Source organism: Bombina bombina, chromosome 1, assembly GCF_027579735.1.
Source record: "Bombina bombina isolate aBomBom1 chromosome 1, aBomBom1.pri, whole genome shotgun sequence".
NCBI lineage: Eukaryota > Metazoa > Chordata > Amphibia > Anura > Bombinatoridae > Bombina > Bombina bombina.
Genome location: NC_069499.1, coordinates 1,372,103,082 through 1,372,175,170, shown reverse-complemented (window position 1 = coordinate 1,372,175,170; position 72,089 = coordinate 1,372,103,082). Strand labels below are relative to the sequence as shown.

Genomic DNA, 72,089 nt, shown 5'->3' with positions numbered 1-72,089 from the left:
TTCTAGCGATGTCACAGCAAAAAAAGCAAAAAGCACTTAAATTTCGATAAAAGTGAAGAATATTTTAATAGCTCAATGCGTTTCAACGTTTACAACGTCTTTTTCAAGAGCAGGTAAAAACAATTAAAAGCAAACCGTAAACTGAAAGTCAGTAGTTATGGCTTTTATGTTACAAAGCCGTAACATAAAACTCGTAAGTAAATTGCTAAAAAGTACACTAACACCCATAAACTACCTATTAACTCCTAAACCGAGGCCCTCCCACATCGCAAACACTAAAATAAAATTATTAACCCCTAATCTGCCGCTCCCAACATCGCAACCACTATAATAAACATATTAACCCCTAAACCGCCGTACTCCCGCATCACAAACACTAGTTAAATATTATTAACCCCTAATCTGCTTTCCCTAACATCGCAGTAACCTACATTACTGTTATTAACCCCTAATCTGCTGCCCCCAAAATCGCTGCCACTATACTAAAGTTATTAACCCCTAAACCTAACCTTAAGTCTAACCCTAACCCTAACACCCACTAACTTTAACATAATTTAAATTATTCCAAATAAAAATTACAATTACTACCTAAATTATTCCTATTTAAAACTAAATACATACTTACCTGTAAAATAAAACCTAAGCTAGCTACAATATAACTAATAGTTATATTGTATCTAGCTTATGTTTTATTATTATTTCACATGTAACTTTGTATTTAGTTAAAATAAATACAAATTTACCTGTAAAATAAAACCTAACCTGTCTTACACTAGCACCTAACCTTACACTACAATTAAATACATTACATTAATTAAATACAATTAACTAACAAACACTAAATTACACAAAATAAAAAAGAAATTATCAATTATTTAAACTAATTACACCTAATCTAATAGCCCTATCAAAATAAAAAAGCCCCCCAAAATAAAAAAAAACCCTAGCCTAAACTAAACTTCCAATAGCCCTTAGAAGGGCCTTTTGCTGGGCATTGCCCCAAAGAAATCATCTCATTTACCTGTAAAAAAAAAATACAAACAACCCCCAACAGTAAAACCCACCACCCACACAACGAAAGCCCCCAAATAAAATTCTATCTAAAAAACCTAAGCTCCCCATTGCTCCATCTTCAAGAACAGCCAATAGAATGCGAGCTCAATCCTATTGGCTGATTGAAATCAGCCAATAGGACTTTTTCAACTTTAATTCCGATTGGCTGATAGAATTCTATCAATCAGAACTCAAGGGACGCCATCTTGGATGACGTCCCTTAAAGGAACCTTCATTCTTCAGTAGCCGTCAAAAGAAGAGGATGCTCCACGCCGGATGTCTTGAAGATGGAGCCGCTCCGCGTCGGAAGGATGAAGATAGAAGATGCCGTCTGGATGAAGACTTCTGCCCGCCTGGAGGACCACTTCTTACCGCTTGGATGAAGACTTCTCCCGGCTTCATTGAGGACTTCTTGCCGCTTGGATTAAGACTTCTCCCGGCTTCATTGAGGATGGATGTCTGGTCTTCAAAAACTGTAACTGTGTAAGGAGTATTTTCCTCGTTATGGCTTAGTAAAGTGATCTCAGCTGCAGACCTGGAATAAAGTGTGTACCACTATCACTTTGCAACTAATATTTATGATTAGTAGCCTTTTTATAGAGAGTGGATTTTATCTATGATGTTTTAATTGCAATCCTGAAATGGTTACAAGTTTTAGCTTGAAATAATAAACAGAATGGCACAGGTTATTGTATCAATTCAGAGGTTAGAGAAACTTCACTTGCTACTAATGATATCAAGGTAACTTGACAGAAATACTGCTGAGTATCAGACAATGGGTAATTGTTTTAACATGGAGAATAAAGTCCAGTGTGAGATTGAACTCTACCTTACCCTGTACTAAATTGCTGGAAACACAGTGTTAATTTGACACTGAATACCTGGCAGCGTGTGCGCTGAATTCCTTACTGAGAGCTCTGCAAATCTGTCAGCGTGTGAGTGCGGAGTCAGCTGGGAGGCGCTAGCTAGCTGTAGCTTGACTGACAGCTGACGTCAGACGCTACCGCTGTTTAGGCTGTTACCGGATTGAAGTGTATGTCCGTATCTCTGATAAATGAAAACGATGCTTGTTAACCCCTTTGGTGGTTGGAGGAACAGTTGCGGTCTGTTGTTGTCAAATTTGGAGTGTTTACAGGTTCACAACGTAATCCTGTAGTAAGATGTGTAGCGGTGATAAATTTTCAGAGAATCCTGATGTATTGCCTTTTGCAGAAAGAGTTTGTAGATTAGATGAATGAAGTAACCAGGAATGAATGTTTTGAGAGAATTCCACTTGAGAGTGAAAACTATAGAAATTTGCTTATTTAGCAGGAGCTTAGCTTAACAGTGACTTTCCTGAGATAAGAGACAAAAAACTAAGCACTAGGAACAGGGTGTGGTTGGAATTTAAAGAAAACAGGTAGCTGGTGCTGTCATAGGTGGGTGGATACAGGAAATCCCTAACATCTCCCCCTCCCAGGAGAGACAGCCGGTGCTAAGGACCCGGACGATCCGGATGTCGGCGGTGGAAAATGGACACCAGCCTCGGAGCATGAACATGATGTGAGGGCTCCCATGAGTCATCATCCGATGAATAGCCAACCCACCTCACAAGGTATTGTAGCTGATTATTACAGATTCTGGAATCTACAATGGATTCAACCTCATATTCTTCTGATTGTGGGCAAGATTCTGATGGAGGCAGGATCGAACCTTGAGTTCTGGTGGATGTATATGGTTTAAGTAAGGACACATGAAATGTTGGATGTATTTTCATGGAGTCAGGTAACTGTAGAGTAACTGCGTTAGGGTTTATGATTTTAATGATGGGGAATGGTCCAATGTATAATCCACCTAGCTTTTTACTAGGTATCTTGAGTTTAAGATTTCTTGTTGAGAGCCAAACTAGATCACCTACCAGGTATGTTGGAGCTAGTCTTCTGCGAAGATTGTAATAATGTTGTTGTTTTTCCTGGGATTTTATAATATTATCCTGTAATGTTTTGAACACCTCTCTGTGTGTTGTTGTGAAATCATTGGCATTTGGACAGTCAGATGTGATTACATTAGGTATACCGGCTGTTGGGTAGGAATTGGGATGAAAACCATAATAAGCCTGGAAAGGCGACATCTTAGTGGAAGCATTTTGTGAATTGTTAAAGGCGAACTCTGCCAGAGATAAATATGAGAACCATTGGTCCTGTTGGTATGAACAGAAACAGCGGAGGTACTGCTCCAACCATTGATTCACCCGTTCTACTTGCCCGTTGGTTTGTGGATGGAATGATGTGGTAAGCCGGTGATCCATTTGAAGCTGAGTAGTGAGAGACTTCCAAAACCTAGAGGTGAACTCGGTCTGAAGTGAGAATCCTCGGGAAGCCATGTAATCGGACTATGTTGTCAAGGAAGAGTTTTGCGGTCTCGGAAGCGGATGGTAGCTTATGAAATGGAATAAAGTGTGCCATCTTAGTTAGTAGATCTACAACGACCAGAATGGTATTCATGCCAGATGACACCGGAAGTTCGACAATGAAATCGAGGGATATGTGATGCCAAGGTTGTGATGGAACGGGTAATGACATAAGATGCCCATAAGGAGGGTATTTTGTAGCCTTTGACGTTGAGCAAATCGCACATCCTTGTATGTATTCCTTGATAGTCTTTGCCATTAAAGGCCACCAGTAAGTTCTCTGCAGATTTTCCAGTGTTCTTCTTTGACCTGGATGTCCTGCGAGAGGGGACTCATGGTGTAGTTGTAGCAAGAAAGACCTGAGACTATGGGGTACATATAGTCTCTTGTTATGGTAGAGTAGTCCATCCCTGTCTGGTTCGAGATCAAAACTGCTTCGTTCTTGGTCAGTCTTGTAGGACTCCTTGAAAGCTTTCAGTAAATAAGGTGTTAAACCAATAAATCTATTCGCTGGAATTATAGAAGTGATCTCTGGTTGGTACAAAGGAGGAGGATCTTTTCTTGAAAGGGCATCGGCTTTTCCATTCTTAGAAGATGGTCTGTAGACTATATGGAAATTGAATCTTGTAAAAAATAGAGACCATCGGACTTGTCTAGATGAAAGTGTCTTACTTGAGTGAAGGAATTCTAGATTCTTATGGTCGGTGTATATAATGACTGGTTGTTTCGTTCCTTCCAGAAGATGTCTCCAATTCTCTAATGCTTTTTTGATTGCAAGAAGTTCCTTCTCACCTATAGGGTAATTAACTTCTGAAGGACTTAAGACTTTAGAGAAGAAGGCTACTGGATGGAGTGGTTCAGTGGCCGACGTTCTTTGTGAAAGAATGGCACCTATGGCGTACTCTGAGGAATCTGTCTCCAAGATATACTGTAGTTTAGGGTCGGGAAATCTGAGGATTGGTGCAGTGGTAATGCTTCTTTTTAAGAATTCAAAGGCAGAGGCTGCTTCAGTTGTCCAGTCGAATTTGGTCCTAGAACTAGTAAGTTGGGTTAAGGGTTTTGCCAACTTAGAAAACCCTATTACAAATTTTCGATAATAATTGGTGAAACCCAAGAATTTTTGGAGATCTTTTTTGTTTCTTGGCGGTTCCCAGTCTTTAATAGTCTGCACTTTATCATCCTGCATGCTGATACCATTAGGTGAGATGTTATATCCCAGGAATGAGATCGTATTAGTGTGGAACTGACATTTTTCTAACTTTACGTACAAGCTATGTGTACGCAATCTGGATAAAACACTGCAAACGTGTTTTACATGCTCTTCATAAGTGTTGGAATAGATGAGGATGTCATCCAAGTATATGAAAATACAGACGTCAAGAAGATCTCTAAATACATAATTTATAAAGTGTTGGAAGGTTCCAGGGGCGTTGCAGAGCCCAAATGGCATGACCAGGTATTCAAAGAGACCGTACCTGGTCCTGAAGGCGGTCAGCCATTCATCGCCTTCGCGAATTCTAACGAGGTTATAAGCTCCGCGTAAGTCGAGTTTAGTATAAATGGTGGCTTCTTGGAGACGCTCAATCAACTCTGGGATCAATGGTAAGGGGTAACGGTTCTTAATTGTACATAGGTTCAGTTCTCTATAGTCGATAATGGGACGCAACGATCCATCCTTATTCTTGACGAAGAACATGCCTGCCTCAGCCGATGAGGTTGAGGGACGGATGAAGCCTTTACGAAGATTATCTTCTAAGTAGGTCTTCAGATGTTCCAATTCTGGAGTTGATAAGGGATATAACCTTCCATATGGTATCGAAGAACCAGGTTTGATATCAATCGGGCAATCGTAAACACGATGAGGGGGTAACGTCTCCGCCTCTACTCTACTGAAAACATCAGCAAAGTCTGAATAGAGCTGAGGGACCTGTATTTCTGGAGATGGAGTCAAAAGTAATGTATGAGTACTGTAACATGTATGTTTGCAGAAGTCGGATTCAAAAGTAATCCGTAAAGTTGTCCAATCAATATTTGGTTGATGTATTCTACACCAAGAGATGCCTAGAACAATAGGGAAGAGTGGAGAAGGAATAACATCAAACTCAATTAATTCATTATGACCTGAAGATGTATGTACACATAGTGGAATGGTTTGATGTGTTATAGGTCCACTAGCAATAGAGGACCCATCAATGACACGAATGGCTACAGGATTTTGCTTCAACACACAAGGGATTTTATTATGTTTCACAGTAGCTGCATCAATAAAGTTCCCATATGCTCCTGTGTCTATGATGGCTGCAGACTGCAAGCTTCGGTGGTCCCACTGCAAAGATACAGATAATTTACAGTATGAGTGAGAAACAGTTATGGATGGAGAAGTAGAAAAGAAGTAACACTTACTTTTCTTTGTCTTTTGAAGAAGAGGACAATCAGTCACTGAGTGGGAAGGGTTAGCGCAGTACATGCACAGCATGTTAAGTCTTCTGCGAGTTCTCTCTTGAAGAGTTAATGGTGCCCTCGCTAATCCAACCTCCATAGGTTCAGGGGTTGCTTTTTGAGATGAGGATAGTGACACAGAAGGTGTTGTTCTGGTGTATGTATCTGCATGTCCTCTTTCTGATCTCCTTTCCCTTAACCGTCGGTCTATTTGGATTACCAAGGTCATTAGGAGTTCCAGTGTCTTTGGTAAATCGGTGCGAGCGAGTTCGTCTTTGATGTTATCAGCTAATCCTAGTCGAAACTGATTTCTTAATGTAATCGGATTCCATTGAGAATCTCTGGCGTATTGTTTAAACTCGCTAATATAATCTTCAACTTGTCGTTTTCCTTGCTTCAAGTTTTGCATAGAAGTCTCAGCTGATAGTTGAGCGTCTGAATCCAGATAAAGTTCATCCATTTGGAGGAAGAAATCATCTAGCGAACCCAGAATTGGCTGGTTGGTCTCAAAGGAGGCATCTGCCCATACACGGGGTTCACCCCTCAGGAAAGAAATAACGGTGAGCACCTTTATTCTTTCGGTGCAATAAGTTTTTGGTTTGAGACTGAATAACAAGATACATGCAGTCTTGAACTGGCGGTACAGTTTTCTGTTTCCAGAGAATGGTTCTGGTAGGGAAACAGTAGGCTCAGGAATGGGCTCTGGTTTTTGTGTCATTGAGTCTCTTATAATTCTTCTCAGAGACTGGTTTTCAATTTCTAACTCTCTTAGGGCTATTCCCATTTGATCAACACGTTGTGATAGTGTGTACACAAATTGTGGAAGATCTGCTGGATCAGTTGTCATGGCTTAGTTTTTCTGTAAGGAGTATTTTCCTCGTTATGGCTTAGTAAAGTGATCTCAGCTGCAGACCTGGAATAAAGTGTGTACCACTATCACTTTGCAACTAATATTTATGATTAGTAGCCTTTTTGTAGAGAGTGGATTTTATCTATGATGTTTTAATTGCAATCCTGAAATGGTTACAAGTTTTAGCTTGAAATAATAAACAGAATGGCACAGGTTATTGTATCAATTCAGAGGTTAGAGAAACTTCACTTGCTACTAATGATATCAAGGTAACTTGACAGAATCAGAGTATCAGACAATGGGTAATTGTTTTAACATGGAGAATAAAGTCCAGTGTGAGATTGAACTCTACCTTACCCTGTACTAAATTGCTGGAAACACAGTGTTAATTTGACACTGAATACCTGGCAGCGTGTGCGCTGAATTCCTTACTGAGAGCTCTGCAAATCTGTCAGCGTGTGAGAGCGGAGTCAGCTGGGAGGTGCTAGCTAGCTGTAGCTTGACTGACAGCTGACGTCAGACGCTACCGCTGTTTAGGCTGTTACCGGATTGAAGTGTATGTCCGTATCTCCGGTAAATGAAAACGATGCTTGTTAACCCCTTTGGTGTTTGGAGGAACAGTTGCGGTCTGTTGTTGTCAAATTTGGAGTGTTTACAGGTTCACAACGTAATCCTGTAGTAAGATGTGTAGCGGTGATAAATTTTCAGAGAATCCTGATGTATTGCCTTTTGCAGAAAGAGTTTTTAGATTAGATGAATGAAGTAACCAGGAATGAATGTTTTGAGAGAATTCCACTTGAGAGTGAAAACTATAGAAATTTGCTTATTTAGCAGGAGCTTAGCTTAACAGTGACTTTCCTGAGATAAGAGACAAAAAAACTAAGCACTAGGAACAGGGTGTGGTTGGAATTTAAAGGAAACAGGTAGCTGGTGCTGTCATAGGTGGGTGGATACAAGAAATCCCTAACAAACTGGATCTTCGGGGGTTAGTGTTAGGTTTTTTAAGGGTTTATTGGGTGGGTTTTATTTTTAGCTTAGGGTTTGGGTTGAAAAAGAGCTAAATGCCCTTTTAAGGGCAATGCCCATCCAAATGCCCTTTTCAGGGCAATGGAAAGCTTAGGTTTTTTAGATAGGATTTTATAGTTTGGTTGTGTGGGTGGTGGGTTTTACTGTTGGGGGGTTGTTTGTATTTTTTTTACAGGTAAAAGAGCTTGATTTCTTTGTGGCAATGCCCGGCAAAAGGCCCTTTTAAGGGCTATTGGCAGTTTATTTTAGGCTAGGTGGGTTTTTATTTTGTTTTTGTTTTTTTATTTTGATAGGGCTATTAGATTAGGTGTAATTAGTTTAAATAACTGATCATTTCTTTTTATTTTGTGTAATTTAGTGTTTTGTTTTTTTGTAATTTAGTTAATTGTATTTCATTAATGCAATTTTTTTAATTGTAGTGTAAGGTTAGGTGTTAGTGTAAGACAGGTTAGGTTTTATTTTACAGGTAAATTTGTATTTTTTTTAACTAGGTAGCTAGTAAATAGTTAATAACTATTTAGTAACTAGTCTACCTAGTTAAAATGAATACAAACTTGCCTGTGAAATAAAAATAAAACCTAAGATAGCTGCAATATAACTATTAGTTATATTGTAGCTAGCTTAGGGTTTATTTTATAGGTAAGTATTTAGTTTTAAATAGGAATTATTTAGTTAATGATAGTAATTTTTATTTAGATTTATTTTAATTATATTAAAGTTAGTGGGTGTTAGGGTTAGATTTAGGGTTAGGTTTAGGGGTTAATAACTTTAGTATAGATTAGGGGTTAATAAGTGTAGGTAGGTAGCGACGACATTGGGGCGGCAGATTAGGGGTTAATAAGTGTAATGTAGGTGGCGGCGATGTTAGGGGCGGCAGATTAGGGGTTAATAAGTGTAGGTAGGTTGCGGCGATGTCTGGGACGGCAGATTAGGGGTTAATAAGTATAATGTAGGTGTCGGAGATGTCGGGGGCGGCAGATTAGGGGTGTTTAGACTCGGGGTTTATGTTAGGGTGTTAGGTGTAAACATAAATTTTTTTCCCCATAGGAATCAATGGGGCTGCGTTACGGAGCTTTACGCTCCTTTATTGCAGGCGTTAGTTTTTTTTTTAGCTGGCTCTCCCCATTGATGTCTATGGGGAAATCATGCACGAGCATGTAAAACCAGCTCAAAGCAGCGCTGGTATTTGGGTGCGGTATGGAGCTCAACGCTGCTATATTGCCTGCTAACGCCGGGTTTTTGCAAACCTGTAATAGCAGCGCTATAGGGAGGTGAGCAGTGGAAATAACTTGCAAGTTAGTACCGAGCCGCTCATAACGCAAAACTCATAATCTAGCTGATTGCGATATCGGCTGGTTAAATACAAATACCTAAAATAACCAATCACAAAGATTAAAAATCCAATAAAAGAGCCAAAAAGAAGATTCCAAAATAAAAATTCTCAATCAAGTAGTCATCTGTAAACAGTTACATTTCAGGTCCGAGTGTATCACGTGGTTTTGCAGACCTATAGCAAAAGGAAGACATCAGGAGTGACGTGTGGAAAAGACAGCCAATCAGACAGTTAGCTTATTGCAGTCCTCAAACAAGTAGGAAATGAAGTTCTATTTCAGGTCCATCTGGATATGGTCATGTGAGTTCATTTGTCCAATGGCGATGGTCTTATCTTAAAGATACTAGCCCATGGCTTCAGAAAATGGTAACTTATAACAATTTGCTATAGAAAATCTGATCTATAACAAAAAGAATAACAAGTGAACAGTATGTGTTGCTTAAGGCATAAGCTTGCAAAAGCATTAACAAATAAATCACTATAACAATTATAATAAGAAGAATTTCCATGGTATATTAAAGTGCTTGGAAATAGTGACAGCGGAGATATGTGTCATAGTATTAACCATATATATTCATAACAAAAATAACAAGTGAACAATATATGGTGCTTATAATGCACTCCATTAAAAAATATTTACAAATAAATTATCATAAATAGAAAAAATCTCCATAATATGTCAATGTCTGAATTTGTAACAGCAGAGATAAATTTAAAGTGCTAGTGACATAATATTACAATTAATTTCAATTTGAACACAAAATATTAATGTTAACATGATATAAATCACACTAGTGTAAACAATAGTAAAAGTATTATGATATATATAAATAAAATGCATGACTTTCAGATAAAGGCTGCTATTCTAATGTCTTTGTTGAGGCCCCAATGATTATATGTTCTCAAGGTGTGAATCCACCATAATTCCCTTTTGTCTAGCTCAGTCTCTATGTTTCCTCCCCTCCAGTGTGTTGGAACTTTTTCTAGTCCCATCCAAATAAAAGTTTTGATATCAAATTTCTGACATTGATTACAGTGTAGGGGTACTCCATGATCTTCATGTTTTTTGTCAATCTTATTTAGGTGTTCCAAAATACGGGTTTTGACAAACCTAGTTGTTTGTCCTAAGTAATGGATTTTACAATTACATTGAAGAAGATATATAACATTGGTGGTCTTACAAGTTATGAAGTTTTTAATCGCAAAAGTTTTACCAGTGGTTGTAGAAGCAAAGGTCTTGTGTACCCTTTTAATATAGTTGCAGCCTTTGCAGCGGCCACAAGTGTAGAAGCCCTGTATATTTGAAACTGATATATGAATTTTTGAGTTCATACCTTTTATCAGAGAAGGGTCCAATTTTTGCTTAAAATTTGTTCTTCTTTTGAATGTAATCTGCGGTTTAGTAGGTATTATCTTTTTCCAAACTTTCATCACTCTTTAAGACATGCCAATGCCTATTAATAATGTTTTTAATCTAGTTAAGGAAAATATTGATTATCTAGTGATTCTTGCTTCTGACTTTGGAATAATTGATTCCTATCTTTGTTTTTGATCTCTTGTCTATCTAGTTCAAGACTTTCCTCTTTGTAACCTTTTTGTAGAAACCTCGTTTTGAAGGATGATGTTAGCTGTCATGTCTGATAAGTATTGGCATCACATTTTTTCAAATTTTTTTCGTGTGTATGACTTTGTCAATTACAAAGATAGATAGATCCAAAAAAGTGGCCTGAGTTTCATGTATTTCTGGTGTAAGTATAATATTCATGTCATTATTGTTTAAATGTGAAATGAAAAGTTGGAAGGCATCAAGACCTCCTTTCCAGATACATAGGACGTCATCTATGTATCTCCGCCATGTCGTCAGGCTCGCCCCAAAAAGGTCATTGGACCATACGTATAGATGTTCAAAGTAATCCATATAAATATTGGCATAACTTGGGGCGAACCTGGTGCCCATGGCGGTTCCACATACAGTTGTATGCAAAGGTTTAGGCACCCCTGACAATTTCCATGATTTTCATTTATAAATAATTGGGTGTTTGGATCAGCAATTTCATTTTGATCTATCAAATAACTGAAGGACACAGTAATATTTCAGTAGTGAAAACAAAATTTATGCTTACCTGATAAATTTCTTTCTTTTGCGATGTACCGAGTCCACGGTTTCATCCTTACTTGTGGGATATTATCCTTCCCTACAGGAAGTGGCAAAGAGAGCACCCACAGCAGAGCTGTCTATATAGCTCCCCCCTTAACTCCACCCCCAGTCATTTGACCAAAGGGTTAGGAAGAAAAAGGAGAAACTATAAGGTGCAGAGGTGACTGAAGTTTTCAATAAAAAATACTATCTGTCTTGAATAGACAGGGCGGGTCATGGACTCGGTACATCGCAAAAGAAAGAAATTTATCAGGTAAGCATAAATTTTGTTTTCTTTTGCAAGATGTACCGAGTCCACGGTTTCATCCTTACTTGTGGGATACCAATACCAAAGCTTTAGGACATGGATGAAGGGAGGGACAAGACAGGAACCTAAATGGAAGGCACCACTGCTTGCAGAACCTTTCTCCCAAAAATAGCCTCCGAAGAAGCAAAAGTATCAAATTTGGAAAAGGTATGAAGCGAAGACCAAGTCGCAGCCTTACAAATTTCTTCAACAGAAGCATCATTTTTAAAAGTCCATGTGGAAACCACCGCTCTAGTAGAGTGAGCTGTAACCCTTTCGGGAGGCTGCTGTCCAGCAGTCTCATATGCCAAACGGATGATGCTCTTCAGCCAAAAGGAAAGAGAGGTAGCCGTAGCCTTTTGACCTCTACGCTTTCCAGAATAGACAACAAACAAAGAAGATTTTTGACGGAGATCTTTGGTTGCTTGCAAATAAAACTTCAAAGCACGAACCACGTCCAAGTTGTGCAACAGATGTTCCTTCTTAGAAGAAGGATTAGGACACAGAGAAGGAACAACAATTTCCTGATTGATATTCCTGTTAGTAACAACCTTAGGAAGGAATCCAGGTTTGGTACGCAAAACCACCTTATCATCATGGAAAACAAGATAAGGCGAGTCGCATTATAATGCAGATAGTTCAGAAACTCTTCGAACTGAAGAGATAGCAACTAGAAACAGAATTTTCCAAGATAGAAGCTTAATATCTATGGAATGCATGGGTTCAAACAGAACCCCTTGAAGAAATGTAAGAACTAAATTCCATGGTGGAGCAACAGGTTTAAACACAGGCTTGATTCTAACTAAAGCCTGACAGAACTCCTGAACGTCTGGGACATCTGCCAGACGCTTGTGCAAAAGAATAGACAAAGCAGATATCTGTCCTTTTAAGGACCTAGCTGATAATCCCTTTCGAGCCTGAATCAGGGTATCTATGACCGACTCGGAGAAACCCCGCTTTGATAAAATCAAGCGTTCAATCTCCAAGCAGTCAGCCGCAGAGAAATTAGATTTGGATGCTTGAACGGACCTTGAATCAAAAGGTCCTGTCTCAGCGGTAGAGTCCATGGTGGAAGAGAAGACATGTCCACCAGGTCTGCATACCAAGTCCTGCGTGGCCACGCAGGTGCTATCAAAATCACTGAAGCTCTCTCCTGTTTGATTCTGGCAATCAGACGTGGAAGGAGAGGGAATGGTGGAAACACATAAGCCTAGTTGAATGACCAGGGTACTGCTAGAGCATCTATCAGTACTGCTTGAGGATCCCTTAACCTGGACCCGTAACAAGGAAGTTTGGCGTTCTGACGAGACGCCATCAGATCCAATTCTGGTGTGCCCCATAGCTGAATCAGTTGAGCAAACACCTCCGGATGGAGTTCCCACTCCCCCGGATGAAAAGTCTGACGACTTAGAAAATCCGCCTCCCAGTTCTCTACCCCTGGGATATAGATTGCTGATAGATGGCAAGAGTGAGTCTCTGCCCATCGGATTATTCTGGAAACTTCTATCATCGCTAGGGAACAACTTGTTCCCCCCTGATGATTGATATAAGCCACAGTCGTGATGTTGTCCGACTGAAATCTGATGAATCTGGCCGAAGCCAGCTGAGGCCACGCCTGAAGAGTATTGAATATCGCCCTCAGTTCTAGAATATTTATCGGTAGGAGGGCCTCCTCCTGAGTCCACAAACCCTGTGCTTTCAGGGAATTCCAGACTGCACCCCAGCCCAGTAGGCTGTCATCTGTCATCACTATAACCCACGCTGGCCTGCAGAAACACATTCCCTGGAACAGGTGATCCTGTGACAACCACCAAAGAAGAGAATCTCTGGTCTCCTGATCCAGATTTATCTGAGGAGATAAATCTGCATAATCCCCATTCCACTGTCTGAGCATGCATAGTTGCAGTGGTCTGAGATGTAAGCGAGCAAGCGGAACTATGTCCATTGCCGCTACCATTAGACCGATTACCTCCATACACTGAGCCACTGACGGCCGAGGAATGGAATGAAGAGCTCGGCAAGTGACTAAAATTTTTGATTTCCTGACCTCCGTCAGAAATATTTTCATGTCCACCGAGTCTATCAGAGTCCCTAGGAATGAAACTCTTGTGAGAGGGGAAAGAGAACTCATTTTTACGTTCACCTTCCACCCATGAGATCTTAGAAAGGCCAACACGATGTCCGTGTGAGACTTGGCTAGTTGAAAAGTCAACGCTTTAATTAAGATATCGTCTAGATACAGCGCCACTTCTATGCCCCGCGGCCTTAGGACCACCAGAAGGGACCCTAGCACCTTTGTGAAAATTCTGGGAGCTGTGGCCAACCCGAAGGGAAGAGCCACAAATTGGTAATGCCTGTACAGAAAGGCGAACCTGAGGAACTGATGATGATCTCTGTGAATAGGGATGTGTAGATACGCATCCTTTAAGTCCACGGTGGTCATATATTGACCCTCCTGGATCATTGGTAAAATAGTCCGAATGGTCTCCATCTTGAAGGATGGGACTCTGAGGAATTGGTTTAGGATCTTGAGATCTAAGATTGGTCTGAAGGTTCCCTCCTTTTTGGGAACCACAAACAGATTGGAGTAAAACCCTTGCCCTTGTTCTGCTTTCAGAACAGGGCGGATCACTCCCATGGTATGTAGGTCTTCTAAACAGCTTTAGAACGCCTCTCTTTTTGTCTGGTTTGCAGACAATTGAGAAAGATGAAATCTCCTTGAAGAATCCTTGAAGTCTAGAAGGTATCCCAAGGTTATGATTTCTAAAGCCCAGGAGTCCTGAACATCTCTTGCCCAAGCCTGAGCAAAGAGAGAAAGTCTGCCCCCTACTAGATCCGCTCCCGGATCGGGGGCTACCCCTTCATGCTGTCTTGGTGGCATCAGCAGGCTTCTTGCCCTGTTTACCTTTGTTCCAAGCCTGGTAAGGTCTCCAGACTGACTTGGATTGAGCAAAGTTCCCCTCTTACCTTGCAGCAGGGGAAGAGGAAGCGGGACCACCTTTGAAGTTTTGAAAGGAACGAAAATTATTTTGTTTGGTCCTCATCTTATTTGTCTTATCCTGAGGGAGGGCATGACCTTTCCCTCCAGTGATATCTGAAATGATCTCTTTCAGTTCAGGCCCGAATAGGGTCTTACCCTTGAAAGGGATGGTCAAAAGCTTAGATTTTGATGACACATCAGCCGACCAGGACTTAAGCCATAATGCTCTATGTGCTAAAATGGCAAAACCTGAAATCTTTGCCGCTAATTTAGCCAGTTGAAAAGCGGCATCTGTAATGAAAGAATTAGCTAGCTTAAGAGCCCTAATTCTATCCAGAATATCATCTAAAGGGGTCTCCACCTGAAGAACCTCTTCCAGAGCCTCGAACCAAAAGGCAGCTGCAGTGGTTACAGGAACAATGCACGCTATAGGTTGGAGAAGAAAACCCTGATGAACAAAAATTTTCTTGCAAATGAAACAGTTAACCCTTAAATATGGAAACCGGATTGAAAAGTGCCAAAAAACGGAAAAAAACCCTGTCAACACCTTGCCACAGCTCTGCTGTGGCGCCTACCTGCCCTTAGGGATTGGAAATGAGGGGTTAAAGCTTTGTTTTGGCCCAAAAAGTTCACCAGGACCCTCCGGTGTTGTAGCTTGCTGCTTGTCAAGAGAAAACAACTGCGCAACTGAGGTGCGAAATTAGGCCCCGCCCATCTCACTCGATGTTTCTAAGGCCTCCCAAAAACACACAAAGCATTTTAACTAGCCATGTGGGGTCTAAAACCCCAAAAAAGCCATGTACCCTCAATAAAGTTGTCCCTCAAAAACTTATTAACAGCACTCCCAGTACACACAACCGTTTGTTCATATCATTCAAACTGAGTGTCAACCATAATTTTGATTAGCCCTTATGCAAGCTTAGTAATGCAACTATAAGTCTAGGATTACTGCTTACCCTTACCCTCGTGGGGATACTGTCAGCCTTTCTGAAAAATCACACTCTCTCCAGAAAAAATGACTGAACATACCTCATTTCTGTATAGCATGAAAAACGTTCCTCACACTGAAGTTTTCCTGTACTCCTCAGCCTCTGTGGGAACAGCATTGGATCTTAGTTACAAATGCTAAGATCATCATCCTCCAGGCAGAAATCTTCATCCATCTCCTGCCTGAGAGTAAATAGTACACACCGGTACCATTTTAAAATAACAAACTCTTGCTTGAAGAAAATAAAAACTAACAGTTTATCACCACTTTCACTTTACCATTCCTGCTTAGAGCCGGCAAAGAGAATGACTGGGGGGTGGAGTTAAGGGGGGAGCTATATAGACAGCTCTGCTGTGGGTGCTCTCTTTGCCACTTCCTGTAGGGAAGGATAATATCCCACAAGTAAGGATGAAACTGTGGACTCTGTACATCTTGCAAAAGAAATGAGGTTTATTGGATTAACAGAAAATGTGCAATATGCATCAAAACTATATTAGACAGGTGCATAAATTTGGGCATCCTTGTCATTTTGTTGATTTGAATACCTGTAACTACCTAGCACAGATTAATTGGAACACACAATTGGTTTGGTGAGCCCATTAAGCCCTGAACTTCATAGACAGGTGCATCCAATCATGAGAAAAGGTATTTAAGGTGGCCAATTGCAAGTTGTTGTTCTCTTTGACTCTCCTCTGAAGAGTGGCAACATAGGGGCCTCAAAACAACTCTCAAATGACCTTAAAACAAAGATTGTTGAACATTATGGTTTAGGGGAAGGCTACAAAAAGCTATCACAGATATTTAAGCTGTTAGTGTCCACTGTGAGGAACATAGTGAGGAAATGGAAGACCACAGGGACAGTTCTTGTTAAGTGGCAGGCCAAGTAAAATATCGGAGAGGCAAAGGATGGTGAGAACGGTCAAAAACAGCCCACCAACAACCTCCAAAGACCTACAACATCATCTTGCTGCAGATGGTTTGACTGTGCATCATTCAACAATTCAGCGCACTTTGCACAAGGAGAAGCTGTATGGGAGAGTGATGCGGAAGAAGCCTTTTCTGCACACACGCCACAAACAGTCGCTTGAGGTATGCAAATGCACATTTGGACAAGCCAGCTTCATTTTGGAAGAAGGTGCTGTGGACTGATGAAACAAAGATTGAGTTATTTGGTCATAACAAGGGGCGTTATGCATGGCGGCAAAAGAACACAGCGTTCCAAGACAAACACTTGCTACCCACAGTAAAATTTGATGGATGTTCCATCATGCTGTGGGGCTGTGTGGCCAGTGCCGGTACTGGGAATCTTGTTAAAGTTGAGGGTCACATGGATTCCACTCAATATCAGCAGATACTTGAGAATAATGTTGAGGAATCAGTCACAAAGTTAAAGTTACGCCGGGGCTGGATATTTCAACAAGACAACGACCCAAAACACTGCTCAAAATCTACTCTGGCATTTATGCAGAGGAACAAGTACAATGTTCTGGAATGGCCATCCCAGTCCCCAGACCTGAATATCATTGAAAATCTGTGGGGTGATTTGAAGCGGGCTGTCCATGCTCGGCAACAATCAAACCTAACTGAACTGGAGATGTTTTGCAAGGAGGAATGGTCCAAAATACCTTCATCCAGAATCCAGACACTCATTACAGGCTATAGGAAGCACCTGGAGGCTGTTATTTCTGCTAAAGGAGGCTCTACTAAATATTGATGCAATATTTGTGTTGGGTGCCCAAATTTATGCACCTGTCTAATTTTGTTTTGATGCATATTGCACATTTTCTGTTAATCCAATAAACCTCATTTCACTACTGAAATATTACTGTGTCCTTCAGTTATTTGATAGAACAAAATGAAATTGCTGATCCAAACACCCAATTATTTATAAATGAAAATCATGGAAATTGTCAGGGGTGCCTAAACTTTTGTATACAACTGTATTTGTAAATATCTCATCATTAAACCAAAAAAAGTGTGTTAAAATAAACTTGATTGCCTGAATAATAAATTCAAGCAATGGTATAGATATGCCTGGATCCTGTTCTACTGTAGTTTCCATCTAACTGCTGTTAGACCCTTTTTATGATCAATTATCGAATATGATGATGTGACATCCATAGTGACCCAACAAAAATTAGATTCCCATTTAATTTTACTAATTGTATTGAGCACATGAGAAGTAATTTTTAGATATGATTTTCAATCTATTCCGCTTATGATGGGGCGCCCTTGTGGTTTATCAGGATTCTTATGCAGTTTTGGCAAAAAATACAAAATGGGCGTTTTAGAATCCGATTTATATAGAAAAAGGTATTCCTGTTCTGAAATAATCTCCCTATCTAGTGCTTGTGTGGGCATCTCATGTAATTCCTGACAAAACGTATTCTTTGGATGGTTTTTCAGTACTTGATAAGTCTTCTCATCTGACAAAATCCTATTAGCCTCCTGTAATTAAAAATCTCTATCCATGATGTGTCATCATTGTCGGCTTTTTTAATGATGATGTCTTCTCTCTTATTGAGAGCCTTAAAGATATCAGATTCTGATGTTGTCATATTGAAAAAAATGAGGTTTTGTTGTATATTTTCTATATCCTTTAAAATAAATTTTCCAAAAACATCTACACTTGAACCCTTGCAAAGGCTAGGATAAAACCTAGATGATTTTTAAAGTTTGATCTTGGATTATTTTCTGCTGGTTTATAGCAGAGTGTGTCTTTTTTTTTTAGCAAAGAAACGTTTTACAGTTACGTTTCTGATGAATTTTGGAGCCCCTAGGACCTTTGAGGGCGGTAGCAAGACCAAAGGGCAGAGCTGAGAACTGTAAATGACTTCCAGAAAGGCAAAGCGAAGGAACTAAAAATTATCTCTGTGGATCGGAACATGAAGGTATGCATACTTTAGGTCAATCATGATCATGAACTGACCCTCCTGAACCAATGGAAGGATGGATTGAAATAGTCTCCATCTTGAAGGATGGCACCATCCGGAACTTGTTGAGACATTTTAGGTCCAGAATGGGGCAAAAGATTTGAATAAAACCTTTCATGCAATTCAAAAAGGCTTTCCTCCTTTCTGGATTTGAAGATAGCCTTGAAAGAAGAAATCGGCCTCATGGCGGGCACGAAGTGAACCCTATTCTGTACCCCGGGGAGACCACGTCCGAAATCCAAGGGTCTTGAACGTCCCAAAACCAAGCATCTTGAAAAAAAGGACAGTCTGCTTCTTACATGATCCGGTTCCAGATCGGGTGCCGACTTGTTATCAGTGGAGGGCTTCTTGGACTGCTTGATCTTGTTCCAAGACTGGGAAGGTTTCCAGGAACTCTTGAGTTGATCAGGTTTTGAAGAGGCCGGAGATCTCTGTCCTTTGTTAGAACGAAAATTGCGAGATTGACGACCTTTGGATCTAGATTTCTTGTTCTGCAGGAGGAAGGCACCCTTCCCCCCGTGTTACCATGGAGATAATAGAATCCAGGTGCGGACCAAACAGCATCTTCCCATTAAAGGCTAAAGAGTCTTGACTTGAATACCATATTCGCAGACCAAGATTTCAGCCAGAGAGCTCTTCGTGAGAGGCCCACAAAGCCAGAAGACTTAGCATTAAGCCTAATAATTTGCATAATTGTGTCACAAATAAAGGATTGGCCGTCTTGAGGGCCTTACTCCTATCCTGAATGTATTCTAGAGAAGTCTTGACTAGAACCATCTCCAACAAGGAGTCACACCAAAAGGTGGCGGCTCCAGCAACCCCCAGAGGCAGACTGTGCTGAGCCACAGGGTACTGCTTGTGCAAAATTTGGGGATGGGGACTGAGGGAAAAGCTGTGGCATGTCCTGGACAACAGAGTCCTGAAAGACAGAGGGCTCTTAAAGAATAAATCCCTAGGTAGAGCAGGATTTGACTTAGAACTTCTGGTCTTAGTTTGAAGAACAGAAGACACACAAAAAAGAACAAAATTGTACAGGTGGGCAAACCCTGGCCTCCTCACAAAACAGACATAGATCAGATGGAATAATAGGATGGAGATCATCCTCTAAAGTGCCATTCATATTGTCCTCCATAACTTAGGAAAAAAAGCCCTAGAATCAGAAATACCACTAACGTTTCCACTAACGCACCGCTATCCCTGCTATGGCTGGGGTACTCACCGCCGCCTAAATAGCACAGGCAGCCTCCTCAGATCAAGTACGCAGCTCCCTGCACATCCAACCATGGTGGTCACCGCAACAGAAAGACCGCCCTCAGCAAATGCAGAGAAATTGTGCAAAAACAGCGGCAATCGATAGCCGCAATATTAAAAGAGAAAACACTGTACTGATTCATCCTATTTTTTATAAAATCCTCCAAAATAATGCCACGTAAAAATATATCCCCAAGCACAATGCACGTAACTCCAGTTTTGCTAAAAAAAAATGTGCCGGTAGTGCCCTGATGTATAAACTCTCTGCTTTGGAGATTTACTCCATTCTGCTCGCAAAACGATATCCCGCAAAAGGGATATAACATAAAAGTCCCCAGATCCTCTGATAGGGCAAACAAGTGCCAGCTGGACACTTTATTAAGTCCTTCTTTGAAGCAATTATGTCAGGTGTCCTTTAAGATAAAATAAAGGACTTACCTTCCAGGATCTCTGCTGGGGAGCAGTCACCGTGCCTCCAAGTCTGACAGCTTATTCCACTTCTGACAGGGACCTGAGAAATGAAGGAAAGTAGTGTAAGCCCACACTGGTTGCCAGAGGGGGTGTTAGCACATAGACACTGGAAGGATAGGGAAGCTTTCCTGTGGCATCCAGTAGCTAACTTTCACCACAACTCTTACTAAGAGGATTACATGGTTACTCTGTGAACCACAGTCCTGTCTTGTAGGGAAACTACCCATTAAAGGACTAAAATCCAAGTATCTTCACAGCACGTTCTCTGCCTACCTCCTATAGTAGACAAAGGCAAAGAATGACTGGGGGAGTAAGGGAAGTGGGAGGGATACTTAATGCTTTGGCTGGGGTGTCTTTGCCTCCTCCTGGTGGCCAGGTGTTGTATTTCCCAACAGTAATGAATGAATTTGTGGACTCTCCCTGCCATTGGAAAGAAACACAATTTTCAGAACAAAATGGCTTCTTAAGGAAAAAGTCAGTATTTAGTGTGACCTCCCTTGGCACTTAGCACATCTTGAACTCTTTTGGGGAGACTGTCCTGAAGTTTTCTGAAGTAATCTTCTGACATATTATATCAGGCTTCTTTCAGCACTTCCCAGAGTTCTTCTTAGATTTAGGTTGTCTTTTATTTATTTCTATGTCCAGCTGATCCCATACTGCCTCTATAATATTCAGGTCTGGAGGCTAGTCCATGACTGTCAGTGTTTTATCAGCTGTTTTTCTCTCCAAATTTCACTGTATTAGCAGTGTGTTTGGGATCGTTATCATGTTGACAAATAAAACCATTCCCAATCAGGCACTTTCAAGAAGGCATGGCATGATAAATTAAAACCTGTCTGTACTTTACAGCATTCATGATCCCATCAATCCGGACAATATCGCCAACAACAGCAGCAGAAATGGAGCCCCAAACCAGGACAGACCCTCCACCATGTTTCACTGAAGACCGTAAGCACTCATTCTTCCATCTTTCTCCAACTCTTTTTCTCATATACTGTTGATGATTTGACCCAAAAATGTAAAACTTGGATTCATCATTCCATAATACTCTTTTCCCCTGATCTTCATTACAATCTTTGTAAGCTTTAGCATATCTTAGCCTTTTCACCATGTCCCCCTTCTGAAAAAGTGGTTTCTTGGGTGCTACCCTTCCACAAAAACCATCCCGATGAAGCTGCCAGATGCTGAGCCAGGTCTTTTCTGGATTTCTTATAGTATCTCAAAGAAGAAACACTGAGAAACTTCTCTTTAGATTTTGAAAGTTTCCTTGGCCTTCCAGTACATTTTTTGTCCTTGACCTCTCCTGATTCTTTAATTTTCTTTATAACAGCTTGAATACCACATCTTGAGTATCCAGTTTATTTGATGATTTCCCTTAGAGAGTGGCCTTGCTGATGCAAAAGCATGATTTTATGTCTGTGATCTTTGGCATTTTGAATGGAATGATGTGATTGAAAGTTTATCTTATTAGCAAGCTTCCAATGAATCAAACTTATACCAAATGTGTATGTAATGCTCAAGCATGTCTTGCACAAATCTGGTGTAATAGACCTTTTTCACAGCAGTTATTTTGACATGAAATAGGACAAATACAGGTGTTAGCAATGGCATTAATTAGGGTTCTGACTTAAAAAAAAAAGGGGTATGTGATGGCACTACTTAAAATAATGAGAGATGGGCTAGTAATGGTCAAACTAATGGCCTTATTTGTAGTAAATGGAGCCCAGGGGTGCTATGTACTAATTCACAATTGAGATTAAGTAACCAAAGACGGTTACACCAAAAGAGTACATATAAGAGCACTCACTCTCTTATTGGTGTATAATAGTATGGTGTGGTGTACGTGAAAAAAAGGACACATTAAAAATATAACACTTTAATAGAATTAATTAAAAATTGGGGTACGCTTAAAACCACTGGAGAACTATTAAAGGTTCTTAAGTAATAGATCTGAGAGAGGATCTAATCTGGTGTAATGGTAGAGGTGATTGGTCAGGTATTATATGGACAAACTAAAGGTCTAATTTAGGTCAAATCCATGTCCTAGGTGTGAAATGAAAATATATATGTATTTATTGCAAACACAGAAGCACAGTAAAGGGTGTAATATACACTAAGGTGGTAATCTACCAGTAACAATCTACATAACGTAGAGCCCTGTCATGTGGTTAGCAAGGAATGCTAGGACATTATCTACTATCCTAGTAATATGTACTTGCTAGTATGGTATACAGTCTTAAGGTCTATAGATGTGTATATATATAACGTCCTATAGAAATAGTATGGAATAGTATGGCAGGGATTACTGTTCAAAGGTCCAGCTGAGTAGTATTGAAGCAGCAATAATAGTTATATACACTACAGCAGCAGTAACTTTATTAAGATTAGCCTAGAGATCTAAGCTATCGGTACAGAGACTGACGTAGTATGAACCTATAAATACTATTGATAGGAGTAGTACAACTAGAATCAGGTTTATGATAAATAACTGGAATTGCCAGGGATCTAGCCTCGGTTAGTACTCGTTACATTAAACCTGATATGGGTATAATTGGTTGGTTTCCTTATGTTTGCGATGAAAGAAACTATAAAACCACATTTACTCCACATGTACTTGCGCTATTATAAGTAACAGTGCAAAGCTGTCACTGTGTATGTTGGACAGTATATTAATCATGGGTTATAAGGAATACTGAGTGTCTAGTGTTTAAAATAAAATATCGTTGTAAGAAAGTTCATTCATAGCTCAATTCTACTATCAAATGCTACAACTCATATAACAAATCCTTATATGGTGACCACACGATGTAATTGTTTCACATGTACTAGGAGCATAGATTTATTAGAGGTTAGTGTCACAGGATGATATCCTGTTTAATAAGTTGTAGAGGGATCCAGTCGCTGTTACACTATATCTTTTTCATATTACCACGTTATGACATTGTGGTTATGCATATCAGGTAATCTTATACTGCGGCTACGGTCATATATTTGTTAGCTGTTCGTAGAGATACTATACTCTGGTCTGGTTATTGGAAATCATAAGTGTGTTAATTCACAGATACTTCAGCGCTGTATTATTAGGTATGTACTGGTACTTTATGTTTGTAGTCGCTGAAAATTTTATCAAAATTTTTTTTTAAAATAATTTGAGTATTGTATTGTGGCAGTTGGTATGTGCCACTTGCTACGATACGTTATTAAAACACAGTTACTGTTTTGTAATTTTTCAGTGCTGCTAAATATCGTAGTTAAACCTTGTGCATTTATACCAAGTCTCAGTATAACCACTGATTTTGAACTGTGTATGGTATTAGTAATTTAGTATCATATTATGGCAATTGATATATGCCAGTTATTACAATATGTTACCATAACACAGTTTACTGGTTCGTAATCATAAGGTGCTGCTGAGTAGCGCAGTTTTAACTTGTACATTCACACCACGGAGTATAGCGGTATCAGTAGTGTCCGCTAAATGGGACCTCAAGTCTCTGTTTGTTGGAGTCGTGCTTATAACACAGTTACTGTTTTATAATCTATCAGTGCTGCTAAATATCGTAGTTAAACCTTGTGCATTGATACTAAGTCTCAGTATGAACACTGATTTTAAACTGTGTATGGTATTAGTAATTAAATATCATATTGTGGCAATTAATATATGCCAGTTATTACAATGTGTTATCATAACACAGTTTGCTAGTTCGTAATCTAAAAGTGCTGCTGAGTAGCACAGTTTAAACTTATACATTCACACCATGGAATATAGCGGTAACAGTAGTGTCCGCTAAATGAGACCTCAGGTCTCTGTTTGTTGGAGTCGTGCTCCGAAGTATACTGGTCTACCTGACTAATCTGAGTAGACGTTAAACCGTCAGCTCAGATATCAGTAGTTACTCTAACTAATAGTTCAACCAGACTTTAAAATAAAGGGGTCCCAATTCCCCCTTCTCCTGACATGTTTCGCCGACTGAACCGGCTTTTTCGAAGGCGGGGCGCCGCGGATTTCGCGGTCTTTTAAAGTCTTGAGGCCACGCCCTTGGATGTATAATGGCCAATCAAATCATGAGGGCATGTAGGAAAATACTAATATTAACGGATCATGGAAATGTTAAAAGTTACATATTGGGCCGATGATTGTATGCAGCTAAGACACTATCTTTATGTAACAGACTTTTAACTCGAGTTTATTTTGTGTGGACAGTTATACATATACACGGCATCCTGATTGTGTAGTGCTTTAATCTATAACGATAATGTTAATTTTACTTGAAACCGGAACATTGCGCCCCTATTTGGTTATAAGGATATATAGTACAATCTGTGAATAAAATGATATGATATATACCCATTTTCCTATTTATTAGATGTTTATCTTCTATAATGGTTCACTGTAATTAATTCATATCCATACTGTCATATGTACCATTCAGTAGAATTGACATAAATTTGCTTGTATGTGTTGTGGATTTTAATTAATCAGATTATTCTAATGTATCATAAATAGATACAATTGTGCCTGTTTTAAGTTATTATGAATTGAGTTTTTTAAAAAAACAATTATATCATATTGAATTTTAATATTAGTTTTGTAGAGAATTACGACTGCACTCTGCAATTTGTACAGATATACCCAGCATAAAAATTGAATTATGTAAATATGTATGCGCAGATTACACAAATCACTAGATTCTGTAGAATAATTAATTTGTGTAAATAAATGAAATATTGTGTATCGTGCGAGTGCAATGGGTTGTGAACAGGTGAACAGTGTTGTATATAGGTTGAAGTGTGGTGCTAAAAATAATATACTGTGAAAAGTGAGCGAGAAAATCGTGTGGTTGCTAATAGATAGATTATTAATCGTATGGTCATGTGTAAGTGCATGTTGGGTTGTGTTGGAAGTGCGTGAGATAGTGATAGTGATGGGGTATGTGTATGGGACCTTATAAATATAGATATTGTGATAATTTGTGCAGGAATTTCACTGGTGATAAAGTGTTCAGTGTATAATCGCACTATTTATTATAATTGTCTGTGTAGATTCTTATTTATATGGTCAATAATTCTAACTATATTATATTGTATTTGAGTTGGTACCTCCAGATAAATGACTATTGTCATTCATTATGATATTAACAATTGTTATAATACACCTGTAGAATATCTTAAGGTTTTTAATCAGTGATGCCACATTGCTTTATTTGTAATGATTCTTACAGATAAGTAAAAAAAATATTATTCTCATTCATTCCTGCTGGAGAGACTGAGTTCATCAAGTATATCCAGTGACTTTCTCTTTTTAGTAGGGTATCCTTTAGGTTACCCCCTCTGATTCTCAGTGTTACTTTTTCTAGTCCATAACATAAGAATGCTGTAGTCTGTCCTTTATGGTGAGTTAGAAAATGGGATGCCACACTGGTGATATTTTTATTGTTTGAGACATCTCTAGCTGCATTTCTAATGTTGCTGAGGTGTTCTAGCATTCTGGTACGGAATTTCCTGGAGGACATACCTACATAGACTATGTCACAACTACATGTAATGACATAGATGATATTTGAGGTATTACAATTAATATGAGATTGGATTGTATGTTTATAGCCAAATCTGTCCTTCACTGACTTTACTGGCAACAGATGTTTGCAGATAGAACAATTTCTGCATTTAAAGTTCCCTAAAGAGATTGGGTGATCTTTAGTTCTCTTTCTTACAAAGTGACTGGGGCTGAGAGCATCTTTAAGATTTTTTGTACATCTATATCTAATCTGTATCCTATCCCCAATAATGTTGTTTATTGTTGGGTCATCTTGAAGGATGCATACATGTTTGTTCAAAATGTTTATCACCTCATTCACTTGCGGTGAATACGTGAGGATTAGACGGGTATTTTGATCTTTGTCTTTATGTTTTTTTTTTGTAACAAATCCTTCCTGTTAGTTAGATTGGCTCTCTGTCTTGCTTTTTTAATACTTCTGTTGCTGTACCCTCTTTGTTGTAACCATAGTTGTAATTCGTCTGCTCTTAATTTGTAGGTAGTTGGATCTGAACAGTTTCTCTTCATTCTTAAAAATTCACCTATAGGTAGAGCCTTGACTGTGTTGGGAGAGTGACCGCTGGTGGCATGAAGTAAGTTGTTGGTTGCCGTCTTTTTTCGGAATAAATCAGTTTTAATTGTTCCAGATTCTTCTTTAGAAATGTTCAAGTCCAAGAAGGACACTTCCTTATTGTTGAATTCATAAGTTAATTTTATGTTTAAGTTATTGTCATTCAGTTTTTTCAGAAATTCTGTGAGTAGATCTGATGGTCCTTCCCAAAGGAAGAACACATGGTCCATGTATCTTAACCAGAGTGGTATGTGATCAGTGAAAGGTACAAAGGTATCAGAAAATACTGTTTGTTTCTCCCACCAACCTAGGAAAAGATTCGCATAGGTTGGTGCGCAAGCTGTGCCCATCGCCGTACCTCTGATCTGCAAATAAAATTGTTGATCAAATACAAAGTAATTGTGATATAGAATGAATTTCAATAGAGTCATGATAAAAATATCATGTTCTTTTTCTTCACCAGAAAAGCAGTCTAGAAAGTATTGTACAGCCTTTAGACCTAATTGATGGTCAATGCTCGTATATAGGGCTTCGATATCTGCAGTTACCAATATGGTATTTTCAGTTAATTGGATATTTTCCAATTGATGCAGAACTTCCATTGTATCCTTAACAAAGGATGGCATCTGTGTGACAAATTCCCTGAGTCTAAAGTCTACATATTGGATGGCCCTTTCTGTAAGGTTGTTTATTCCCGAAACAATGGGGCGTCCTGGCGGCATAGTAGAGTTTTTATGAATCTTAGGTATGGCATAGAATGTGGCAACCTTAGGATCTGTAACAGCTAAGAATGTATGTTCTTTAGGTGTTATAATCTGGTCCCGTATAGCATTTGAAATTATAGTATTGTAATGCGCTTGAAAATTATTGGTGGGATCAAATAACAGTTTAGAGTAACATTCTTTATTTCTGAGTTGTTTATGTACCTCACGTAGGTACATGTCCTTTGGCCATAATACCACATTGCCACCTTTGTCGAAACTTTTAATGAGCACATCATCCCAATTTTTCATGTCTTGTAGTGCTTTCATTTCAGGTTTTGTCAGATTTGTTTGAGCTGTATGGATATGGAATTCTGAAATTTCTTTACATACTATTTCGTTGAAGATCTCCACATGTCAGGAGAGACTAAATTTCGGAATATATTTAGACTCGTTTACTATCATTTCTCTCCAATTAGAGTCGGTGTCGATATCATTTTCTTGCAATAGGCCCTGCATTGCGTTAATTGTTGCCCTTTCATCCTCTGTCCAATCATTATTTACACCCTCAATTCCACATGTTGTGTCATTATTTTGTGAAAATTGTTTTTTTAGCAAGATTTTTCTAAGATATAATTGTATATCTTTTGTGATTTCGAATTTGCAATACAATATTGATCCAACAGCGCTAACTAAATGACCTTTGCTCCCTAAACGAATCGGTCTCTAGTTACCCATGAAAATTATACAAAAATTAAAAATGTGTAAGGGGCGCCTCTATACAAAAGGCCAGGTCAAGGAGATAAAAATGTAGTGAGGGTGTGTATAAAAATTATTTAATTAGTTACAGGACAAATATCATAATTACAAAATTACATTCAAACATGGATCCATGGTACAGTATTAAAAGCAGAAGAAACATACAAATATACTTTGTAAAAACAATGTGGACATATAATAACAAATGCAATATAGATAAAAGCAATATAAAACCAAAATCGACCGCTCTGGGGTCTGATTCTCACAGGTATATAAATAAATGGATAAGTAAGTGTTTGGTAAATTCGTGTATGCTAAAATATATAATACGTAACATAATAAGAATAGTATGACATCAAATGAAACGTTATAAAGTTAATACATTTTTTTTAAAATGTCCAATGTATTGGTGTAAATAAAATCATCCAAGTGTTCCAGATAATTCAACCGTGTAGTAAAAAATCAAAGTGAGAAAAAATTCCAAGTGAGAAAAAATTGTCAATGGTAAGAAAAATGACGTGTCAAAAACAATTCCTCAAAAGTAATCCTCAATTGATAATGGTAAAAAGTAAATTTCAAGCCAACTTAGTGAATAGTGTGTGAAAGTTAATATGAAGAAAAAGAAAAATGTGAAAAAATTGTGAAGATATATCCTTAAATGAAGTCTTGGCAGTGTTCAGTTATAAACAAAAAATCCAAAACCTGTGAAAAGAAAATAATACAACATAGAGCAGTACCGTTTAGTATAAACTCTAAATAATTGAAATGTGACTCACCATATATGCCAACGCGTTTTGGCCCACCAATAGGGCCTTTTTCAAGACTGATATATGGTTGTAATGGTGCTTCCTTTATACTACCTTAGCTGACCCAAATGGCGCCAATTGTGTGTAAAATTGCGCCAATTTTGGTAGCCCTATGACCCGGATGTTGAGAAGGGGATATGAAGAAGAGACACTAAACAGAGAGATTGAGACGGTCAGAAAAAGGGACAGAAAGGAACTTCTCAAATATAAGGATAAGAAGATTAACATCCTAAGCGATAATGACCCTATAGATGTGGCATTTATTACACAGTACAGTGAAAATCAACATCTGATAGAGAAAATAATCGAAAAGAATTGGTCCCTATTGAAAAATGATGATGTTATAGGGGAGACACTAGCAGACAAACCCAGATTTATATATAGAAAATCAAACAATCTGAGGAATATGCTATCACCCAGCGTACCACGATCACAAACCACAAAAATACATGATGTATTTGGAAAAAATGTGAAAGGGTTTTACCCATGCATAAGCTGTAAAGCATGCAAGAGGGGCCTAAAGATCAAGAACTATCTATCCAACAACTCAAGGACAGAATACAAAATAAAAGATCTTATAAGATGTAACAGCAAAGGCGTAATATACATAATCCAATGCAGTTGTGGATTAGAATACGTGGGCCAAACATCAAGGCTATTGAGAGATAGAATACGCGAGCACATTTTACAGGTTAAACATGACAGCACAGAGACCGCCCTATATAGGCACTTCACCATTCACAATAAAAGCAATCTGAAGGATTTCAAGTATTTCGGGATCCAATTGGTGAAACCAAATTGGAGAGGTGGAGATTATGAGAAAAAACTCTTGATATCTGAATCCAGATGGATTTTTTAATTTGACTACCTCTACCCCAAGGGCCTCAACAACAGAGAGGATCTATCACATCTAATATATCTTAACAAATAGAGTCCTCTAGGTCCATTGCAGTCCCCCCCCTTTATTTACATCATAGAGTTTACATTTTCACACTCTATTGAAAATAATGTCTTGATGATTAGCTAGTAACTAGTTACAATAGAGATAACACCATTTGTAACAATCATCAGAATTTTCGAAGAATTTATGAAATGTATCTAACTCTTAAATTTGTATTTTTTCTCATTTTTAATCCATTTTTTAATTATTTATATACACACGGAGATGGCCATACAAAGATATGTGCCGCCACTAGGGTAATTAACACCCTCCCTTATCCGAGCTGACACAAAGATTCAGATTTTTAATCCATTTTTTAATTTTTTAATTATTTATATACACACGGAGATGGCCATACAAAGATATGTGCCGCCACTAGGGTAATTAACACCCTCTCTTATCCGAGCTGACACAAAGATTCAGACCCCTTAGTCTCTGATCAGTTCCTAATGTGTTCTCACCCCTAGTGTATTTTCACTTTTAGACATATAACAGATATTTAATCCCCAAATAGGGATTCTTATATAATTGAATAGGAACCGCCCCTACTTGATCTTTTTTCAGTCCAATTCATGAATTATAATATCTGTCTAACGATCTGGATTTGCAACATCTGCTCTGCACAACCACTAATTCTTCATTTATTTGGATCTTTAATATAGGGATATAGTTCCCATATCCATTAATATCTTATCATATTGATATGTAGTTAAGTAATCCAATGAATGTCCTTAGGATATAAGGTTTCTGATCCCATGACACAGCTAATATGAGATGTAGTCATTACACTACAATTTCAGTTTATTATACCTAATGCACACACAATCTTTAAACTCGGTTCTCCCTATCCGAGGAGTACATCCACACTGGTATACATAAGTTTTTACATATCAATTTTTACAGCATAGGCTTACTAGAAGTAGTAAACCGGAAGTTAGGATACATCCCCTTGATTTTAAACATTTCTAATACAGATCGGTAAATCAGTATCCCCCTGCTCTCTGATGTCAGAGATACCATTAAGACTATTGAGGTCCCATAAACAGTGTGCCTCTCACGCAATCCTTTCCATATTAACTATAGAGATCAGCTAGTTTGTGACGATATACATATGACAACTTCCGGTTTCCATCAACCTGAGACAACTTCCGGTTTGACGACAAAACCCGACTTCCGGTTTTTACACACACTGGATATACATCCGGTTTAGCGTAATATCACGCTTCCGGTTTCAATACATTAAGACTCCGATAGCAGAATCAAAGAGAAGTTTGAATAATTGACGAATAAAAATTATATAGGAAGGAAGTATGTATTTACAAAGGGATATACTTTTAATATTTTTAATATTTTCAATATGATATACATTTATATAATTTTAATACAAATATCCAACCAACGAAGATAGTGCCCCATTTTAATGTAGATCAAGGTCCACTTTGCACATCCGGTTATAATATCAACATCCGGGTCATAGGGCTACCAAAATTGGCGCAATTTTACACACAATTGGCGCCATTTGGGTCAGCTAAGGTAGTATAAAGGAAGCACCATTACAACCATATATCAGTCTTGAAAAAGGCCCTATTGGTGGGCCGAAACGCGTTGGCATATATGGTGAGTCACATTTCAACTATTTAGAGTTTATACTAAACGGTACTGCTCTATGCTGTATTATTTTCTTTTCACAGGTTTTGGATTTTTTGTTTATAACTGAACACTGCCAAGACTTCATTTAAGGATATATCTTCACAATTTTTTCACATTTTTCTTTTTCTTCATATTAACTTTCACACACTATTCACTAAGTTGGCTTGACATTTACTTTTTACCATAATCAATTGAGGATTACTTTTGAGGAATTGTTTTTGACACGTCATTTTTCTTACCATTGACAATTTTTTCTCACTTGGAATTTTTTCTCACTTTGATTTTTTACTACACAGTTGAATTATCTGGAACACTTGGATGATTTTATTTACACCAATACATTGGACTTTTTAAATTTTTTTTATTAACTTTATAACGTTTCATTTGATGTCATACTATTCTTATTATCTTACGTATTATATATTTTAGCATACACAAATTTACCAAACACTTGCTTATCCATTTATTTATATACCTGTGAGAATTAGACCCCAGAGCGGTCGATTTTGGTTTTATATTGCTTTTATCTATATTGCATTTGTTATTATATGTCCACATTGTTTTTACAAAGTATATTTGTATGTTTCTTCTGCTTTTAATACTGTACCATGGATCCATGTTTGAATGTAATTTTGTAATTATGATATTTGTCCTGTAACTAATTAAATAATCTTTATACACACCCTCACTACATTTTTATCTCCTTGACCTGGCCTTTTGTATAGAGGCGCCCCTTACACATTTTTAATTTTTGTGATTTCAAATTTGTCTATATGTCCAGTAGGGCAGAAAGAGAGACCTTTCTTAAGAATTGATTGATGCTCAGCTGACAGAATCTTGTTTGATAAATTAATTATTTGCATCATGTCAGTCGCATTCTGGAGAATGGGCTCGCTGGTCTTTTATATGGTTTCCATCGTTTGGAATCTTGTTTTGGTTTCTCTTTGGTCTTTGATTGTATTGGATTTATTTCTGCCCCCCCCCCCCCCCTCCTGGTGGTTCTTCTTGTTCTGAGGTGCCCTCTTCTAAAAAATCTTTGCGTTTTTTACTTTGTTGTCTGGTAAGTCTGTGGGTAGAGGTACTTGGTGTAGCATTCTCTATTTCAGTGGTGTCTGATTCACTGTCCTCTAATTCAGAGGCATCGCTGTCTATAACATGTACTCTTGTTTGTTTATTAGAGTTCTGTTTAAACTTGTTGCCCCATCTGTACACTTTGTTATTTTTGTAGTCACTGATATCTCTATTCAGTTTCGATTGTTTTGTTTGTTTAATTTCGGCCTCATATTTATCCAGTTCGACCTGATATTTTTTATATCTTGCCTCAAATTCAGGTAGGTTTTCAAACGTTTTAAGTTTGATCGTGAGGTCCTCTATTTCTGTCTCAAGTCTGTCATGTTGTGCCGTGTCATTTTTAATTAGAATTTTCATTAATTTAAATGAGCACTCAGACAGAGCTTCCTCCCATTCTTTACTATGTTCTGGATTTTTGAATTAATTGGCTGGAAAGAGTTGGATTCTTAAGCCTCGTGGAATTAATTTTCTTTCTATGTATTTATCGAAAAAGTGTTTATTCCACCAGACTTTGTCTTGTTTGAAAAATAATTTGTGAATATCTCTTAATGCATTTTCCATTGAATCTTTATTGATATTCAGTGTTCCTGTATTTTCTACATTGAATACTTCATTAAGATTATTAAGTCTTTTTTGTTGTCTGTTCAGTCTGTCTGTTTCATAATTGTTAGCCATTATGTATTGTAATGTGTAGTGTGCTCTATCACTTTATGTAGATTGTTACTGGTAGATTACCACCTTAGTGTATATTACACCCTTTAATGTGCTTCTGTGTTTGCAATAAATACATATATATTTTCATTTCACACCTAGGACATGGATTTGACCTAAATTAGACCTTTAGTTTGTCCATATAATACCTGACCAATCACCTCTACCATTACACAAGATTAGATCCTCTCTCAGATCTATTACTTGAGAACCTTTAATAGTTCTCCAGTGGTTTTAAGCGTACCCCAATTATTAATTAATTCTATTAAAGTGTTATATTTTTAATGTGTCCATTTTTTCACGTACACCACGCCATACTATTATACACCAATAAGAGAGTGAGTGCTCTTATATGTACTCTTTTGGTGTAACCGTCTTTGGTTACTTAATCTCAATTAATTAGGGTTCTGTCATGAATACCTCATGATTTAGATGTTAAAGGGTTCACTTTATTTAGCCTGTGTGCTAAAAACATTTGTTTTTTTTGTTCAGAAGAAATGAGCTGTGTGGGTTTCCCTTTGAAAAGCCAGAACCCCTTAATAAAACGTTTCTAAATTCCACTTGGCTAAATGTTATTGCATATATATTGATGCATCAAGCATATAAAATTGTCAGCCCAAGAGACAAAACACAGTGCCTCTCCCCAGAGCAGATAAGGTCAATAAGAGGACACTAGTACAATATGAGACATGCTTTTAAACACTATTACACTAGATGAGGGCAATATGACAACCATGTCATATTTGGTACCAAACTAATTCTCATGATGTAACTGGGAAATTGCTTATATAGATGTATGCGCTGAATATGCCTATCAGAAGTTATAAGGTGTTCTATAATTTCAGGCAAAGACTCTTTATTATCTGTTGTAAAAGACAGGGGTTTCCTAGCCCTCTGGAAAGAGGGTGGGTCAAGCAATTTGATATCATGGAAAAAAGTATAACATTTTGTGTTTAACTATTTAAGTTGTTCATTCTATTTGGGTGGCTGCTACAGTGTGAGTGACCATTTCTCTTGCCCATCTCCCTGGGGCAGACTTATAAGCTAGGAAAGTATTAGGTCTGTTATTTCTCTATTTTATTTTAAAACTGTTTGCTTGTGTATAATTCTATTTGTTAACATCTTTTTATTAATAATGACTGTGCACAATTTTTCACATAATAAATCATTCACTTATTAAGTTTTTGCCTTTGTCTAATATTTTAACCACGTTACTGAAACAGGTAGTATTATTACCGTGATTTTAGGTTATGTTTTGCTAAATTGTATTCTGGGAGTTAAATGGACAGTCTACAATTGGATTTTTATTGTTTTAAAAGAAACATAATCCCTTTATTATCCATTCCCCAGTTTAGCATAACCAACACAGTTATATTAATATACTTTTTAACTCTGTGATTACCTTGTATCTAAGAACCTTCTGACAGCCCCCTGATCACATGACTGTGACTATTTATTATCTGTTGACTTGCATTTAGCATTGTGTTGTGCTAAATCTGAAATAACTTTCTGTGCCTGAACACAGTGTTATCTATATGGACCACATGAACTATCATGTCTCTTGTTGTGAAAAGCAATTTAAAAAAGCATGTGATAAGAGGCAGCCCTTAAGGGCTTAGAGATTAGCATATGAGCCTACCTAGGTTTAGTTTCAACTAAGAATACCAAGAGAAAAAAAGCAAATTTGATGATAAAAGTAAATTGAAAAGTTGATTAAAATTACTTGTCCTATCTGTATAATGAAAGTTTAATTTTGACTAGACTGTCCCTTTAAGTTGTTAGTCTGGGTTTTTCCTTAGGATTTCCCATAAATAAATCGTAAGTGGTGACAGCTTATTTAGTTTGGGTGGCAGTAAAGGGCGGTTTTTGGGCATTTTTTCTAAGTTTAGGACAGACTAGAGAGTGTTGTTAACCCTTGCACCCACTGAACTAAGTCACAGGCTTGCCTGGAGTGGCTAGACTGTGACAGATAAGTGAAAGTAGAAAGTGTTTGTTAACCCTTTCTGTGCCAAACAAGTGACTGGCGCAGGGGTGGTTAACCCTGGTCATCACAGGTTCCATTCCATTTAGGTTTACGAGAACCAGGTTCCTGCTATTGCTCAAGTGTAAGGGGTGGTCACACTAAAAATTTTCCACTTTAGCCTATAGAAGCTGTTTAAAAAAAAAAAAAAAAATCTGTGTTTTAATACTGCATACAAATATCCTGTATTTTCTGGTTGTATTCTAATAAAGAGACTGAGAAATAATTATATATGGTCATTATACCATTGCTAAAACAACAAATCTAATGGTGGCCTAAGACTTTTACACATATTTATATATATATATATTTATATATATATATATATATATATATATATATATATATATATATATATATATATATATACACATATACACAGTATATATACACACATACACATATTTAATATTTAGACATGTGCATGCCTTTTTTTCTAACACCTGAGACCTCATATCTTTGAGCCCTTTTAACTTTTCTTTTGCAATTTTTTTAACATATCTTTATTAGATAGTACTATTATGATTGTAACTGTACTTTAAAATGTATTTGTGATGTGTTTTGTTCAACTTTTTTGTCTAGCGTAACAATTAACCAGAGGTCTGAGGTTGCACTATCCCGACGCACATTGAATTCAATTGCACTCAACTGAATGCATTTACTTTCAACTCGTAATACTGCGCTACTTCTGATGCACACAAAGAGCCGCAATTAAACCCCTTTTCACTTGCACGCAACAGTTAGCACGCCACTTGTAATCTAGCCCTTTTTGTGTGACTTCATTACTAGTTTGTAAATAATGACACATGGACAGTGGATTTTTAAGTAAGTTTTAATTAACATCAGTATATTCCATTTTTTTTTTAAGTTCGAACACTAAATTGTGTTCTTCTTAACCCTTCCCTAGATAGATTATAATATATATATATATATATATATATATATTCAATTCTTTTTCTTTTGTTCCCTCTTGACATTCTTGGATAATTCACAGATCAGTTTCCAGTACTCGCTAAACTTCATCTCATTATCTTGGTTAACATCCAGTTCTTTCAACTTCTCCTCCAGAGGGACATCCTATAAGATAGAGCCAATATCTTGTTATTAACTGGTGCAGAGAAAGTAACTTTCATATATCAGCTGTTTTTATACAATATAATACAAAAGACAGTATTGTTTTAACTTATTTGTTTTAGTGCAGCTCACAAAGGAAAACTGATCCTGCCTTAAAAGGACGATCCAGTCCTGAAATACCAGGCAATTGTCCTCCAAACGAGGAAAATGGCAACCCCAGACAATCATTTCGGCCTCCTCAGTGAGGGTCAACCATTTCTCTCTAGGCACATTGGGCTGGGAGTCTGCATGTGGTTTCCCCCATCACCCTTATGGAGACTTTCCCCAGGGTCATAATACACATAATATACAGAGAAAAGCACTAAATCATGGATGAACAACTGCTAAGTGACTTGTTCTCTGGTGGGTCAACACCTGGGAGCAGCTTCTTGTAGTCCAATTGTGCCTTTCACAGAGGTGAACTTTCCTGAACTTTATCAGGCTGATCCAGACCCAAAATACCAGGCAATTCTCCTCTGAACAAGGAACCTGGCAACCCCAGACAATCATCTGGGCCTTCTGTGTGAGGTGCAGCTATATCCCTCTAGGCACATTGGGAAGAGAGTGCATTCCTGGATTCTGAGCCTACTTAGATTTGGTTTTCAACAAAGGATACCAAGGGTACAAAAGAAAATTTTATAACAGAAGTAAACTGAAAAGTCTCTTAAAATTGCATGCTCTATGAGAGCCATAAAAGATTAATTTTGACTTTCATAAAAAAACTAACTTTATGCTTACCTGATAAATTAATTTATTTCATGGTGGTGAGATTCCACAAGCCATTATTTCTGGGATTCAACTCCTGGCCACTAGGAGTAGGCAAAATTCCCAAAACTCTAAGAACACTTATTCCATCCCATTACGCTGGTATTCTAGTGTAACATATAGCCAAGAAAGAAGAAGTAGAAAGGTAGTGAAGGACAAAGTAGGAAAAATTAGGTGCACACTAGAACTGCCACCAGAAAAAAAATTAACTAAGTAAAATATGAAAATGGACGGGTCTCGTGGACTCTCCCCACAATGAAAGAAATGAATTGATCAGATAAGCATAAATGATGTTTTCTTGCATAAGGTGGTGAGAGTCCGTGAGCCATTACTCCTGGGAACCAATACCCAAGCTGTGGAGTCCACAATAAATTGGGCAGGACAAACATTTTTAAGGCAGGTACCTAATTACCAGACACTGTACCTGAAGGACTTTCTTACCAAACACATCAAAGTGGTAGAATTTAGACTATGTTGAGTATGTTGCTGCCTTTTAAATGTATTCAATATAATCCTCATTTTTGAAAATCCAAGAAAAAAAAATTATCTAGAAAAAAGGGCAATAATGGGTTTTGGAAAGGTCTATCCCACCTCCAAGTAAACAGGAGATTTGGCCAAAAAGCTAATAAAACTGATGTGGCACTCTAACCTTTATATGGACCAAAGGACAAACACATCAAAGTATTGTTTAAAAAATAAAATGTATGCTTACCTGATCAATTAATTTCCTTCTTGGCAGTAAGGGTACACGAAAACATACATAACCTATTACAAATACTTCACCTGGCCACCAGGAGGCAAAGACAACCCAAACAGAACATTGAAATATCCCTCCCACTTCCCCTACCCTTCCAGTAGTTCAAGTCAAGGATAAGGAAAAGTAGAAAGATAAAAGGAGTATGGAGGTGCCAAGACTGCCGCCACTACACATAACAGGGTGGGTTCGTGGACCCTCACTGCCAAGAAGGAAATTAATTTATCATAAGCTTACATTTTATTTTCCTACTAATGGCAGTGAGGGTCCACGAAAACATTCATAACCTATGGGAAATCAATACCCAAGCTGAGGAGTACGAATGTTTAAGGAGGGAAAGTAAAGAAGGCAGTCCTAAATAGTAGACACTACCTCTTGTAGATCCATCTCCCAAAATAGGCCTCCTCTGAGGCAAAGACAACAAATCTAGAAAAGAGAGAAAATAAGCCCATGTAGCAATCCTACAAATCTGATCAATAGAAGCCTCAGACGAGAAGGCTCAGGAAGTAGACGCCACACGGTAGAAAAAGTTGTAAGTCTGGATAGACGGCAGCTGGCCCCTTTCTGATAAGCCATGCGAATCAGGAATCGTAATCAGAAGGAAAGAGAACTAGCTAAGCCCTCTTCCCCCTTGCGCCTAACAGAAAAAACAGGACCAGCAACAAAGATGACCGTCGAATATCCCGGACAGCAAGAAGGTAGAACATTAATGCTCTGACCACATCCAGTATATACAACATCTCCTTGGAACAAAACAGAGAGGAACAAAAAGACGGGCACAAGTGCCTGGTTGATGTTGAGGAAAGAAATAACCTAGGTAAAAGTCCCATATAAGTCCTCAGTACCGCCTCATCGGAGTGAGACATCAAGAAAAAGGGACACATAGAAAATCAGATAAGTCTGATTCTCTACAAACAGAGGAGCAGAAAACCAAAATGATCACTTCCCAAGAGAGCACCTTGATAGCAACAGATTGCATAGGCTAAAACGAAGCCTGTTGAAGAACTCCAAAAAACAAGATAAGGCTTGATGGAGAAGCAACAGGAATGAAAACCGGTCTAAATTGTTCTATAGATGGAACACCGCCTGAACATCTGGTCAAATGAGCCAACTTGAGCGAAACAGAACTAACATGGAAGAACTCTGACCCTTAAAGTGATGGTAAAAGTATCCGTATATGAAACACTGCATGTGAAAAAGATTTTAAAAAGAATGGGACTTTCATTCACTAATTCCTTGTAATTTTCTATTATAAACATATAATACCTGTTAAAATGTTGAAATCGGGCCGCCATTCCTCCACTCGTCTATTTTCTTAAAAAAAAATTTAAGTCACGTTTTCTCTTCCTTCAATTATAAGCCGGGCCAGCTGGCATCCTTTGAAGAAACACACACGCCCTTCATTGAAGAGCGCATGCGCTAATGATTTGTGTCATCTTGACTAATAAGCTACCCATAAAAAATGCTGCCCATAGAAGTATGACGTAGGTAACGGGTGGGACCGCTCTCTAAGTGAAAAAGTGAAGCAAGCAAGAAGACGATATGGGGGCGGAGGAAACCTCAGTATAGCTGTAGGACAAATATATTATTTTTAAAAGTTCTGATTGAATAATAAAAATTAAAAAAAAAACATAGCGATCCACCATACTTTAGGAATGAAATGGGGTTATTAGATTAGTGAAAATGTACCATAACTTTAAGGAAAATAGCCTTGTGAAAGTTATCGCTAAAGGTAAATATGTAGCCAGAAACAAGATGGCTACCGCATCTCCTGCAAAACAAAAATAAACTGAGAACCATAGGAGAATCAAATGGAAGAACAACAAATCGGAATAGCTTATCTAGGAAACACAAGCTTAGATACTGTGAAGATTTCTGACTTGGAGGGTGGAGGCACGATACCCTTGTATCCATTATGGTACTGACTAAATCCTCCTGCATTAGAGGAAAAAAGGGGCCTGATATTTCTTATGTATAAACAAGGCCAAATAAGAAAGAAGTCATTTGAAACGCCTCAAGCAACCAGCTACGTTTATCTTCGTATAGGAAACAAAACTGCTTAGGCATTGAATGCTAAATAAATAAATATTTAAGATCCATAAAGGAAATACGTATGAAAAACACTGGTATTATAAATAACCTAACCAGAAATGAAATGTGCCATATAAGAAAAAAGAACGGGAAATATTAATTTCTCAAGTAAAAAATAAGAATGGCTAAGCAATGGAACCGCTTATAAAACCGCATGATTTGAATATTGTGAATAAGTGCGGATAAGGTAGACAGACCTCCATAGAAGCGTATCTTGTATATACAAATAAGTATTAAAAATTTTTTGTAAAGCTAATAAACTAGTATACAAGATTCCTTGTTCATTATCAGACAAATTTGGTAAACACTGGAATACTGACCAAATATCAGATACACATCTATCCTATAAGAAACAAGATAGTTAAGAACAGATAATGTTGATAAACCGTCTTATGAGTATACTGGCCATATAAGAAAGAATGGATGAACACTGGCCAATGCGGGGAATCACCAGACATGATAACCCTCTATATAAAATATAAGATGGTAGACACTGGCAAAGCTTAAGATATCCACAATGCAGATAACACAGATAATGCTATGAAACCACCATATATACTTATCTGCTATAAAATAAGTATGTATAAATAATGGTAATATTAAAAAAAACCCAGATATATTTATCCTCTGGAAAGAAAGGAGCTTCAGGGTCCGTAAGCCAATACGCCATAAGTAATATATCAATAGGTAAGGTATTTTCCATCTAAAAAATATATAGCTACGCTCTGGGATATTAGAGAAAATCCCAGACAAGATTACATTCCATATGTTGTTGCCCAGAAATAAATAAGAACACAACAGATGAAATAATGTGGTACCACATATAGTGAAAAATCATGTTAGAGAACAGGAAAGTAGTAAACTGTAGTATCCCATAGAAGGGAATAATATATGTTATTGTACGGCAAAAAAATAATAACAGCAGAAGATAAGTAACCTAATGTATAATTAAGTTCTATATCAGAAAAAAGAGTGCAATAGAAAAAAAGTGTGACTAAGCAGCTCGTTAAGAGGGAGAATAAACCTCTGAAATGCTAATGAATAACCAAATATATTTATAGTTCACAACAGACATAAAATGTGATTAAACCTCTGGAAAGCTAATAGGCCACCATACGTACAGTATATACAGTATATGATTCCTACAGCAGAAAAAAAAAGTTTAATTAAGCATCTGAACTGCTAAGTCACCAAATACATTTATTTTCTTTAATATAAGAAGTATGCTTGAACCTGTGTAAGGCTAATAAGTCACTTTATTTATTATCTTTAGTAGAAATAAGTGTGATTAGTCTCTGTATGGCTAATAAGACACAATATATAATTATTTTCTTCAGTAGACAAAAGTGTAACTCTCTGAAAGGCAAATAAGGCACCATATATTTTTCTTCAGAAGAAATAAAAATGTATAAACACCTGAAACGGTAAGACATCAATATACATATTCTACATCAGAAATAAATGATAAAATACCTTTAACGTTACCAATCACCCTATATAATCATCTACAATATAAAGGGAAACATGTCAGATATAAAGCAAGGTTAGGACTTTCTGGCTGAGCTGCACACACCTGATACTGTCCCTGTTGCCCATTAATATTAAGAAGCTCTGGTAGTCAGTAAAACGACCCGGTGATCGTTTGCACAAAACAAAGAACAATATCCCTGGAACATGAGAGATAGTTAAATCACCAGATTAAAATTACACAATTCGATCTGCTCATCTGTCCCAGGAATTTCCTGGTAAAAAGTGATCCCCACTGAGGAAATTCACCGCCTCCTGAGGGCTTCAGCATGAGAAGGCCCCTGATACTGCCTTAGATTTACACAGGGGGAGGAGTTAGCACTGGAGCAATCCTTAACTTCAACCGCTGCATTAGCATTCATACTCTCCCCCTCTTCCCCACAAAAAAAATAGGTTAAAAATAGGTCCCTCTGCCCCACAGTTGAAATAAAAAAATGGGGTTAAAAATAGGGCCCGCCAAACTACCATTTCTCTATGCTCTCAAACAGATCCCATGAAGTTAAAAAAAAAGAGACATACCCGCCATGCTATGCTGCTAAATACCGCTGGCCATTTAGTTATAGAAAGTTGTATGGACCTGGGTGTAATAACTATTAACATATATGCACAGAAGAGTGTTCACTCTCTTTATCTCTTTATCGAGTAGCTGCTGATGCTGTAAATTAGGTTAATGGTGTGAACCAGTTAAATGGTATTGCATTACCTATCTCATAAAGGACCTATCTCAACTTGAGGTTCCTGCTCAAAATAAGACTAAGTAAAGACTGACAATAACCCCCTTTATCTGGGAAGATATAAACTGCCTACAGATACCATCTGAGAATAAAGGCAGCATATTAACCCCATTGTCAATGAGGGAATAAACAACATGCCATCTGCGAATAATAAAGTGATATAAACCCCCATGCTTGTGAGGTTATAATCCACATGTAGTCGCTAGACTAAATTAAATGGTGTATATGAATCTTATAGGCAGAATGCATCTGCAAATAATAAAGTTATATTAATCCCGTTGCTTGAGAGGTTATAGGCAGCATGTAGTTGTTAGACTAAAATTGAAGCTGTATATGAACCCCCGTGTCTGAGAGGTTATAGGCAGCATGCTGGACTGAGGATAAAAACTGTATATTTACCCCCTTGCTTGGTAGGGTATAAACAGCATGTGGTCCCAAGACCGATAATAAGGGCTACATTATTAACCCCCTTACCTGTGAGGTTATGACTAGCCAGCAGTCCAAATAGGAGTTGTCCCACCCATAGTAGGCAACAGGGAAAATCAGTGTAACTAACACCGTTTGCCAGAAGGGAGGATAGTATAAGTATACTGGAAGGGGGCATGGGAAACTTCCCTGCGACATCCAGAGCTAACATTTACCAAAACTCTACTAAGAGAATGACATGGCTAATAACAGCTCCCCAGCTCTCTCTTGAGGGAAACAATCCATTTAGAGCATTAAAATCCATAAACTTCAGCAGAGAACCACTCTCTGCCATCCTCCTTGTAGAGGAGGCAAATAATTAGTGGGAGGGTAAGGGAAGTGGGAGGGATATTTCAATGTTCTGTTTGGGGTGTCTTTGCCTCCTCCTGGTGGCCAGGTGAAGTATTTACTATAGATTATGAATGTTTTTGTGGACCCTCACTGCCATTAGAAGCAATCCTTTGTAATTTGAAAGTAGAATTCTAATGCTCTTACAATATCTAAATTAAGTAAGAGACCATCATCAAATTAATTATTTGGATTAAAACAAGGAGACAAGCTATAAGCTCCTGATTGATGATAAATGAAAAATCCCTTTAGGTTAAAAAAAAAATATAAGAAATTCTTCTGGAAAAATATATTTCTAAACACAAGAAAAACTTCCAAGACAGAAGCTAAATTTTCAAAGCATGGAGGTTTTAAAAGAGAAGCCTGTAAAACTTGTAAAAAAAACAAACAAAATGAACATGCCAAAGAGGAAAAAATGATTAAGACACTGTATATATCCTGTCTAAGCATGAATAAAGAATTATGAATTATGTCAAGACACTTAGAATTTTTGTCTAGTATTATGAAACAGAAAAAGCCAAAATATGACTCTTTTAGGTGTTAGCAGATAAGTTGTTATTAGAAATGACTTGTAATAAGAAGAATTCTTGGAATTCTAAAAGAATGCCAGATAAAACCCTAGTTTTCAGAATCAGGAAAGAAACACTTTCCAAATGATATGAGAAATGTTACTTTATGGCCTAAACTAAGATGTTCAATACATCATCAATTAATTTTTTATAAAAAATAGTTATATAATCTTTAATCCATCAAGATGAGAGACTCAAGTTCTTGATGATTGGAGAAAGCAGGAGATCTGAATTAGATTTGCCAACGAAATTTTTCAGGGCCTGATTGGAGCATTCAGATGAATAAAAAAAAGCTCTATTCAATTCAATCTATGACTACTGGAAAAAGATGTCATCAGGTCTATCTCTCGGAGACCCCATTGTTCCACAATCTAGCAAAAAACTATTTGACAAAGAAAACCTTGAGGCCTCCTAAATTATTGCTAAGGAACTGCAAGTTCCCCCTTGTTGATGGATATAAGCTACAGCTGTAACAATGTCTGAATAAAAATATGGATATATTTCTCCTTTCAAATGAGGACAGCTCTGAGGAAACCAAACCAAACTCCCGATACTCTCCTGGACCACCTGACTGAACCCCAACCCCAGAGAATGTTGACTGCAGACATTTTCCCCCAGAAAAATAATTTGATAAACTACACCCCGGGATAGAGATTACCTCACATAGGATTATTTGAGAGTTGAAGAGGACTCGTATGGAACCATGCAAAAGGAAGAACATCTGATGCTGCAATCATCAGACCTTACACCTCCATACATTGAGCTAAAGATGGGTTGAAAATGTAGTGTAGTTGTGAGAAAACTGATGAAAAAAACAGTCCGTGAAGCTGAGAAACCGGTTGCAGTTTGCACTTTTTAATTTTGACCTCATGTTGGTCTTTTAATAAAGTTTTTAAACGTTTACACACTACTTGGAAGCATCTTTTTGTTAAAGTACTTCCCCTGAGGTTTACAACAATGGGTCATCCTGAGTGTTCCTGCAGTTGGGAGGTGAGCCAGCTGAACGGCTCAGAGTTTAGTCTGCCTATGATCACCATCCATTGGTAATTATTAAATGTGAGTAGAATTGCACATTTAAATCTTGAATACATAGTGGTGATACCTGTAGGCCAGGTAAGGCCTACAAATAAAATAAATGAAGATGACATAAATGTAAAAACAGTAAATAAAATGTTTGGAAACAATGTTACTGGGTAAATAAGCATGAAAGGGAAAACCTCCTTGTGTAATAATAGTAAATAATCATAATGCACTGCATAAAAATCTAGCCCAGCATAATAAATAATAGAAATATCTTACCCTTCAGTATTAAGACAATTGAAAAATGGCTGTTGCACTCAGAAACAAAGGATTAGTTAAGGGGAGGAAAATAGCTGTTACCTTCTGTAATAGTCATGCTACCGCTCACATTGACAAACAGTTAAATCCCTTTTACTGTGTATATAACAGAGGGTATAAGATTAAATTGATATGTAACCCCCAGGTAAATTAGCTGAATATTAAATAGCATAAAGTCTCCATAATTACTAGACTAAGTATGAAAAGTCTAAGTGATAAAGGTGGAATTAGTCTGTTACATGTGTATGTTCCCTGGCTATGGTGTACCTCAAAATTGGTGTACCTACTAATATCCTGTGGGCTATGTGAGTGCAAGAAATGGCTGCACTTAACTCAGAAGCACCCACTCTACTGTGCATACTGGCTGCACAAAAGACTGCTGTGTACATCACAGCAGAGGATCTATGTGTGGAGTATAAGGACGACCCATCGTAAGGAGGCTAAGGGACCGGTCCCTGCGACACCTGTGGCAGTCTTGTCACTAACTCCTTCACTGGGAGTAACTTTTACTACCATATACGCCAACCTTTTCTCAGTAGCAGCTCTCTTGAGGAGAAAATGGGCCTCAAATCGGTCTGAGGACCCCTCTCAACAAAGAATCTGGAGAATCTCAATTCTTCATCTTACCCCTGTGGAGGCAAAGAAAAGACTAAAATACCAGAGAGGTGGGAGAGATTAAGTTATATTAGTGGCCAGGAGATGGATCCCAGGAGTAATGGCTTGTGGACTTTAACCACCTTATGAAAGAAATAAAAACATAGCTTAAATCACATTTTTAAACTATGAAACTTCTTCTCAGATTAAAAACAAATATCAGAAAACTGATTTATGATTGAGATGAAGAGTTTGAACATGTAGAAATCTAAATGATTAAATTAAAGAAAAATATATGAAATTATTAATTCCAAACATGTACTGAATTAATTAGAATGATGGATTGGAATGGGGGCCAGGGCTACATAAGTTTTGCTTCTTCATTTGTATACATAATAATAAATCTGTCAGCTACCTATCAACTATTTAATTTAGTTTATAAAGAGCAAAAGTGTGAAATGAACTACTACACAAACTGTTATCAATGAAATAAAACATTTAGGTGCAGGTCTAGACTGTTCTTTTGGTAAACCAGGAAAATAGCAGTTGGGTCAGACCAGTATATTGAATCCATACAACCCACTTTTACTATGGAAGGCAATGGGCCAGCTACTGCAAACTATCCAGTGTAGGCCCTTCAGGCAATGTGGTGGCCAGGACAAGCAGTTTTAGCTGGCTGATATAGAAGCTTCAGTACCATGTGTCTAATATTGGTATGTAGCTGACAGAGAGGCTTTAACACCATGGGTCTGATGTGAGTGTTTACCTCACAGAGTAGCAGCAGTATCATGGGTCTGGTGTGAGTATGAGGCTGACCGAGGCTGCAGCATCTTGAGTATAATGTATGGGGCTGACACAGGATGAAGGGCTAGGGCTCCAGTGCGGGTATGTAGCTGACAGTGAAGTTGCAGCACTATGTCTTTGACATGGATATGATGTTCACAGAGGTTGCACTCCCAAGGTTTTGATATGGTTATGTAGCTGACAGAGAGGCTGCAGCACCATTTGTCTGATGTGGGTATGTAGCTGATAAAGAGGCTGCAGCACCATGTGTCTGATTTGGGTATGAAGCTGATAGAGAGGCTGCAGCATCATGGGTCTGGTGTAGGAATGATGCTTACAGAGAGGCTTTAGTACCAAGGGTCTTGTGAGGGTGTGAGCCTGACAAAGAGACTACAGCACCATAGTTCTAATGTGAGTGTTTAGCTCACAGAAAGGCTGCAGCCTCATGGGTCTGATTTGGGTATGAAGCTGATAGAGAGGCTGCAGCATCATGGGTCTGGTGTAGGAATGATGCTTACAGAGAGGTTTTAGTACCAAGGGTTTTGTGTGGGTGTGAGCCTGACAAAGAGACTACAGCATCATGGGTCTAATGTGAGTGTTTAACTCACAGAAAGGCTGCAGCATCATGGGTCTGATTTGGGTATGAAGCTGATAGAGAGGCTGCAGCCCCATGGGAAATTACATAGGCCTATTTTTGCCTTCAGTCCGGACCTTTTTAGGTTTACATTAGGAAGTCTAAATTCAAGTTAGAAAACAGAATTTATGTTTACCTGATAAATTACTTTCTCCAACGGTGTGTCCGGTCCACGGCGTCATCCTTACTTGTGGGATATTCTCTTCCCCAACAGGAAATGGCAAAGAGCCCAGCAAAGCTGGTCACATGATCCCTCCTAGGCTCCGCCTACCCCAGTCATTCGACCGACGTTAAGGAGGAATATTTGCATAGGAGAAACCATATGGTACCGTGGTGACTGTAGTTAAAGAAAATAAATTATCAGACCTGATTAAAAAAACCAGGGCGGGCCGTGGACCGGACACACCGTTGGAGAAAGTAATTTATCAGGTAAACATAAATTCTGTTTTCTCCAACATAGGTGTGTCCGGTCCACGGCGTCATCCTTACTTGTGGGAACCAATACCAAAGCTTTAGGACACGGATGAAGGGAGGGAGCAAATCAGGTCACCTAAATGGAAGGCACCACGGCTTGCAAAACCTTTCTCCCAAAAATAGCCTCAGAAGAAGCAAAAGTATCAAACTTGTAAAATTTGGTAAAAGTGTGCAGTGAAGACCAAGTCGCTGCCCTACATATCTGATCAACAGAAGCCTCGTTCTTGAAGGCCCATGTGGAAGCCACAGCCCTAGTGGAATGAGCTGTGATTCTTTCGGGAGGCTGCCGTCCGGCAGTCTCGTAAGCCAATCTGATGATGCTTTTAATCCAAAAAGAGAGAGAGGTAGAAGTTGCTTTTTGACCTCTCCTTTTACCGGAATAAACAACAAACAAGGAAGATGTTTGTCTAAAATCCTTTGTAGCATCTAAATAGAATTTTAGAGCGCGAACAACATCCAAATTGTGCAACAAACGTTCCTTCTTTGAAACTGGTTTCGGACACAGAGAAGGTACGATAATCTCCTGGTTAATGTTTTTGTTAGAAACAACTTTTGGAAGAAAACCAGGTTTAGTACGTAAAACCACCTTATCTGCATGGAACACCAGATAAGGAGGAGAACACTGCAGAGCAGATAATTCTGAAACTCTTCTAGCAGAAGAAATTGCAACTAAAAACAAAACTTTCCAAGATAATAACTTAATATCAACGGAATGCAAGGGTTCAAACGGAACCCCCTGAAGAACTGAAAGAACTAAATTGAGACTCCAAGGAGGAGTCAAAGGTTTGTAAACAGGCTTAATTCTAACCAGAGCCTGAACAAAGGCTTGAACATCTGGCACAGCGGCCAGCTTTTTGTGAAGTAACACAGACAAGGCAGAAATCTGTCCCTTCAGGGAACTTGCAGATAATCCTTTTTCCAATCCTTCTTGAAGGAAGGATAGAATCCTAGGAATCTTAACCTTGTCCCAAGGGAATCCTTTAGATTCACACCAACAGATATATTTTTTCCAAATTTTGTGGTAAATCTTTCTAGTTACAGGCTTTCTGGCCTGAACAAGAGTATCGATAACAGAACCTGAGAATCCTCGCTTCGATAAGATCAAGCGTTCAATCTCCAAGCAGTCAGCTGGAGTGAAACCAGATTCGGATGTTCGAACGGACCCTGAACAAGAAGGTCTCGTCTCAAAGGTAGCTTCCAAGGAGGAGCCGATGACATATTCACCAGATCTGCGTACCAAGTCCTGCGTGGCCACGCAGGAGCTATCAAGATCACCGACGCCCTCTCCTGATTGATCCTGGCTACCAGCCTGGGGATGAGAGGAAACGGCGGGAACACATAAGCTAGTTTGAAGGTCCAAGGTGCTACTAGTGCATCCACTAGAGCCGCCTTGGGATCCCTGGATCTGGACCCGTAGCAAGGAACTTTGAAGTTCTGACGAGAGGCCATCAGATCCATGTCTGGAATGCCCCACAGCTGAGAGACTTGGGCAAAGATTTCCGGATGGAGTTCCCACTCCCCCGGATGCAATGTCTGACGACTCAGAAAATCCGCTTCCCAATTTTCCACTCCTGGGATGTGGATAGCAGACAGGTGGCAGGAGTGAGACTCCGCCCATAGAATGATTTTGGTCACTTCTTCCATCGCCAGGGAACTCCTTGTTCCCCCCTGATGGTTGATGTACGCAACAGTTGTCATGTTGTCTGATTGAAACCGTATGAACTTGGCCCTCGCTAGCTGAGGCCAAGCCTTGAGAGCATTGAATATCGCTCTCAGTTCCAGAATATTTATCGGTAGAAGAGATTCTTCCCGAGACCAAAGACCCTGAGCTTTCAGGGATCCCCAGACCGCGCCCCAGCCCATCAGACTGGCGTCGGTCGTGACAATGACCCACTCTGGTCTGCGGAATGTCATCCCTCGTGACAGGTTGTCCAGGGACAGCCACCAACGGAGTGAGTCTCTGGTCCTCTGATTTACTTGTATCTTCGGAGACAAGTCTGTATAGTCCCCATTCCACTGACTGAGCATGCACAGTTGTAATGGTCTTAGATGAATGCGTGCAAAAGGAACTATGTCCATTGCCGCTACCATCAACCCGATCACTTCCATGCACTGAGCTATGGAAGGAAGAGGAACGGAATGGAGTATCCGACAAGAGTCTAGAAGTTTTGTTTTTCTGGCCTCTGTCAGAAAAATCCTCATTTCTAAGGAGTCTATTATTGTTCCCAAGAAGGGAACCCTTGTTGACGGAGATAGAGAACTCTTTTCCACGTTCACTTTCCATCCGTGAGATCTGAGAAAGGCCAGGACAATGTCCGTGTGAGCCTTTGCTTGAGGAAGGGACGACGCTTGAATCAGAATGTCGTCCAAGTAAGGTACTACAGCAATGCCCCTTGGTCTTAGCACAGCTAGAAGGGACCCTAGTACCTTTGTGAAAATCCTTGGAGCAGTGGCTAATCCGAAAGGAAGCGCCACGAACTGGTAATGTTTGTCCAGGAATGCGAACCTCAGGAACCGATGATGTTCCTTGTGGATAGGAATATGTAGATACGCATCCTTTAAATCCACCGTGGTCATGAATTGACCTTCCTGGATGGAAGGAAGAATAGTTCGAATGGTTTCCATCTTGAACGATGGAACCTTGAGAAACTTGTTTAAGATCTTGAGATCTAAGATTGGTCTGAACGTTCCCTCTTTTTTGGGAACTATAAACAGATTGGAGTAGAACCCCATCCCTTGTTCTCTTAATGGAACGGGATGAATCACTCCCATTTTTAACAGGTCTTCTACACAATGTAAGAATGCCTGTCTTTTTATGTGGTCTGAAGACAACTGAGACCTGTGGAACCTCCCCCTTGGGGGAAGTCCCTTGAATTCCAGAAGATAACCTTGGGAGACTATTTCTAGCGCCCAAGGATCCAGAACATCTCTTGCCCAAGCCTGAGCGAAGAGAGAGAGTCTGCCCCCCACCAGATCCGGTCCTAGATCGGGGGCCAACATTTCATGCTGTCTTGGTAGCAGTGGCAGGTTTCTTGGCCTGCTTTCCCTTGTTCCAGCCTTGCATTGGTCTCCAAGCTGGCTTGGCTTGAGAAGTATTACCCTCTTGCTTAGAGGACGTAGCACTTTGGGCTGGTCCATTTCTACGAAAGGGACGAAAATTAGGTTTATTTTTTGCCTTGAAAGGCCGATCCTGAGGAAGGGCGTGGCCCTTACCCCCAGTGATATCTGAGATAATCTCTTTCAAGTCAGGGCCAAACAGCGTTTTCCCCTTGAAAGGAATGTTAAGTAGCTTGTTCTTGGAAGACGCATCAGCCGACCAAGATTTCAACCAAAGCGCTCTGCGCGCCACAATAGCAAACCCAGAATTCTTAGCCGATAACCTAGCCAATTGCAAAGTGGCGTCTAGGGTGAAAGAATTAGCCAATTTGAGAGCATTGATTCTGTCCATAATCTCCTCATAAGGAGGAGAATCACTGTCGACCGCCTTTATCAGCTCATCGAACCAGAAACATGCGGCTGTAGCGACAGGGACAATGCATGAAATTGGTTGTAGAAGGTAACCCTGCTGAACAAACATCTTTTTAAGCAAACCTTCTAATTTTTTATCCATAGGATCTTTGAAAGCACAACTATCCTCTATGGGTATAGTGGTGCGTTTGTTTAAAGTGGAAACCGCTCCCTCGACCTTGGGGACTGTCTGCCATAAGTCCTTTCTGGGGTCGACCATAGGAAACAATTTTTTAAATATGGGGGGAGGGACGAAAGGAATACCGGGCCTTTCCCATTCTTTATTAACAATGTCCGCCACCCGCTTGGGTATAGGAAAAGCTTCTGGGAGCCCCGGCACCTCTAGGAACTTGTCCATTTTACATAGTTTCTCTGGGATGACCAACTTGTCACAATCATCCAGAGTGGATAATACCTCCTTAAGCAGAATGCGGAGATGTTCCAACTTAAATTTAAATGCAATCACATCAGGTTCAGCTTGTTGAGAAATGTTCCCTGAATCAGTAATTTCTCCCTCAGACAAAACCTCCCTGGCCCCATCAGACTGAGTTAGGGGCCCTTCAGAAATATTAATATCAGCGTCGTCATGCTCTTCAGTATCTAAAACAGAGCAGTCGCGCTTACGCTGATAAGTGTTCATTTTGGCTAAAATGTTTTTGACAGAATTATCCATTACAGCCGTTAATTGTTGCATAGTAAGGAGTATTGGCGCGCTAGATGTACTAGGGGCCTCCTGAGTGGGCAAGACTCGTGTAGACGAAGGAGGGAATGATGCAGTACCATGCTTACTCCCCTCACTTGAGGAATCATCTTGGGCATCATTGTCATTGTCACATAAATCACATTTATTTAAATGAATAGGAATTCTGGCTTCCCCACATTCAGAACACAGTCTATCTGGTAATTCAGACATGTTAAACAGGCATAAACTTGATAACAAGTACAAAAAACGTTTTAAAATAAAACCGTTACTGTCACTTTAAATTTTAAACTGAACACACTTTATTACTGCAAATGCGAAAAAACATGAAGGAATTGTTCAAAATTTACCAAATTTTCACCACAGTGTCTTAAAGCCTTAAAAGTATTGCACACCAAATTTGGAAGCTTTAACCCTTAAAATAACGGAACCGGAGCCGTTTTGAACTTTAACCCCTTTACAGTCCCTGGTATCTGCTTTGCTGAGACCCAACCAAGCCCCAAGGGGAATACGATACCAAATGACGCCTTCAGAAAGTCTTTTCTAAGTATCAGAGCTCCTCTCACATGCGACTGCATGCCATGCCTCTCAAAAACAAGTGCGCAACACCGGCGCGAAAATGAGGCTCTGCCTATGCTTTGGGAAAGCCCCTAAAGAATAAGGTGTCTAAAACAGTGCCTGCCGATATTATTATATCAAAATACCCAGATAAAATGATTCCTCAAGGCTAAATATGTGTTAATAATCAATCGATTTAGCCCAAAAAAAGTCTACAGTCTTAATAAGCCCTTTTTGAAGCCCTTATTTACAATCGTAATAAACATGGCTTACCGGATCCCAGAGGGAAAATGACAGCTTCCAGCATTACATCGTCTTGTTAGAATGTGTCATACCTCAAGCAGCAAGAGACTGCTCACTGTTCCCCCAACTGAAGTTAATTGCTCTCAACAGTCCTGTGTGGAACAGCCATGGATTTTAGTGACGGTTGCTAAAATCATTTTCCTCATACAAACAGAAATCTTCATCTCTTTTCTGTTTCTGAGTAAATAGTACATACCAGCACTATTTCAAAATAACAAACTCTTGATTGAATAATAAAAACTACAGTTAAACACTAAAAAACTCTAAGCCATCTCCGTGGAGATGTTGCCTGTACAACGGCAAAGAGAATGACTGGGGTAGGCGGAGCCTAGGAGGGATCATGTGACCAGCTTTGCTGGGCTCTTTGCCATTTCCTGTTGGGGAAGAGAATATCCCACAAGTAAGGATGACGCCGTGGACCGGACACACCTATGTTGGAGAAAACCTGTTTTTCTACTGTGGGCAGGGAAAGATACCAGCCATGTTTAAACAAGTTTGTGACATGCTATTCCGTTAATGCTGATGTTGCTTGGATTTATAAAGGAAACAAATTTAAAGGGATATTGTGCTCTAACATTTTCTATAATGCAAATAAAACAGCAACATCTATAAGTTGAAAAAATAGCCAGTAAAATTCCTACTAATGCTCACTGGCTCACAAAAAACAAGTTGTACAGCTTTACTGGATGAGAGGGACACACCTCTAAAAGAATGACAATATACCAGAATCACTTCCTTGTGTAGGATGTGTGAAGGGTGTATATGTGGTTGCTAGGTTGTAAATAATGACCCAATCTATTTACCTTCATAAAGTGTGGGAGTTCTTTGTTAACCAGTTTGGTGAATTCAGCCAGAGTCAGCGTCTCTTTCTTGCCATCATCTCCTGCATATGAATAGTAACATTGCACTATAGTATAAATGGCTTTTTCCACATCGGAGTACGAGGCTGATGCCATCACAATTCAATGCTGGGGGAGAGAATAAGAGATGTCAGTACAGGGATGATTGTTTTCTATGTAAGAAACTGGTAGTACAATTGAGGTGCTGCAGTGACAATTGCACAGGGAGTTGCCATTTTAGATTTTAAAAAGTATTACAAATAAAACCATTTGTAGAATTTTTGAGAGCATTCAATTTTACCTGCAAATCAGTTCAGCGGTACGAAGGCACATTGTACCATGTCTATTTCATGTCTATGACTTAGATTGGAGTGCTGTTACTGTGGTCTTAGTGGTTAAGAAGGGAGGAAATTAGATTTGTTTTAAGTCAATTACCTTATGTGAAATAGACGGTAGCATGTATGTGCTCTTCAGGTACCAGTAATCTCTATACTCATGTACATGCAGATATAGCTTGGTCTTTAGGCCTGCTGTGTAACCCCAATGCTGTGGAGCATCATCTAAGATTAGGTTAGATTGCTGGAATCTTTTTATGATAATTTTTAAAGGCATTTAGTTGATTACTTACCAACATCTGTTTAAAGGGACAGTCAACACCAGAATTTTTGTTGTTTAAAAAGAAAGATAATCTCTTTATTACCCATTCTCCAGTTTTGCATAACCAACACTGTTATAGAAATACACTTTTTACCTCTGTGATTACCTTGTATCTAAGCCTCTGCAAACTGCCCCCTTATTTCAGTTCTTTTGACAGACTTGCCTCTTAGCCACTCCAGGGTAACTTCAAGTGCATGAGCTCAATGTTATCTATATGAAACATATGAACTAATGCCCTCTAGTGGTAAAAATGCATTCAGATTAGAGACAGTCGTCAAGGTCTAAGAAATTAGCATATGAACCTCCTAGGTTTAGCTTTCAACTAAGAATACCAAGAGAACAAAGCAAAATTGGTGATAAAAGTAAATTGGAAAGTTGTTTAAAATTACATTCCCTATTTAAATCATGAAAGTATTTTTTGGACTTGACTGTCCCTTTAAGTATTAAGAAAAAAATAATTGTAGCATGTCTGCAATATATTAGTGGATTAAAAAACAAACGCAATACAATGCATGAAATACAGTTGGAAACCACAACTGTAGCATATCTGCAATGTTTATTGTAAATTAGGACAGCAATGTTAAGATTTAGCAAAGCAATGACATGAGTGTGTATAGTTGCATAATATTTTTTATATACTGATATATTCTAATATCTAGTATTTATATACCATGCATATAAATATATAGCAGTGTCCTCCACAAATTTTTTTGCTATCCTGGTGGCATTAAGAAATATGGGTGTGGGTAGTGTGGCATTACATTAACATTTCCTTTAATGAATTAATTAATTGCATAATTTAACATACGTTGATTTAATAATAATCTGTGCATCAAACATTGAAAAAATAGTATTAGCTCATTTTAGCTTAGTATTGGCTTAAATTTTAGCCAGGTGGTTAGCCCATTAACCCCTTCTTGACTGAGGATGTTTTTAAATGTCATAAAGGTACATTGGCCATGCATACCTTATGATGCCTAAAAACGTCTTGCAGCTTTTACCGCTCAGCTACTAATAAAAAATATATAAGTTTGGTTTTAGCTGAATCAGAGGATGCCAATAAAAAAAATGTATGATTTTTTCTATATTTCTTTTTACGTTTTTGGGTAATTTTACAATAATTTCTGTATTCTGTGAATAAATAGCTAGTTGAAACTGTCATCCTCAGAAACTTTCTTTATGCAATATATATTCTTCTGTATTTTGGGCAAGTTTTTGTCTGAAATTTCCGGTAGTGAAGGGGTTAAAAAGGTACTGGAGAAACACTGTATAAGTACTTACTAGTTGTTCTATGGCTCAATTAAACAAATACACTTTTAGACTAACAGCACAGAAATAAACCTTGCTTCAGTTTCTGAGCAAATGGAGTAGCTGATTGATGCATGTGCACAGCAATTGTGCTCACCTGTGTATATGCACCAGTTGGTGTCTCTGAATGGCCAGAAATCAGTATCAGGGTGTATTTCATAACAGCAGGCCAGGTCTTAAAGTGACAGTCTACACCAACATTTTTCTTATTTAAAAAGATAGATAATCCCTTTATTACCCATTCCCCGTTTTTGCATAACCAACACAGTTATATTAATATACTTTTTACCTCTGTGATTACCTTGTATCTAAGCCTTTGCAGACAGCCTCCTTATCTAAGTGCCTTTGACAGACATGTAGTGTAGTCAATCAGGGAAGACTCCTAAATAACTTCACGGGAGTGAGCACAATGTTATCTATATGACACATGTGAACTAGCACAGTCTAACTGTGAAAAACTTTCAAAATGCTCTGAGCTAGGAGGCGGTTTTCAACTGTTTAGAAATCAGTTTGAGCCTAGCTAGGTTTAGCTTTTCAAAAATACCACCAAGGGAACAAAGCAAATTTGATGATAAAAGTAAATTGGAAAGTTGTTTAAAATTGCATGCCCTATCTGAATCATGAAAGTTTAGTTTTGAGTAGACTGTCCCTTTAAAGCTGAAAATAGCTGCAGGAAGGTTTTTTTTTTTTTTAAATGTAACAATATTACAAACTTTCTTACACCATTAAGATAGCCCCAGAATATGGTACACTAAATCACCTTTTAAATCAAAAAGATTCTGCACTTTTACATAAAGAATACAAGTTACTAAATATATCATTGACATGTTTGTATACATCACAATGTACGGTATTACATCAGTAAGCCATATATCTGTATTCCTACACTATGCAGTTACATGACAGCACAATACATGTTCCTCCCTGCATACCCTGCAGCATGTGTAGCTCATAATTGTCCAGGAAAACATGGCCGAGGTGGCAACCCTAGCTGGGACAACACCGGAAAGTGGCTGGGAAAGCAGAAACAGGCAGACATTCCCTCCTCCCCTGTATATGAAAAGACCCTGTACACAACCTGGAGTCTGTTGACACCCGTATACATCTAAAACTTTGGGGCTTGGTTAGGAGTCTAAAAATCAGCACAATGTTATTTAAAAATAAGAAAAACTAGACTTTACAAAAACACTCCCAGGTGGGCTAGATAAATGGACCATCTATAAAACATCTATGAATAGACAAATCTAGTGTACAATGTTCTTTTAATTGTGTGGTTGCACTGTAAGCTGGCAGGATACTTTTTGAATAAAATGTTTGTTTTTTTTCTATATCAAAAACATACAACAATAAGTATGTTTGGACAGAGCATCCACATTTTCCACTAATCATATACATAACTAGTTTAATATTATGTTGTCTACTTGATAACCATAACACTTTAAAAAAATGATCTGTGTTTAAAAGATTTAAGATAAATTGGTAGCTAGGGGTTATATGAAATATTAAAATATCTTATGTTTTGTTCAGCTTGTGTAGAACATAGAAAACATTAGGGGAATTAGACAGCTCTATTATATATAGGTCTCAGTTGTGATTTTTGACAAAACATTTTTAGACAAAAGTCATATATGAAAGGGGTGAGGAACAAGACCCACTGTGTGAGAGAACTCAGACAGTACAACTGGAAGGCAAAGCAGAGGGATTGCCAAAGTCACATTCACACAAGGAAGTGTCAAGGGCTCATCAACAGTAGGGTGTGACAGTGTTACGCAAATACCAAAGAGTAAATTGAAAATATTTTTTGAACACAATTCTCTGCGGAAGTCCATGCAGATTTGGTACATAAATTATGTAATAACCTTTTTAGCTGGAATAGAAACCACACCAAGGGGTCGATTTATCAAAGGCGTTGCAAGCCTTTCAACCCCCTAAAGCTGCAAGTTCTCACAAGAGAACCTGCACACCGTATTTAACAAGCAGTGGTCATCAGCCTGCTGCTTCCCTAATCTTTTGCCCCGACCGGGGGAGAATGACAGCTCCTGCCTGCGGACAGGGACGTGTATGTGTGCCCCTGTCCGCCTCAGCTTGATAAATCGCCCCAATTATCCCAATTTTACTTTCACAGTGAGAAATAGTTAAGCTTTAATGACAACTCCAGAGCAGAGGGAGCTCGAGAATCATATTACTCATAGTGTGAGGTCCTAAAGGGGTCCCAGAGTAATATTTGCAAAATGAAGCCCCAAACTCTTAAAACTCTTCATTTACAGGGGCAAAATCACAATAAATGTGTCCCAGATTTACCCTGGATTTCTTACAAGAGTCCTAAAATCAGATTTACACTTAGAGTACTAAAGTGCCATTCATAACAGAATATCAGAGTCAAAATCACACCAGGGAGTCATTGTCTCATCCAGCTCCCTAAATATGAAGCTATTAAGGTGAATTTACAAAGGCAAAGCCCAAAGATTAGGTAAAGATGAGAATGCTCTGGTGTAAAGTATGTAAAGCAGAATAGGAAGCAGCAGAATAACTGCCGGTCACAAAACAGAAACCCTAATACTCAGACATACAAGTAGGAATTACAGCTAGCACTCATTTTACGCTGGTTCAATTTGCGCAGTTTCACAATAGCCCCTGTTTCTAGTGATCACTTGACCACTATTGAGCAAGTTGTTCCACAGGCTCCTTAGCTGAGAACAAAAGATTTTAAAAAAGAGTTTTTGTCACCTGCAGTAATAGTACAGCAATTGAATACTGTGAAGCTCACATGAGAGTAATTTGCCATTTGTTTGCTTTCTTAAAGGGCCAGAACTGTAACAAAAAAAATGCTATCATGCATATAAAAGAGCAGTAAGATATTAAAAATATTTTTATATTGCTGACCTTTTTGATTTGTGCATGTTAAAAAATTCCTTTTTATATGCAGCAAAGAAAAAAAAAAGATTGCTCAGAACTCCCTACTGCCTTATTGATGGATAGTGCCTAACCTCACAGGCATAAAAACTATTTTTATTTATTTATTTATACATATATTTTTATGTTTTTGCATTTACACTACAGCATTATATTATAACTCATCTGATTCCAAATGACTCACATTATCTAAGTGGGTTCATTTTACTCAGATTTTTTTTACAACTGTTCCTTCAGGAGCAGAACACCGGCGTAAACTGAGGACTACCTATATTTTATTACTTTGTGTTATACTGAGTGCTGGACCACAAATATAGTACTGAACCCCATTCACTGTCATACAGCAGGGAGAGCCCAACTGACTGCTCAGAGCCCCATGTAAGTGGGCTTAGTACGTGTTATGCTGACTGTAATGAGTTTTAGAATGACATAACATTTAGTTCCAGAGCTTTAAGCAACAGATTTAATCACTAAAATGAAACTCCGTACTGCACTTCCAGCAGTCACAGTAAAGTCATTCCCTCAGCAGGAAGGCTCAGTCATTTATACAGGGAGGTGCTGCTCTCACACTTATACAAGGAAGTTCATTCAGTCTAAAATGAAAGAATTGTAATTTTGCACTCACAGACAGTTTACATATATAATGTCACACTCACAGCATATGCCCCCATATCACACCATTTTTACTGTACATGCTCAGAGGAAATCTTTAGATCATACTTACATCAGGGAGACCGAGTTACACTGACAGCAGAGACACAAGTAGAAGGGATGCAGACGTACACTGACTGATAAATAGATCAGTATATGTTTCTTCATAGGCTGATTACTCACCAGCCCCCTGGCTACAGAACCAGTTCTGGGTCCACCCTGCCACGCCTGTAGAGTCTGGCACTAACACAGCAGCTCAGTGTGTTACTGAAACAGACCAGTTCTACAGGCCCACCCTGGTATATGCGCTGACATACCCTGCGGTTACAACTGTGCTCTGTTAAAAGACAGAGCAAAATAACCCTTCCACTGCTTGAATACTATAAAATTGTCTATTTATAAAACCTATTAGATGGATATAAAAGTGACCATATACACCAAAAGATAAATGCAGATTTTCCCCATAAACCGAAAATGCCACCAACAACACAAGATAATCTGATCAGAATTGTTTTGATTGTCCCAGCAGAGATCTCATCCATATCTTTGTCCTACCTATATACCACTTGTTGCACCCTGCCTGAACTGTAGATTCCATGTACTGGCCAGACTCGCCACTCTGCCCAATTAGTCCTGGTTGCATCCAAATCAGACATGATCTTCCTACAAATCAAACCCACTGGTCCTGGTATTGGACACACATCTCTGCTTGTAACCCAAGACAAGATCAGATGTCCCATGCTGTCTATTTTCTTCTCTTGGAAAACCTCTGACTGATAGTGATTGTAAGTCTTCTCTTTTAGTCAAATGATGGTTTATATCTCTTTATAATCACCACCTCTGTGGGAGGCCATTCTAGTATAATTCTACTACTGTTGCATATAGAATTAGCCTCTACACTTTTATGTTTAAACATGAACATATTTAGTAGCGCAGCTGCCTTTTTTATCAGAAGTACTTAAAGGGATAGAAATGTCAAAATTGAAATCTGCATGGGTGTATTTCATTTTTAAATTGAACAATTTTTGCATTATACTTCTATTAGCAAAAATGCTATTAGTAAAAGGTATTACCGAGTTTCAGCAGTATACGCACATATGCTGAGAAGGTCTGTGCACCAGTATTCAAACACCCTACATTCTCAAACAGTCAGCAGTGGCTTATATGAGACAACGCACACCACTGCCAGCTCTCTGAGCTTGAATACTGGTGCATAGGTCCTTACAGCATATGTGTGTATGCCACAGAAAACAGTAATAACTTTTACTAGAAGCATTTTTGCTAATGGAAGCATATTGCAAAAAATGTTCAATTTAAAATTTAAACGCACCCATGCACATTTCAATTTTGTCCTTATAGCCCTTTAAAGTGCCAGTAAACATTAATCTAGTTGATGTCAACTAAAGTTTTTATTCAAAGTAAAATACATATTAACATTTTTTTTAAATAATTTAAATGCTTACATTTTAATTTAAAATATTTAAATGAAACTTGTCAATCAAAAACTCTCCCCAGCCCCTCCCTTGCTTCGGCGTTTCAAAGTTCTTTTTTTTTTTTTTTTTTAACAAAAAATGTGCACATCGGGGCCGATTTATCAAGTGTCTGGCGGACATGATCCACTGTAGCGAATCATGTCCTCCAGACATCGATAAATGCAGACAGCATACGCTGTCATCATTTATCATTGCAAAAGCAGTTCTGGTGAACTGCTTGTGCAATTCCGCCGCCTGCAGATTCGCGGCTAATCAACTGCTAGCAGGGGGTGTCAATCAACCCAGATCGTATGAGATTGGGCGGATTGAGGTCCGCAGCCTCAATATAAATGCACATAGATGAATTAAATCTTTGAATAGAAACATATTTATAATATGTATGTACTGGCAAAAATGCTTCTAGTAAAAGTTATCACTGTTTTAGCGTTAACATTTTTCTCTGCACGTGCATGTGAAGCATAGCTAGATATTCTCAGTGCACCAGCATTTTAAATACTGCAGCTGCTCAAAGCACCGGGGCTTGTGCCATGTCAGCAATTAACAAATTGAGTCATTACCAGATGGTACAAGAAACTTAGGCCCTGTGAGCAAGTGCTGTGTTTAAAATGCGTGTGCACGGGGCATACTTAAATACACATTTGAAACAGCTATATCTTTTATTAGAAACATTTTTTTGCTAATACTTGTATATTACAAAAATGCTTCTATACAAAACTGAAATACACCCATGTGGATTCCATTTTTGACTGCAATGTCTGTTTTAAGAGCATTTTTTTAGTGAGCACGTCTTCAGCCATTTTATTTATAATTAGGTATAGCAACTTTTTTTATATTTGACAGACACTGATGTTCAATATGCTTTGTGCATGCTTATATATATATATATATATATATATATATATATACATATACAGTATATATATATATATATATATATATATATATATATATATATATGCTACCTGTATTGCACTTCTTTTCCAATAAGGAGCTCCGACTTACGCTCCCGTTTCTGTGTGCTGCTCTGCCGAAACAAAATTTTCGGAAGTAGCTGAACAATTGCGCAAGGGACCCGACTGTGTGAGGAGTAAAGCGGTGCGCATCCATAACAATTCAATAATGTGACCGATTAATAGAGGTAAGAGCTTGCGGTAGGGCCTGGGAGCAGCACATTCAGTGAGGGGCAGTCATAAGAAGAGACAGAAAGAAAAATTCAATATATAATAAGTGTTATTGAGATATAATAAATAATTAAAATAATAAGTGTTTAAAGGAGTGAACAAGGAATGTGTTTTTTTTAATAGATTCTTTTTTTTTTAATGTTTACTGTCCCTTTAATGGGGTGTGATTCTCCAACAATGTGCTGTGGGTCTTTCCCCACCCGAGGGTTGTTTGAAAAGATATGCACTAGTTTAATGCCTATCAAGTGAATCAACAATTAAAGGCACAGTACACATGTTGAGATTATAATATAAAATGTCTTATGTATAAAACAACTTTGTAGCATGCATTTGGTATTTATTTTGCAAGCTTTTCTTGGACTTACATAAGATAACTGAAAAAGCACACAGCAGGCTTCACCAGCTCTCCCTAATTTAGTTTCTTATCTTTTCTGTTAAAGCCAAACAGTGGAAGTCCTGTCATTTCAACAGTCAAGGCCAGATGGTCTATTCCAAATAAGGAAAGTGATGTATTTGATCAGTGACAAAATCACAGCAAAAAAGGTCTGTTTACAGGTTAATCTGTTGGAGATTCCTGAAAAATTTTGTATTTACAGGGTGATTACTGTCCCTTTAACTGTAAAATCCCTTCCATTGAGGTATTTACAGGGTGATTACTGTCCCTTTAATTGTAAAATCCCTTCCACTGAGGTTACTGAATTAATGTTTCAGTATTTTCTTCTGGTCATGATCATATAGGCTTGGTGTTGCAGCAGTGGAAGCAACAATTTAGACCACGGTCTTAGTGGGATAGACCTACAAACTCTTCTCCATGGACTTGCTTGAGCCTGGTCACTCCCAGACTCTCTTCACTTTGCCTCACTAATTACTTTTTTGTATCCCCCCTAGGGGTTCTGTATTTCTTGACCAAGACAAATGATTGTATGACTGTATACACAATGTATTACTTGTTGTTGTTTTAGATGTTTCGATACCTGTGAAATAATAATACAAATATTTTAACTTAAACAACTTTCAAATTCCCTTCTATTAAAAAAAATGTGCAGTCTTTTTATATTTACACTTTTTGAGTCAATAGTTCCTACTGAGCATGTGCAAGAATTTACTGAATATACCTATATGCATTTGTGATTGGCTGATTGCTGTCACATGATACAGGAGTGGAGGAAGTATACATAGCTTTGAAATTTGTCAGAAAAAAATCTACTACTCTTTACTACTCTGAGGTTCAGACTAAGTTCTATTGCATTGTCTTGTTATCTTGCATTTGTTGATTATGCAAATCTACTGTATTTACTGGTACTTTAAGAGAGTGCTCTGGCAAAACATAACACACTAAATAACTAAATATAAGAAAAATAACTACAGAGAAATCACATCATACTGCAAAGGCGTAACTAGAAACCTCAGGGCCCCGGTGCAAGAATGAAGGCCCCCCTCAAAATTTTTTTTTAGATTTTGATACATCTTTGTTTTGCGCTATATATATATATATATATATATATATATATATATATACACACACGCATACACACACACATATACATACTATAGGTATGGGATATCACAAGCCTAGCCCACCAACCTATTACTATATTTACCTGTGTGTGTACTTTTCTGAATAGGAAGCCTTGGTGTTATTTATGTATATTGAGCCATTCACTTTCCAGGTATGATAGACACACTTTTTTTTATTTTTTAACCAAAGCACCAGCTTTATCATACCTCCCAACATTTAATTTAGCCAAAGAGGGACACTTTTCTCCCCTTTAACAGAGCTCCGCTAGCCGCCCCCCCACAAATAGAGGGGACACAAATATTTACACACACACATATTATACATACTAATACACACATATTTACACACTTTTACACACATTTACACAGACTCATACATATTTATATACGCACACACTGATAAACACATAATCACACACACACTTACACCTACACATATATACATTCATACACTCATACACATTTATACACACATTGATAAACACATAATCACACACACACATATTCATATACATTCTGACAGCTCCCTTATCATATGGCTAGTTATTTATTAACTATTGACTAGCCAATGTTATCTACTGTATATGGCACAGAAACTGTATAAGACTGAGTGGAGGGGGGGGGGGGTACTTTTAGAAAATTGTAAAAATTGTGTGTTTAAATGTATTATGTTATATTTAATATATAAGGACAACCACTTCCACAAATCCCAGAGAGGGGGATCTTCAAAGCCTAATGTTTTCTATTATTTATATGCACCATTATGGGATTACTCAGCTCTGTACAGTACTGTCACCGTGCCCCCCCCCCCTCCTTCAGTCTGAGCACTGAGCAGCTTATCTTAGCTTATGATATGGAGCAGACGCTTACCTGAGGTTGAACGGATTTTCACAGTTCCACTCCGTTCTCCTCAGTAGTCTGTCACACTGGCTCTGGCTGTGAGCTGCTGCTGTACTGGCCTGCCGCGCTAGCAAGGGAGGGACTCCCACTGGACCCAGGACAGGTCCCAGACGTTCCCACGCCACACATACTCCACGGCACTGTCGACAGACTCCTGATAGCTGCTACTGACTCTGCTGCACCGCAGGAGATACATGTGCGTGCAGGCAGTGCAGCCATCAGTACTCAGGCGGGAGAAGAGAAGTCAGAGATCAGTGAGCGTGCGCGGCCAAATGGAAAGTTCCGGCCGGGCAGCGCAGCAGAGAGCACGCCACAATAAGTTAGTAGTATACAAAACAATTTACAAACACTGACAATTGTGGCAACAGTGGCATCATCAATGATCACTGGCATCATGTTCTGCTGCCTGCGCCTGGCTGCCCTAGTGCGGCAGTGCCCCCCTAAAAATAAAATATTAATAATAAAAAAAAAACAACCACCTGCCTTGTTGGGCCGCCCCCCGTTTGGGAGACCTGCTGGGCCCGGTCGCAATGGCGACCCTTGCATCAACGTTAGTTATGCCCCTGTCATACTGGTATTCTCACTGAGGTGATGTGCTTACACTAGCGAATTTCATCTATACAGTAATGAATTGTGCAAAGTATCACAAAACCATAAATAGTGTGTGTGTTTGTGGGGGGGGGGGGGTGATATGCAAATAAAAATTATAAAACTGAAAATTCAGTTGTCATTGTTATTAGTAAATGTGAAGGCATGACACAAAAACATCCGAGACTCTCATCTACATAGGTTATAGGCTGCTTCCTGTCTATCCACGGTTCTTAGATGTAGACAATATTCATGACAAGACTGTGCACGCGAAAAGACATTCCCGAATTAAGCTTTGTCAAGAGGGTGACATGAAACACGATGAGACTAATATAAAATGTTTATGCATCATTTAATATTTTTTTTATATCTATACATCTTTGAACTCTCTGGGCCTGATATTCAAAACCTCGCCTCTCAGTTGAGATGATTTAAGAATTTTTTTTCAGTACAGCGTGGTCCTTAAAAAAAATAAAAAAAAAAAATAAACAAATTGTATCTTTTAAAAAAAGCCTCTGGTGGGGAAAGGTGCCTAGAAAGACACACAGCACATTCTTGGGGAATCACGCCCCCCCCCCCCGTTAAAGGGACAGTAAACATAAAAAAATAATGTATCTATTAAAAAAAAATATGTTTCACATTCCTTATTTACTCCTTTAAACCCTTATTATTTTAATTATTTATTATATCTCTGTCTTTTAATTTTTCTTTCTGTCTCTTCTTATGACTGCCCTCTCACTAAATGTTCTGCTCCCAGGCCCTATTGCAAGCTCTTACCTCTATTAATCGGTCACCTTATTGAATTGTTATGGATGTGCACCGCTTTTCTCCTCATACAGCCGGATGGATCCCTTGCGCATGCACACTTTTTCAGCTAATGTGCAGCGCACAAAAACAGGAGCGTAATAGTCTGAGCTCCTTCTTGAAAAAGAAGTGCAATACAGGTAGCATATGCATATATATATATATATACAGTATCCCACAAAAGTGAGTACACCCCTCAGATTTTTGTAAATATTTTATTATATCTTTTCATGTGACAACACTGAAGAAATGACACTTTGCTACAATGTAAAGTAGTGAATGTACAGCCTGTATAACAGTGTAAATTTGCTGTCCCCTCCAAATAACTCAACACACAGCCATTAATGTCTAAACCGTTGGCAACAAAAGTGAGTACACCCCTAAGTGGAAATGTCCAAATTGGGCCCAATTAGCCATTTTCCCTCCCCAGTGTCAAGTAACTCATTAGTGTTACAAGGTCTCAGGTGTGAATGGGGAGCAGGTGTGTTAAATTTGGTGTTATCGCTCTCACACTCTCTCATACTGGTCACTGGAAGATCAACATGGCACCTCATGGCAAAGAACTCTATGAGGATCTGAAAAAAAGAATTGTTGCTCTACATAAAGATGGCCTAGGCTATAAGAAGATTGCCAAGACCCTGAAACTGAGCTACAGCACGGTGGACAAGACCATACAGTGGTTTTACAGGATAGGTTCCACTCAGAACAGGCCTCGCCATGGTCGACCAAAGAAGTTGAGTGCACGTGCTTAGCGTCATATCCAGAGGTTGTCTTTGGGAAATAGATGTATGAGTGCTGCCAGCATTGCTGCAGAGGTTGAAGGGGTGGAGGGGTCAGCCTGTCAGTGCTCAGACCATACGCCGCACACTGCATCAAATTGGTCTGCATAGCTGTCGTCCCAGAAGAAAGCCTCTTCTAAAGATGATGCACAAAAAAAGCCTGCAAACAGTTTGCTGAAGACAAGCATACTAAGAACATGGGTTACTGGAACCATGTACTGTGGTCTAATGAAAACAAGATAAACTTATTTGGTTCAGATGGTGTCAAGCGTGTGTAGCGGCAACCAGGTGAGGAGTACAAAGACAAGTGTGTCTTGCCTACAGTCAAGCATGGTGCTGGGAGTGTCATGGTCTGGGCCTGCATGAGTGCTTCCGGCACTGGGGAGCTACAGTTCAGCAGAAGCAGAGCATGATCCCCTCCCTTCAGAGACTGGGCCGCAGGGCAGTATTCCAACATGATAATGACTCCAAACACAACTCCAAGATGACCACTGCCTTGCTAAAGAAGATGAAGGTAAAGGTGATGGACTGGCCAAGCATGTCTCCAGACCTAAAAAGAAGCAATCAGTAACACTAAGGGTGTGTTACTACTAGGGGGCGCACAGGACCTTATATGATTATTATGTAAATAGGCTAAGAGAGAAGAGAACAAGATATTACATATAATAACTATAATAAAATATACTATACGGAATAATGTAAACAAAAAAAAAACAATTCTTATAAATATGGGACTATGAGAAACATAGGATACAACACAAATAATAGCAAATACAGTAATAAGAAATTCCTGAAAGGTTCTTATCTGGAAATGCTGTCTTCTTCTGCAATGTTATATAGATGGTAAATGTCCCAATTGGGGTGGGTATAGTCCCAAATGATGAATGTGATCAAATACCAGGATGATCAATGATCAGGAACACAGATGACTGGAGTCAGCTGCTTTGTCAGGGAAATCAGGATCTAAGAGCAAGTTTTCTCTGTGAAAAAAATCACAAAAAGACAAAGGCGCCTCCTAGTGTAATACAGTTGGTGAAAGAGATTTGTTAGGTAATCAAAAAGGTACTCACAAGTGGAGCAGCACCCAATTGTGCTAAATCAAACAGACTGGGATCTCACAAAACCAAATTTTATTAATAAAATAAAAATCTCAGTGTCTCATGACACTAGATATTAAAAGAACTTCTCAGCCTGATGAAACAGACAGCAGTCTGAGAAACGCGTTGCTTGTTCTTTTAATATCTAGTGTCATGAGACACTGAGATTTTTATTTTATTAATAAAATTTGGTTTTATGTAAACCTCTTTGTGAGAGTCTGAGCTCTGTCAGTCCGGCAAGACATTGGAGAAACCAGTTTCCTTGCAGTGTCAGTGAGCTGGGACACTGTGAGATCCCAGTCTGTTTGATTTAGCACAATTGGGTGCTGCTCCACTTGTGAGTACCTTTTTGATTACCTAACAAATCTCTTTCACCAACTGTATTACACTAGGAGGCGCCTTTGTCTTTTTGTGATTTTTTTCACAGAGAAAACTTTCTCCAGACCTAAACCCTATTGAGCATCTGTGGGGCATCCTCAAACGGAAGGTGGGGGAGCGCAAGGTCTCTAACATCCACCAGCTCCGTGATTTCATCATGGAGGAGTGGAAGAGGACTCCAGTGGCAACCTGTGAAGCTCTGGTGAACTCCATGCCCAAGAGGGTTAAGGCAGTGCTGGAAAATTATGGTGGTCAAACAAAATATTGACACTTTGGGCCCAATTTGGACATTTCCACTTAGGGGTGTACTCACTTTTGTTGCCAACAGTTTAGAAATTAATGGTTGTGTGTTGAGTTATTTTGAGGGGACAGCAAATGTACACTGTTATACAGACTGTACACTCACTACTTCACATTGTAGCAAAGTGTCGTTTCTTCAGTGTTGTCACATGAAAAGATATAATAAAATATTTACAAAAATGTAAGGGGTGTACTCACTTTTGTGGGTTACTGTATATATATATATATATATATATATATATATATATACAGTAGAATAGAACTGGGTCCAACGGACGGCCTCCGTTGTTGAATGTGATCCAAGAACAGCCGGCACACAGGAATTTTTCAAAGATCCGATTTATTGAGCAAAAGAGAAACCAGACGTTTCGGCTCTACCGTGAGCCTTTCTCAATGGTATACAGACCGGATTAATGTGAACCCCAAGACACCACCCCTAAATACCTACCCTAGGCTAAGTGACAGCCAATCAGCTTGCACGGCTGCGCCGCTCCTTCCCGCGCATACTAAACTCACCTGGACATTCAAGAACAGCTGATTCCCGGCAAGCGCGTCATGACGTCATCACGCCACACCGCGCTGCATGGAAATATCTGTGTCACAGGTATCCATGGCAAACACCGGGTAAACAAATACCTCCGGTTACCATGGAGATGCGTGGGAGAAGTCGCGAATGCAGCCAAACACCCGATGGGCACAAGTGTAAAGTGACAAAGTGGTAACCAAAAAATGGGCCATAAGTGGATGCCCTATTCAAACAACAGTGAAACAAATTTTACATATAAAACAGGTATCTATATTATTGGATACAGGGTAATTAACCACATAACTGTAGAAAATGGCTTATTCCGCTACATAAACCCAAGGTTCAACAAATAACACAGCCCTCTATACCCAATATAGTATCAGGGCATGTGGGGTGTAGCAAGCAAACATAAACCAAATATGGTCAAAATGTAGTGTATTAACATTGTATTGGCATCATACTCTAGAGGAGTAGGTAGAAACATATCACAGCAGGATGACTCCCATAGTGTCCATATTTATTTATAACAGCAGCCAAAGTCTATGTTGGCATTCAGTCCCCGAGGTGTTACTGTGTCCAGGGTGAAAATCCACCGAGTCTCCATCTTCAGCAATGCTCGTCCTCTGTCCCCACCTCGCCTATGGAGAGGGACATGGTCAATTAATATTACCCGTAGTGAAGCGACACTATGGCCCGCTTCCGCAAAGTGGCGTGCCACTGGCTGTTCTGACCGTCCCTTATCAATGGCCTGACGGATCGCCGTCTTGTGATTGGCCAGACGTTCCTTGAACGGTGTAACTGTTTTGCCAATGTAGTATTTGGAACATGGACAGATAATGGCATAAATCACAAATTCTGTGGAGCAGGTAAGTCTGTGCTTAATTTTGTATCTCTTGTTGTTGTGGGGATGTTGGAAGGTGGTCCCTGCCAGGAGGTTGTTGCATGTAACGCAACTGCCACACTTGTAGCAATCTGGTTTTCCTCTGGTCAACCACATCTGTTTTTCGTAGCAGTGTGTAGGGTCACTTAACACCAGCAGATCCCTCAGATTACTTGCCCGTTTATATACCACTCTTGGTCCGGCATGTCCGTGAAGGGAAGGCTTGTGTCCTTGGACAACATTAACCAGTTCTTTTTAATCACATCCTGTGCCAACCTAGACCCTGGGGTGTAAGTTGTTATGAAGTTCAATCACTTAGGTTGTTCATTCCTAATTATTTTAGTAGTAGCCGAGTCTTGAGTTAGATCCAGTGCCTTACAGCATTGTTGTTCTATGAGCGTTGGTGGATAGCCCCTCTCCAGAAATTTTTCAGACATTTCAACAAGCTGTTTCTCCTTACGGGAGTCATCCGTGTTGTTACGGACAACCCGCAGGAGTTGAGAGGAACTGACACCTTCCTTTTGAAATTTGGGGTGGAAACTATGATAGTGGAGAATGGAATTTTTGTCGGTCGGTTTCTTAAACAGAGTTGTTTCTAATCTATATCCCTTTATAGTTTCTACCTTAAAAATTTCTAAATCCAAAAAGTGGATTTTATCCCTGCTGTGTTCCATTTTAAATCTGATGGTTGAGTCAAGGGAATTCAATTCATCAACCCATTTGGCAAGACTCTCTGATGTGCCATTCCAAACCAGAAAGACATCATCTATATACCGTCTGTATAATCTGATGGGGTTCTGTCTAGAGAAAACATTGTCTTCCTCATACATCGCCATGTAGATGTTGGCATAGGATGGGGCCATGTTCGACCCCATCGCTGTGCCCATAGTCTGTAAGAAATATTTATCCTCAAAACGAAAATAGTTTTTCTCTAGACAGAACTCCAACAGGTGTAGAAGAAATTCGATAGGGGGGCCCGTGTACATATGGTTGTCAATTAGGATTCGTCTTACCATGTCAATACCATGGGCATGGGGGATCACGGTATATAAACTTACCACGTCCATCGTGACTAAAATGTCACTTGTGGTCAAGTCATCCATACCTTTCAGCAGTTTAATTAATTCTGAAGAATCTTTCAAATGTGCTGATGTGTTCTGTACTACTGGTTGGAGGTAGAAGTCTGCCAGTGGTTGCATGAGTGATCCCCTGGCAGAAACAATCGGTCTGCCAGGGGGGTCCTCAAGCGATTTGTGTATCTTCGGTAGTAGGTAGAGAATTGGACAAATCGGATGCTCTACCGTAAGAAATCCCAATACATCATCGTTAATGACACCTGCCTGGAGGGCCAGTCCTAAGAATGAATCAATTTGTTTTTTGAACAGTAATGTCGGATTGGATTGGAGTGGGCGATATGTATCAGTATCTTGTAGCTGTTTGTACGCCTCCCCTCTGTACTGTGAATAGTCAAGTATCACAGAAGCACCACCCTTGTCCACTGGCCTAATGACTATATCCCTGTCAGTGGACAAATATTTAATGGCCCGCCTCTCTCCACCTGTCAGATTATCCCTAGACATGGGTAGGCTTTTATGTGATTCTATAAGTGAGGTGGTGCAAATTTGGTGAAACGTTTTGATTGATGAATGGGTGTTACTGGGTTCAAATGTACTTTTCATCTTGAAAGGTTTAGGGGTATATTCCTTAGAATCTTTAAAAAAATCTATAAGCTTTAGTTGTCTTTGGAATCTCCCCATATCAACCAGCAGTTCAAATAAATCACAGCGTGGGGTAGGTATAAAGCATAGTCCTTTGTTCAATATTTTTAGTTCGTCACAGGTAAGGGGGCGTTTGCTTAAATTATAAACTATTGTGTTTTTTTCTGGCGTTGTTGGTTTTTTCGTCTTGCCCCTCCCCCTCCTGAGGTTTCCACCTCTGGGCCAATGGCTAAAGGGGGCTTCTGGGCAGAGCGTGTGGTTACTCCACTATGTGTACTGATGCTAGGGGTCTGGTTCTCACCTTCTGATGAGTCACCCCCACTGCTGTCCACTGTAGTGAGGTTAATTCGTCTATTTTTGTTAAAGGGCTGTCTCCTACGTCCAGTCCAAAAATTATCCCTCCCAAACAACCAACTGTACACCTTCTTCTCTCTGTAGTCGTTTTCAACTGTCACAATTTTTTTATTTTTGAAGGTCAGGAAGTCTTGTTTGTACTTATCAATTTGGGTCTTAAGTTTAGTGATCCAGTCAGTAGTAGTGTCAGATGTGAGAATAGTCAGCAGAGAGTCTTTTACCGTATCAATTTCTTTTCTAATATTAGATTTAAGCTTAGAAACGTCCTCTATCACCAACAGCATAAGATCATGGGAACACTTACTTAAGATACCACACCATCTTCTACAGAAATCGTTGTTATTTCTACCCAAAGTATACCGCATGCAAGTGAAAATCTACTTCTTTCTTTTCAAGATGTAAGAGCTTGTGATAAATATTGTTAGGTGTCTCACCTTTGGTTTCCTCTAACTCCTGCAGGTCTGCCTCACAACGAATGCGGGCTGCATCAGCCTCAGTGAAGGCAAAATCTTCTATGTGTCCATATGGGTCTTCACTAATGGACGCCTCCTGTGTAGTGACTGATGTTTCCATACCAGTACAACTTAGTGGTAAAGAGTCCCCTTAATTACCCTGTATCCAATAATATAGATACCTGTTTTATATGTAAAATTTGTTTCACTGTTTGAATAGGGCATCCACTTATGGCCCATTTTTTGGTTACCACTTTGTCACTTTACACTTGTGCCCATCGGGTGTTTGGCTGCATTCACGACTTCTCCCACGCATCTCCATGGTAACCGGAGGTATTTGTTTACCCGGTGTTTGCCATGGATACCTGTGACACAGATATTTCCATGCAGCGCGGTGTGGCGTGATGACGTCATGACGCGCTTGCCGGGAATCAGCTGTTCTTGAATGTCCAGGTGAGTTTAGTATGCGCGGGAAGGAGCGGCGCAGCCGTGCAAGCTGATTGGCTGTCACTTAGCCTAGGGTAGGTATTTAGGGGTGGTGTCTTGGGGTTCACATTATCCGGTCTGTATACCA

At 38.9% G+C, this 72,089-nt stretch overlaps 1 protein-coding gene across 1 annotated transcript; it reads right to left on the bottom strand.

Annotated features, from left to right (window-relative positions):
* Nucleotides 1–35,738: 35,738 nt before the first annotated feature.
* S100A13 (S100 calcium binding protein A13) lies at nucleotides 35,739–58,777 on the bottom strand. Its single transcript, XM_053704321.1, has 3 exons — nucleotides 58,621–58,777; nucleotides 52,983–53,147; nucleotides 35,739–35,999 (listed from the first exon to the last, which is right to left on the bottom strand). The coding sequence occupies exons 2-3, from the start codon at nucleotides 53,133–53,135 to the stop codon at nucleotides 35,868–35,870; spliced, it is 285 nt and encodes a 94-aa protein (XP_053560296.1). The 5' UTR covers nucleotides 53,136–53,147; nucleotides 58,621–58,777; the 3' UTR covers nucleotides 35,739–35,867.
* Nucleotides 58,778–72,089: the final 13,312 nt, after the last annotated feature.

Coding starts and splice junctions, on each gene's coding strand:
- S100A13 (XM_053704321.1), bottom strand. CDS start 53,135: ATGGCATCAGCCTCGTACTCCGATGTGGAAAAAGCCATTTATACTATA. Junction 36,000..52,982: donor AACTCCCACACTTTATGAAG/GTAAATAGATTG, acceptor TCTATCTTATAG/GATGTCCCTCTGGAGGAGAA.